Raw genomic sequence first — 72,089 nt, forward strand, 5'->3', positions numbered from 1 at the left:
TTAAAATAGATATTTCTTAACATATTTTACCTAAACTATTTAAAATGGATATCTCTCAGTGTATTTTACCTAAAAAATTTAAAATGGGTATCTCTTGATGTATTTTACATTATTATTTTTAAATATACGTATGTTCATAGCTATGTTTCCACTAACTAGTTTCCCAAAATACTTAATCAAGCATAAAAAAAGGAATGGAAAAGGCATTGATGGGAGGTAGGATACACTAGACACTGTATTTTAGTTAATGATTATAAGGTAGAGGAAGTAGGATTCACAAGTCTATGCATGCAAGAAAGGAATCTATTTCATTACCTACGCGGTTACATTTGAAGGAGAATGATACACTAGGCTGAAGATGATTTTGTAAGGAAGTAAAGTAGCGGAAACAACTTCCTACACTAACCTTGAGAGGAGGGTAATGCAAAACTTTTTCAGATTGTTACAACAGTTACAGAAAATAGAAATAGATATAATAGCATTCATACCACAACACAATGATTTACGTGGGGAAAACCCTTTCGGGAGAAAAACCCCACCCTCCAAAAGCAGCTCAATATTTTATTCAGCAATCAAAAACAGATTACAAAATACTTGCAGAGCAAGCTCTTCGCAGGAGTACCACTAATCAGAGATTCAGAGGAAACTCAATAGCCATAGGACTCTTACACACAACCTCTATCTCACACACATCATAAATAGGAGATACAATACAAGAAACTGTTAAACGGTATTATAAAACCATGGGCTAAAACCACCCAATAAGGTGTAGCCGACCTTATCTCCCTTCTAGATGCCCTATGACATGTTAAAGCACACATCAACACGTGTCGCTCCCTTTTACATCTCATTTATGTATTCGATACAAATTATTTTTCCTATTTCAGGAGTACAAACTTCCGGAGGCCATAACTTGAGAACCGGGTGTCCGATTGACGAACCGTTTGAAGCGCTGGAAAGCTCGCGAAGTGCTCTATCACCTCGTAACCCGCTTCACCGGTTACGGCCACTTTTCAGGGCATTTCGGAGCCTCTGAAGTCCCCAAAATTAAGTTTAAATATTTTATTGCACCCCTCCAAGACGAAAACTTTAATATCTTCAAAACTAGCTGTGACCTTGCGACGAAACTTTACCGGAATGCTTATCTAGCCAACCAGAAGCTTCAGGGAGAGTTTCGCACTATTTCGTGCTCAAATGAAAACTTACTATAAATAGTAACCTCACATAAATGCAAGGTTGAGACACCATTTTTCCCAACAGATTTAAGCACAAAGTAGATGCAATGGTCCTTCGTTTCGAGGGAATATGACTATGCAATTGAAAATGAAGAATGCAAGAAGTAGGTCCAAATAGTTTGAAATGGTAGTTTTCAACATGCATAGGAAAACTGGTAATTGACAGATAGATTCCAGAAGAAGAACTAACAAAACAGGTTGTAGCTGACCTGCAAACTAAATTTCAGGCAAAACTACAAGGATTGGAGCACCCAACTTGACCTTTTCCTAGGATTAAGGCGCCCTACTCATCCCACTCCCAACAGTTTCAGCTCTGATTAATTGCAGGCTATGGATCTCCTCTTACTCATTTTATACATGTGTTTTGTGGGTTTGTCACCTATTCCTACACACTAAAAATGGGAAAATGTTGGGTAGAAAGGGGTTTTCCTAAGTCAAACTCTAGTTTTAGGAAGTAACCTTCTTGGATAGAAAGCATCCTATTAGGTAGTATAGGCTAGATCTAAAAAAAGAATGCTTATAACTTCATAAACCCTCTTGTTGTTGAAATGTTCATGAAGATGCTTCATGTTAACTTGAATATACTTGACTTTAGGAAGAGAAGACCATGGATACCATCACAAATGAATAGATATGCAAATTATTCCTTATCTTCAATGCTTTGATTATTGATCTCTCACTCTTGAGGACTTAAGGTGTGAAATCTGTATCATATTGTCATCTCTTTTCACATACTTACCTACGTACCCAAAATGAGGAAGGATGTCTTGCTTATATACCTCTCCCAAGCATTTTGGGATGCAAAACTAGAAGAAAACCAACACAAACAAATAATTCCCACTTAACCAAGCTAACCATTGCGTGGTTTAAATTTGGGCCCAAACATTGGGGGGCAAGGCACCCTAATTGGCCCAATCCCAGGAGTAGGTCGCCCTAAGCGACATGCTCCCTCCAATTGGGACCTGAGGTCAAAAATGGAGAAGAGAAGTCAGAATGAGATGTGAAATAAGGTTGGATCAAGCATGTCGAGCACGAAAGGCCAAGAACGCTAAATAGGACCTAGATAAGCAAGAAATTGCACAGGGATGCAATTTATGATGCTACAATGATTAAAAAAGAATGAGTGCATTGAATATTTGACTTTGTTTATTATAAGCATTTGTTATAAGTCTTGGTAATTTAAAAACAAAAATTAGAATACTATAATTTTAATCCTTATCACATTTTCAAATTTTAAAAATAAAAATTTTAAAATAATTATCAAATTCTAAATTTAACCAATTTAAAAAACAAAGATACACTTTTGAATCCCTTTTGATCTTTCATACACTTAACCATTATATTCTCATGTGAAAACTATTCAATTGATATTTGATTTACCTAAAATGATTTAAAGATTATCTATAAACATAACATAACAAAAACTATAAACTCATAGATATAAAGAACAATTATTGACATTCAAACTAATACTGGTCAAAATTACGTAGATTTCATTTATATGCAAAAATATGCACTAAGATGTGGAACAAGAGACTTAAAAATAGAAATCAATCCAAACAAAATCCCAATATGCCCCTTCTATGGGGATGCGAAATTTTATACAGAATAAGTTTGTAGTGACTTCAAAAGCAAGTACCAAATAATCGTGGGCGGTTCAAGTTGGCTTTGAAAATTTGCAATACTTGGAAGCTTCCAGGCATTTTAACGGGATACTTATCTGAATTAAATACATATTTATTCAAAAATTCGCTGGGTAGAGGCTCTTTCCTCGACCTGTCCTCCACGATTGCCAGGCTGTCTACACGGCGGAAATAGTCGTTAATATCGAAAGTCCGTTGCCAATGACTTTGTATCATATGAAAAGTCAAACTAACTAATAGTTGAGCCAATTTGTTAGCTTGGCCGAAACAAAGGGTAATCATCACGCTTTGGGATTTCCAATGTGAGCTTCCTCGATATAGCTCTGGATGTATCTAGATTCCTTTAAAATGTACATTAACAGCTATTTCTGAAGTGAAGAAATTTAAAGAAAATAAAAGGACCTCTAATGGCAGCCACAGGCGAGCAGGGCGATGCGCAGGTAACATTACAGACAGAAATTGAAGAAATTATCCCGATACAGAATCCTCCTCTTCAGCAGAAAATTTATGTTGCCGTTGGAAAAGACCTGTGTGAGAGCGCCAATGCGCTCAAATGGCTGCTGCAAAAGTTGGATAACACACAAGCAGCCTTCATAATTCTTCTTCATATACAGTGTCGACCTCGCTACATGCCATCAGCCAGTAAGATTTTCATTGATTCAACTGAGTTCCATATACCTATATGTCTGCTTTTTTGTTTGTTTTTTTTCGATGAATTTATCGTTTTATGATTATGCAGTCGGGAAGATTCCTCTGAATGAAGCGGACGAGGATCATGTGAAGGTTTACATGAAGGATTTAGAGAAGGAACTCAAGATTTGCCTTGATAAATATTTACAGATGTGCACACGATTTAAGGTACGAAATTGCACTGCCTTTGGTGAATAATAGAGCGTTGATGCGCTGTGTTCAAGCGTTTGAAATTATTATACGACAGGTCAAAGCAGAGCCTTTAGTTGTTGAGAAGAATGACGTTTCCAAAGGAATTGTTGAAGTCGTTTCAGAGCTCGGTATCACGAAGCTTATCATGGGAACAACCTCAGCCAGCGGTGGCATAATCCGAAGCAACCTAGGGTAATATTTTCTGAAATAGTTTATGTTATTTTTCATGGATCTTTATGGACCAGTTAGAAACTAAAATCTCTTGAATTCTCTCAACTACTGATCTATCAATCCTTTTTACAATCGAAATTTTCTTTCCATTTATTATTGTTATAACATTCCGATATTGTAATTTTAAAAATTATAAACAGAAAGATGAAGATGATAGCACCAGGCAAAGCGGATTACGTCCGAAGGCACGCCATAGAGACCTGCGACTTGTGGATTGTGTGCAAAGATAAACTTGTATCACATAATGGTAAGTACAGAAGATTTATTATTTCAAAGTTCAGTTCATTTATTTTTCTGAAAGCAAATATTTACTTGTTTTCCTGTTAATTTTGCAGCAGAAATTTACAAGCTTTGTCTTTGTTTGATGGTGTGAATTGCAAATAACAGCCCGGAAATTCAAGGGCCATAAGAGTCCTTGTCCAGACGATTTTGGAAAATTGCTTGCATCGGCGCCAAACTTCCAATTGAATCTGGAAATTTGCAATCGGAATCCCTCGATTTTTCAAGTCAGTGGAAATTCTACACCTGTGTCGGTCTCGGAGATATTTGTCGATTTTGATGAATTAGTTTCCTCTGAATCGGAAGTGGCAGACACTCCAGCGATTGATGTTGACGAAGGCTGCTCTCATGGCACTATCGAGCCTGAGGCTCAAAGATCTCAAGTACAAATCCCCGTCGAATCACTCTTTCTTTTTCTAAAATCATCTCATTTCTTTCTGCTAATCCTTACGGCACAAACAAAAAAGCAATAACTAAAGATTGTAAATTGAAATCCAGCATGGACCTGAAAGATCTCAAATAAATATCACCGACGAATCACTCTTTCTTTTTCTAAAATCATCTCATTTCTTTCTCCTAATTCTTATAGCGCATACAAAAAGCAAAAACTAAAGATTCCAAATATTTGAAATCCAACCTGAGCCTCAAAGATCTCAAATAAATATCACCGACGAACCACTCTTTCTTTTCCTAAAATCCTCTCATTTCTTTCTGCTAATCCTTAGGGGACAAATAAGAAAGCAATAACTAAAGATTGTAAATATATTTGAAATCCTGCGTTTCTGAGAATCTTAGGAATTTAAGATATTGAATATTAATGCAGGATATTGAAGCTTTCATAAATCAGCTCAGAGAGGCATTGGAAGCAAGCAAGAAGGCAAAAACAGAAGCGCAAAGGGAAGCCGCCAATCGTAAGAATGCAGAAGCAGCTACTGTTCGTGCTAATCAGAGAGTATGTAAACGCTTTCTTCTTTCCCAATTAATTTATACGTTCTTGTTGTTACCGTGGAGAAACTACTAAAACATTTATGCATTTACCAGTTTGCATCCCTTGAAACTGCCTTTAACACGACAATGAGAGAGAAGGAAGAAGCAACCTCACTCTTAAAGCTTGTCGAAGAGAAATGGCAAGAATTTACAGGGCAACCATTTAAGGTGGAAGAAAATCTTGAAGCAATGTTTGACAAGCTAAACCAAATCTCTCGTGAACGACAAGAAGCCATACACGAGCTCGAAGCAGGACGGGAAAAGCTCGCCGCCATGGAAGAACAAATTAAATATTTTCAAGACTGCTTGAATTCAAGACCGCAGATCGAAACCCCGACCACTTATACCTCCTCCTCGTCAAATAATCTTGAATTCAGAGAATACTCTTTCAACGATATCAAAGCGGCGACATATAATTTCTCTGATAATCTCAAACTCGGGGAAGGAACCTACGCTGCCATTTACAAAGGTGAAATAAGGAAAACAATCGTTACGGTCAAAATACTCAAGAAATACAATTTATATGCCCAGCCACAGTTCCACCGCGAGGTATTTACCTAAATTACTTCAAAGCACTGCACAATTTGTTCACCTTTGTATTCATATGTGACCTACATAGTCTTCTTTTCGCAGACCAAAATTTTAAAAGACATCCGGCATCCAAATTTAGTGAGGGCTCTGGGAACCTGTTTCGAGCAACGCTGTATAATCAATGAATATATATCCAACGGATGCCTAGCAGATCATCTGACCTGTAAAAGCTCAGCTCCGCCGCTCCCTTGGCAAGCAAGAATTCGCATTGCCGCCGAAGTTTGCTCCGCCTTACAATATTTACACAGTTTAAAGCCAGATCCAATCGTCCATGGCGATCTGAGGCCCCAAAATATACTCCTGGACGAAAATTTCACCAGCAAAATAAGCGACTTCGACCTGCCTCGTCCTCTGCCGCACGTTTTATTCTCACGGTCGGAGATCAAAGGTACACATTCCTACTTGGATCCAGAATACCTTAAAAGCGCCGGATACTCTACCAAATCCGACGTTTACAGCCTCGGAATCATCATTCTTCAGCTTCTGACAGGAAAACGGGCGCTCGGACTGGTAAAGGAAGTGGAATATGCACTAGAAAACGGCAAATTAGAGCTGGCTTTGGATCCTTCAGCCGGTAATTGGCCATTTGTGCAGGCTACTCAGTTAGCTTATCTTGCCTTACACTGCGCAGATCCTGTAGGAAACAATCGCCCTGGCCTTCAACCGACTGTAATGAAAATGCTTGATCAGCTTAGCAACATGGCCGTCCCTGAGCCGTACACAGCCATGCCTGTCGAGCGTGATCAAAGCGCCACGCCAGTCGAGCATGATCAAACATCGGAGAAATTACCTGAAGAAACACGCATTCCGAGCCTCTTCATCTGTCCAATTTTCCAGGTATTGATCGAAATTTAACGCTCAAAAGCTCAGAATTTTTTTAAATATGTATCTGTTTTCAATCAGTGTTAGGGTTTTAATTTTAACCAAGAAATTGTAATGATTTGCAGGAGGTTATGGAGGATCCTTGCGTTGCCGCAGACGGCTTTACATATGAAAGGGAGGCGATTCAAGGATGGTTGGATTGTGGAAAAGACACATCTCCCATGACAAACAAGAAACTTGAGAAGAAGAATCTGATCGCAAATTTTTCTCTGAGATCAGCCATTCGACAGTGGCAAGAGAAAGGCGATCTCTTGTAAATCAAAATGTTGTCACACATCGACATAAGTTTATTGTATTTGATTGTTTGGTAATGTCAATCTTAATAAAAGAAATAGAGTTCATAGACGACCGAGCAATCTAAGGTGAGGATTCACTCCAGAGGGCTTGGAATGCATGTACACCGTCCCTTACAGCAATTATTGGAAATGTTAATGTATCTGACATTAATAAAATATTCAGTCAATCTACACTGTCTGATTTCCATACCAAATTGAAATAGATAAATCTAACGTTATGGGAGGTTACATATATATATAACTGTATGATTTTCATACCAAATTGAAATAGATAAATCTTACGTTATTGCAGGTTCAGGGCAATTATTTTCCAACATGCCCAATTACGTGTTTCAAACGTGCACTAGTTAGGGGTCCAGCTAGCAAACTTTGCGATTGTATTATTATCGTCGATGCTGGTATGAACAATGCCAAATTGTTATTAGTACGTGTTTTTTAGATAGATATTAATGAAAATAATTTATTTATTTTAATTTGAGATTAATTTTGATAAGATAAATTAATTAATATATATATTTAAATAAAAGTTTATTTTATTTATAGATATATGATTTTTTAATGAGAAATATTAAATAAATATATTGTCAATAAAATTTTATTATTCCTTTTCACATAAATTCAAAAAAAAAATCATTAATTTTAATAATTTTATTAGAGGAGAAACATCCAATAAATTTGTTTATGGCAAACATCATCGTGATAATGTAGCCACCATGGCAAAGTCATTGATTCCACTACACGTTTCAATAAGGAACACATATGAATATGAACAATTAAGATATTTTGAATTAATGAGCGAAGAAGATAACACAATATGAAGGAACTCAATTTTTTTTGGAATGGTTGTTTACTATCATTCTTGGGCATTCGTCACTATTGAGCGGCACTTATGTGGCTCAAAATAACAACTAGGTTGGGTAGGGAGGCTTTTGACTACGAAACTAGGGCAAAAACTAAGGAAATCAAGTCAAAAATTGATGGAAATGGTTGTTTGACCTAGAAGGCTCAAACGACACAACTATGGAGAAATATACCTCTACCATAAGTGTTAAACCAGACATACCAATGACAAATGAACATCTAGGTTAAACCTTATAAATTCAACTCACATATGACATTGTTGAGGTTAATTATGAATGCCAAAATATAATTGTTATCTTATTTTTCTTAAGAGTCCCTTTTGAGATTGAATTTTATAAGTGCGCTTGGGTGATTAGGGAAAATTGTGAATGGGAAATTGCAGCCCTAAGAGGCCTTGTAAAAGGCTGTGTCATGCATGTTTAAGTCACCGGACTATGCCCAAGCTATTTTACAATATGGCACTTGGGTCATTTGTGGGAAAAGTTGCTATCTGCAAGCCTGGACCTTCAATTTTAACCCTAAAGGTCTGCCTCACTCACATTATCCCATGTGGGTTGAACTTTCATTTGTTATTTTGGCTTTTAGACCATTTTTAAAGGACACTGCAACCTAGTTTGGTAGAGTTATTTGGTACAAACACAAGTCTGATAATTTTTTGGGCTTAAGAGTTAATCCATGGGTCTTTATGGAAATTGACCTAATAAACCATTGCTAAAAAACATTAAACTCATTGGCACAAGTTGTGAAATAGATCAACCACTAGTCTATCTAAACAAAACAACTGCATATTTTTATTGTTGAAAAGAAGGTTACCTAATCCATGGATGTCCCATTAGGAGGAATAGGTTAGCTTAGCCACTCTCTAATCCTATCTCATCTAGTCGTCATCTATCATCTCCCAGTCATGCTCATTACCATTCTAATGTTCAACACTCTTCTTAACCATCACCGATCTCTAAAATACACCCTTTCTCTATTCTTCCCCTTATTCTTCATAAGATGTTCTCAAGGAGTTTGTCTCCTTTTTTTAAGATGCAATCATGTTATATGGTTCAAGAATGGTCCAAAAGAGAAAAAAAACCTCCTATCTCCCCCTCTCTTTCTTTGTCCCATTCTTCACCCCAAGTTCATTCTCCCATACCTTCTCCTTCCTCTCCTAAAGATTGTTCTCCTTCTCCCCCTTGTCATTCTTCCTCACACCCATTCCTTGAAGTTCCACCCCTCCCTTTTGATCTCGTCATCAAGATCCAAATTTCCTTTCTCCACCTCTATAAATGATAAAGCCAAGGGTTCAGATTTGAATCTTGTTAGTAGTTTCAGTGTGTTGTCCCAAGATAATGATTCTTCCCATTCTCATCATAAATTATAGAATTATTTCTTGGAACATATGAGGGATCTCTCTTCCTCCTCGCAAGAATAAAGTGAAACAAATGATTATGAAACAGAAGCCAAATATGTTATTCCTCTAAGAAGTCAAAATAAGAAACATTAAGCTTAAGGCTTCATTATGAAATTTTTGGAGTGATGCCAAATTTTTGCACTCTTCCCATAATGATGGTAGAGGCGAGCCTATTATTAGATTTTCTCCATAGGTTGCTAAACTTATCATTGATAAAGGTGAGTACCCTTCTCACAATTGTTTCTAGGCTCTCACTTTTATCAATGATCATCTCATGGGTTTTTATTCAACATATCCTCCCATCCTTACTACAAATTGAATTGAGTTGTGGAATTGGATGTCTAATAACCTTCCTAATGTAGATTGGATAATCGAGGGAGAATTTAATATGGTAGAAAATTCTCATGACCGTAACTATTTCAAATAGTTTAATCTCAGCTGTGAAGAATTTGACAGTTAATTATTATGTTTAAATTCATTAGGAGTGGTAGATCTTATCCATGATAAATTTTCTCATATATATAAAACTTGGTTTACTTGGTCTAATTGCAGAATGGGAGAGGAAATAAAATTGAGTAGGTTGGACAAATTTTACATATTCCCCATTTTACCTTCGGTATATGATTTGAGGGAACAATGTGTTCAAGTGGATTTTTTGGCTACTCTTTCTACTCATTATCGCATAATCTGCAATAAAAGTTTGTCTGAAACCTCAGTCATTGATCACTCCCTCCCTTTCAAATTAAATATGTCTCATTGAAAGAATCCAACATGTTTAGTTCTCCTTGAGGGAATTTGGAATTATTTTACTAAGAAAAGTGAAGGGGAATCCTACATTGATTGGTAGTGTTTTGCTATTACTCAATGCTCTAATTTCTTACATTCATTTGGCAAAAAATGGATTGGCAATGCAAACATAAGGAAAAATACCTCCAAGGAAAAATTGTTCAAGCTAGAAAAATCCTTAATGATGATCCTAGTAATATTAGAATTAAAAATTCAATTGCTGCTATAGAATCTCACTTAGGTAAAATTGATAATTACAAAGGGCAAGGGGCTACAATTAGAGATCTAGACTCTATTGGATAAAATAAAAAAATAAAGGCACTAACCATATTTTTAATTATCTCAATAAACAAACATAAAAAGGGAAGAATTGGGGTGACAAGGGATGAGTTTGATGCTTCCAGCATAATCTTGTTGATATATGCAATGTTTTTAAATGATTTTATGAAATTATTTTCAAACATGATCAATGGCAAGATATTCAACAAACCCATAATGATATTGTCAAAAATAATATTCCTAATATAATAGATTTTGATTATAGCCAATACTTAGATAGAATTTTATCATTAGAGAAGTTGGAGAATGCTCTTTTTTCTATGGCCCCTAAATAAAAGCCTAAGCAATGATGGGCTTCCTATGGAGTTCTACCAAGCTATGTGGAAACACATTAAGAAATATTTCTATTGCTTATACCTAGAAGCTATTATAAATGGATCATTGGGCCCTATCATTAATGGTAGTATAATCAAAATCCTTTCAAAATGAAAAAATAAGGACTACATCTCTAGCTGACATCCTATCAGCCTACTCAAAACTTCCTATAAAATTATAGCAAAATCTTTGACCATTAGGATCAAACCTATGGTGTAAGAATTGCTAGAGTTGAGAAAACAAACTTTATTGCTAGAAAATTTATTCTTGATAATCTTACGTTACCATGGTAAACTTATGAATGGACCCAACAAACAGGTCAAAATTCTATTCTGGTCAAACTTAATTTTGATAAATATTATGATAGAATTTCTTGGAAATTTATTTTTAATATTCTTCAATGGTCGGGCTTCGATCCTAAATTAAAAGCTCATGTTCAAATGCTATTTCAAGATGCTAATGCTAGAATCATTATCATTAATTCAATGACAAATCATTTCCTTTATGAACATCGATCTGACAAGGTTATCCCTTAACTCCATATCTTTATGTCCTTATAACTAATTTTTGGGTTATTTACTTCAAAGCACCAATAATATGAAGCTAATCTCAAGAATCTATATTCCTAATGATATTATTGTGACTAACTCTCATTATGTTGATGAAAATTTGTAATTCCTACAAAATTTTAAAATAACTATCTATAACATGATGGACATATTAGAGTTGTATTTGTTGTTTTAGGATCTAAGCTAGCTCATGATAAAATAAAATTTTTGGTGGTTCAAACTATGCCTATTCCTAATTAGATTCACTAAAAATGGAAGCAAATCAAACAAGTGAAATTATGAGGTACCTTGGTATATCATTTGGCATTAGGATTTATCTCTTGAAAATATGTAGAATCAGTACATGTTAACCTTTTTTCTATCAACTTATCCTAAAGATAACCGATCTGAGAAATGCAGAATTTTTTGCATAACCTGTGTGTTATGCGCACCTGCATAACCTTCATGTGATGGGCTTTCCTTAATGAATCTGTAGAAGGGTCCTTTACTTCTTTTCTAGGCTCTAAGTCTATTTTTTAGTTGACCGGCTAGCGGGGTCAAATCACTAAGGGCTACCGAATGGAGGGTTCTAATTCATTCGCAAGCTAGTCTCTATGTCATTTCCACCAATTGGCTAAAAGGTTTTCTAGCTTCGCCCGCACCTCCACATTCCTTTTTGGCTCCTACTTTTTTGTCTCCTGAGAGATTAGGCAGTTTCTTTTGGCTCCTGCTCTCCCGCGGGGTCATTTTTGTTCCCTTTGAATTATGTTGCGGGTTAGTGGGCTGCCTATTTTAGTTTCTCTCAAACCCCCACAAGATCTTCCAGCTGCTTGAAGATTGTTTTTCAGGCATGCGGCAGGCATGCGGGAGACTCATTTCTCTCCTCCCACTTCCCCCCATATCTCTTTTGGTGGATAGTTCCTACGTTGCGGCTAGCGGGTGATGATGGTGTGCAAGTGACAAATGAGGTAGGCTCACGCTTTCTCCACTGTTGATGACTACTTAATCTTTAATCGGATAGTTGTGTGTTTTAATCCTCCATTGGGCTCTTTTGGATGATTATGTGGTGAGATCTCGTGCATCCATCTGCACACGATATCTCTCAATCGACAACTAAAATTCAATTTTCTTGGTGGCCGTTGGAATTCAATTCTTCTATAGGAGGTGGTTGTCGACCTGATAGTCAAGAAATTTTTGGACTTAAATGATGCTCGATCTATGATCTATTTTTCTTCCAACCATCGGAGATTTTTACCATTACTCCATATTGGACTTCCACAAGCTCGTTTTAGATGTCGTCCATGCCCATTTAATACATTTTGGAGATTTTCTTGCCTCTGTCATGTCACCATGATGCATCTACTGCAAACATGTCTTCTCTTGCAACCCTTTTTGCCTCTTTCAGAGATGATGACCACTTGCAGAGTTGTCCTTGTGCAATCAAATCAGCTTGTCGATCTAATCTTCTCCTCCTCTTGAATATTTTGTAACCTAACTCTAGGAGGGTTAGGGTTCAACTGTGATTCAATTATGAATTATGCCTCAACTATAAAGGCATTTTTGTATATTTCATCATGATCTTCTCTCTTTTCTTCTGCAAAAAACTATGTTCTTATGTATTTGTAAATTTTGCTTTCCCTACATTAATAGAGCTTGTCTATTTTACCTAGATTCAATTCATTCAAATATGTGTGAACTATCACCTCCTTTTATGAATGCATCTCTTTTAGTTTTTTCAGTTGTAGTTGATTGTGTTGACTCCATCTTTGACTAAAATTTGTGAGCTAAATGTTAGCCCCCCTTTTTATCTCACAAGAGCCCCAATCTTCATCTTTTCTCAGATAATTGATTTAGATATAATCTTGGGTATACCTTGGACAAGTTTTGTTAATGTCTTGTGTAGTTATGAGCATGAAGATCAATATTTCGTCTAGGTGAAAACCTTCTCCCTTCTTTCAAGCATTCCCTCTTTCTCCGTTTTCCCTATCAGAATCATTAGATTAGGTCCTATTGCATCATATTGAAGAGGAAGTCGACCTTCTTTGTGTTGGCATTATTGGCATTAAGTTGTCATTGATGTCAACCAGTTTGGCAAGCTCACTAGTAAGTAAGAAGTGGTGATTGGTATGATGGAAATACACATGAGAGTGAGTAGATAGAAGGAAGGCTATAGGTACACATGACTTTTGTCATATACTGATAAAGAAGGCTTACCGACAAGGCATAAACTAGGATGAAGGTTGTTTGCTTGTTATGAAGGCACAACAACCGATGAGAAAAACAGAGAGGATGTTTGATAGTCCTACCGGTAAGGTTATCTAAACCTATAGTGTACCTTGTGATAGTTCTGACACTTAATGTAAGTGCAGATCCAATAGCCAACAAGATGAGAGGGGGGGGTGAATCATACAAACTGAATCTTCCATAAAAACATCAGATTCAACCTCGGTAACATATACTTCAGTAATATAACCAAAACTGCTAAACATGCAAACTCAAAAGCATATAAACATCATAAACCTCATAACACCAGATTTAACGTGGAAACCTAAATAAGGAAAAACCACTGTGGGATTTCGAACCCACTAACAAATATACTCTTCTAGAGTGTGCTCGGTTAAAAGCAAATCCTGTTAAAGATTACAAACACATTGCTAGATGTGACCCGGTTAAGGGATTTCCCTCAGATCTGTTAGGATCTTCACCTTGTTAGAAGTGACCTTATTAAAGGATTTAAAACACTCAATTAGAATGTCACCTTGCTAGAGGGTTTTCCAAATAAGACTGTTAAGTCCACTCGGTTAAGAGATTTTCTGTCACTTTCACAAAATAATAGATAAAATCTATCTGCAACTTCACATCTAAAATGCTAAAGCAGATTCTTATTTGCTCCATACAATCTAGAACTAATCTTGTCCATCTACTGGGCTTCTATACTCTGTTAATCAAATAGGTCTTCAAGCTTCTGTGCTCGGTAATCACTATGTAGTATCCCTGTGCATACATTTTCCTGCATACATTGTTTATCAATAGCTCCCTATTTATAAACAATTAGCTAATCGCATAATCTCCTTGATCATATTTCCCATGATCAATCATAGCCATCAGATCTTCAATCTTGTCCAGGTTCAATGTATCCTTCGATCTGAAATTTTTTTTACCCTGCTTAGGAACTTGTATATATTTCTTGGACCTTGTGCTAGGGTAATACGGTTCAATCTGCGCTGTAGATCTTCATGCCGATTTTCCTTTGCCATAGATTCATTAACAAACTTCATGCACGACATACCAATCATTTAATTAGTTCCATCTCATCAACTTCCTTCATTAAATAATGCATGTAACCATTTAATGTATTCTGTTATAGCTCGGTTACAACTCGGTAATAACTCGGTAAATACTAAACATCACTCGATAGACATTCCGCCTTCATTAACCGATAGTGATAACCTTAGGGTTTACCGACTAGGTTCCTTAGGGTTTACTGACTAGGTTCTTTAGGGTTTACCGACTAGATTCTTTGCTCGGTAACATAGTATAGTATTAACCTTACAATTTACAACATATGTATGATGTTAAAACAATCTAAACATCATGATCTCATCATTGTCTGACTTGGTAATAGTTGCCCATTGAATACCTTATTCATCCTCTTATTCATTATATTCTTTCTATGTCTTTTACCAACATCTTTATACTCATCAAATCAAACTTCTCAAGATATGGCAACATCAGAGTGAATTAGAAAATAAATTTCTTGACATCAATGACAAAATAATAATATTAATATAGTAAATCATCCTTAATCAGTTATATCCATAATCATAAACAACCTTCTCAATATCCTTATTGAAATGCCAACAATCTCCCATTGTCTGTTATAGTGCCAAATGCCAACACCTTGGTCGACAAAGAATGTCAAAATGACATAGGAATCCAAGTAGAAGTGGATGTCGATAAGCATGACAGCTGGATGCTAGGTGGAGTGTGCCTCGACGTAACAAATCTACAAGCAGGTCGGCTTTAATGAGGAACCCGCAAGTCACGAAGGATGCTAGAAGTTTGCGGCTCAAGGAAGGCAAGCTGGAAAAGCAACTGAAGTGATCCTACAAGAAGATTTGATCTTCGTACCCGTTTGGTGAAGGAAACAGCAAAGCCATTAATGTTGAATGATAGAGAAAAGCAGAAAAGCATGGTGCAGACCTCTAGATTTAGAAAACACACATTGGAACACGAAGCTTTGTTGGTGATTGATCGATGTCATGAAGATCTTATCCCTGGAAAAGAAGATCAAATCAAATCGGATTCAAATCAAGTTGGAGAAGGAAAAACCTAACACAACAATGATTGAATGTGTTCTTGGCAGAAATCCATAATTATAAATACATGAGCTCGAAACAGAAAAGGTTGATGCTTGAGGAGAAGAAGAAGAGTGAAGAGAGCTTGGAAATAAAAGGTTGATCTCCCTTAGAATTTATTCTAAGAAAGTTGCAGAAGTGAGTTAACAAGCAAACCGGTGAGAGGGTTTAATCGACAGTGATTGAGTACCAGTGTAACTGTAGCAGGTCCAACAGCTGAGAAAATCGGTGAGGTGTGGTTGAGCAAGGCAACAACCAAGTGTGACACAGTGAGTTGTGAGGCTGTGAGAGAGAGAGAGAAGAGAGGCCAAGAGTCAGATAGAGTGATTTCATAACTCGTAGTGTGAGATCCAGTAAAGAAGAGAAGATTGTCAACCGGTAGTAACCTATTTGATCAAGAGTTGCAGAACTCATTTGCAACAAGAAGCTATAACTGTATCAAAATTGTATTTCAATATACATCACCAAGTTGGAGCTTTGTGCAGGGGTTGGTACTCATTAGGTTGGTGCCCTAAATCAGAAGGGATTGGTACTCCTTGGGTTTGTGCCCTAAATCTTTGTAATTAAATCCTTCACTTGTGAGGTTGGATTGGAGCAGTAGTCTCCAACAATATTTCTCACCGAGGTTTTTCCCATATTGGGTTTTCCTCATACATATAGTGTTGTGAGTTGCATCTATGTCTTTGTCTTCTTTGGTTTCCTCATTTTCTTTACTAGTTTGATTGTTTAGTGCTCAGGTTAACAACCAGTATTCTAAGGTTGCTTTAAAAGAGAAAAGAATTTAGGAACTATTGAGACATGGACCAGCTAGGACTCGAACCTAGGACCTTTCATACATTGTTGGAGTGCTCTATCACTGAGCTACTGGTCCCTCTTGGACTAGTCCATCATTGGTTTGAGTGTGGCTTATTAAGAACACCAACACCCCCCTTAAGCCACACCTCTCGTGTGCTTGGGGCTCCTAGCCTAGACCTGGCTCTGATACCATGTTGAGACATGGACCACCTAGGACTCAAATCTAGGACCTTCCATACGTTGTTGGAGTGCTCTACCACTGAGCTACTATCCCCTCTTGGACCAGTCCATCGTCGGTATGGGTGTGGCTTATTTCCAACACCAACAAGAACCATTGATTCACCCCCCTCTCAGAGGTACATTCTGTTCAATAATTGGTATAAAAGCATAGGTTCTTGGTTGTTTAAAAATCTTGGGTAGATTATGGACTTAGAACACAATGGAAAGAAATGATTCTACTTCCTCAAAAGCTCCCATGTTTCCTGGATCCAACTATGCCTTTTGGAGCAAAAGAATGGATACCTATATCTCCTCCCTTGGTTTTTATGTTTGGATGACTGTCAAGAATGGGTATGTTGTCCCCATTGTTCCTTCCACTGATCATGATGCCAAAAAGTAGTATGAGAATAATGCCAAGGCCAAACATGCTAGTTTGAGCGGGTTGTCTAATAATGAGTTTGTCAAGGTCATGCACTGTGCATCTGCCAAGGAGACTTGGGATAAAATGCAGAGGTTATTTGAAGGAGATGCAAAATTCAAAGAGGCCAAGTTGCAAGCACTAAGGAGGCAACTTGAAGGCACCAAGATGAAGGATGATGAAAAGATTACAAACTATCTTCACAGATTTGATGAAACTGTGAATACCACCAAAGGACTTGGGGAAGAAATTGTAGTTGGGATCCTTGTCAAGAAGGTACTTAGGTCTCTTACACCTAAGTATGATACAAAGGTGTTTATCATAGAAGAAGCCAAGGATCTGAAGATCTTTATAATGGATGAGCTATTTGGCTCACTAACAGCCTATAAGATGAGAACAACCAGTAATACTTCCTTAAGGAAAGAGGCAACATTCAACTCCACCTATAAGGGTAAAGAAGTAGCTACTCATAAAGGATCCAATGAAGAATCTGATGCAGAAGTATAAAACTTTGTGAGAAATCTCAAAAGTGGATCCGACAAGTATAAAGGAAAGCTACCACTCAAATTTTTCAACTATGGTAAAGTTGGACACTTTGCTACAAAATATCTTTATAATGAAACCGATGGAGATGAATCAAGAGAGTTTAGCAGATCAACTGGCAAAGATAAAGAAATAAATGTCTGCCAGCAAGGAAGAAGAGGCTACCAGAAGGAAAACAACCTTTATACTATTGAGGATGATTCCACAGATGAAGAAAGTGCATCAGAAGATGACTACCATGAGAATGACATAAAAGTTAACCTCTTTATGGCACTTGATGAACTGGTTGGTGAAGATAAGGAAGAAGAGGATATTGAGGCTAAAGTTGATTTAGAAGGAGAGCTTATAAGTGCTCTTGAGGAGCTAAGTAAAACAAGAAGATAACTCAAGAAGATCAAGCTTGTTACAGTAGATGAACAAAGTCTCTTGAAGCAATCCCTAGATGAGTCTAATCAAGTTATATCTGACTTGAAACTATAGTTAGAAGAAGCCAAGAGGATATGTGAAGTTACTGTTGGCAATTGACACTCATCGGATTCATTTTGTTGTCATTCATGGCAACAAGATTAGATAGAAATCATTTACCGACATTAAGAGGCATATATCGATAGACACAGGCTTTGGAGCATTCAGGGCTACACTGGCACTGGCATTGACACCAGCATCGATACTTAAAGGAAGCTGACATCAAGGAAGATTTATTTAGAAAATCACTTTTGTAATATATTGTAAGCTAACATAGGGCATATTGTTTGTACTGGGTATATAGGTCAGTCTGCTAGGTCATTTTGAATATAACATAGGATGCGACATAGGAGAATATAGTAGAACTGTATAATGTGAAGTATATGTATGTAGATCATTTGTATGTGAATGTTATATCATGCAATGATCTGTAGATAGTTTGGAAAGAATTCTTAGAGGAGAAGAGATACCAGCAGTAATGTTCAGGGTTTATGAACTGGTACAGAGTAGAGCTAGAACTGGAACTCTATTTGGCATAGCAGATGCATTTTTGAGTTCAATTTTATTGTTTTACTTCAGCACAAGCTTGCAGTCAATGAGACTCTTTAGTGATGAGAAGTATGCTCTAGGCAGTGTGTCTTCCTACATGTGCAGGCCCCCATTATATGTAATATCCTTTCATATGGCTAGTGAACTGATATTGTGGGTCACAAATCCCACCGTGGTTTTTCCTCTTTGAGGTTTTCCACATAAAAATTATGTGTGTTATGGTATTGATTTATTAGGATGGTTTATTTCCTTCATGTTATATGTTTATTTGTTTGTTAGTTTATATGTGTATGGTATAAAAGGATAAAATCCAGTGTTACCGACAAAACACTGATTCCCCCCCCTCCCTTCCCTCTTAATGTTCTTGGATCCCAACAATTGGTATCAGAGCCTAGTACCTCGGAAGAAGTTTAACAGCTTGAGGAAGATCTTGAAACCGAAATCTTTGAACATGGCTATGGAGAAGCAACTTGAGATGGCTCTTGAGGATTATGATGCTGAAAGGATAAAGAACTTAAAATTGCAAGATGAATTGAATTATGCCAATGAGTTCATTCTTATCCTGCAAGAAAGGTTATCATCAGCTCAAGCGAAGAGAAAGGAAAATTTGCAAAACCTGGATGATGAGGAAAAGAATGCACTTAAGGAACAATGTCAGAAACTAAGTCAAGCAAACATGCTCATGAAGAATGAAATGCAAGATTTGACTATGAGGTTATCAAATGGTAATGAGGACGGAAAGAAGAAGGAATATAATCTTGTTATATCTCTGAAGAACAAATTTGATGAATGTGGCAGATTGACTCATGAGAATAATCTATTGAGAACTGATTTGGCACACTCCCGGAATAATGAACAAGAACTTGAAAGACAAATAACTACTCTAAGAGATGATCTGATTACTGCAAGTGAGTATAAGGAAAAATTTAGGAATTGTGTTGCATAGTTGGATGAATTATTGAAAAGACAAAGGCAGATTGATGATTCTAGAGGACGGATTTGTACAAGGTGAAAGCTCTGGTACTACAAATGAAGAACAGACAACCGGTATGCAGAACTCATCAGAACAGAGGAAACTAGTAAGGAAATATCATTCTTATAAATTCAATGGTAGATGTTTTGTTTGCAATAAATTTGGGCATATGGCTAAACAATGTAGAAATAAAGCAAATCAAAACTACAATTTTGTTCCTAATCAATGCACAAATTGCAAGAAATATGGTCATAGATTAGAAGATTGTAGAATGAATGTTAAATGTAATGCATATGGAAAGTTTGGATATTTTTCTAGTCACTATGGGTCAAGGAATGACAAGTTGGATTCGTCAAAGCAATTCAGAAGAACAATGTTACATGTTATGCATGCAACAAAATATGTCATATTGCTAAGTATTGCAGAAGCAAGACTCAATCGGTTAGCAATAATAATGATAATGAAAAGGGAAAGAAGAAGGTAGATGAAATACACCAAGATCACACCAAGAGATGGGTTAGAAAATCTGAAGAACCAAGTGGAGATGGATCTACACCGGTAACTCTATTGGTAGAACAGGGTATTCCTCCACCGATAACTGAGGCATATGCCTTAGGGGTTGGAAAATTCATTTCAAATATTGCTTATTCCCCTAGAGGAGATTGGAAGAGATCTAGAGAGTTGTGTTCATCATTAATGAAGGTTCACCTAACACAAGACTATGAAACTGACATCTGTTAGGGTTATTCACAAAGCATTTATTACAGAGAAAGATTAGGGTTTTATTCACTGATAAAAGGGGTAAGTGAATTCATTTTCACTCACCTATCATTCAAGCATTCAAAGTGAAGAAAAGGTGAATTTCAGGTGAATTAAGAGCATGTAAAAGCATTATGAAAGGATTTCAAACAGTTATCTGAGAAGCACTAAATCTTCCACTGACGTTCACTTTCAGGTATTTTTTGGAAATGGCATTTGGATCTTTAGCTCCTACTTTCATTGCAAATCTCACCATTGTTGAAGTAAAGGATAGGTTAAGGCCCGTATTCAAGGAGGTTCCCCTGATTGCTAAGAAAGAAGACTCTACAGGAGCATTTTCTAGGGTTCCTAACCATGTGATGTATGTTGAAGACATGAGGGCATACATTCACTGCACCCTAGAGGATCTAGGCACAAAGAACATCAAAAGCATGTATCAATCCATCATATTGGGAAACTCTGAAACCATCAAACCAAAATATAAAGTAATTGAGGATCTAGGGTTAACTGGTATTTTATACATATCGAAATTCAAGGATGAAGTCATCAGATACATTCTTAACAGGGTTCATAATGCATTTATATGGCTGGATCGACCTTACATGATCACTAAGGAGGCAATTCAAGCAGTCATCGACTTACCCAAAGTTGAACAAGAACCTGCCAAGAAAATTTCCAACACAGAGGTCGAGAAAATCATCAGTGCAACTCCTTATAGCAGATCAATAAGGGTCAGCACAATCATCGACACTGATGTGAAATTTTCAAGAATGATAATAGGTTATAAGGTAACTCAATCTAATCAATTGAAATTTGTTGCTAGCTCAAGCATTCGTCATGCATATCAGATGCTCAGGAATAATGCAAAGTATGATTTATGTGAATGGATGAGGAGTGACTTGATGTTGAAACTTGGAAAGATCAAGGGAATCCAGAAAGGAACTTTTAGATATGGTAATCTCATTGTATGTCTGATGCTTTACTTCCTGAATGAGCTACCTGGTCTTGGCAAGAAGTATTGGGCTCATGACATACTGGTAGGCTTGTAGAAAAAGGAAGCAATCACCAGTCTTGGTACCGACAGAGATGAGAAACTTTGGGGCAATTTCAAAATATTCCAAGAAAACTTGAGGCTCAGGAAGAGAATATCAAGGATAATTGTGGAGAAGTACTCCACTGATATTTGTTTTATGGTGAAAATCGATGTATCTCTTATGGAGGAAGTTGAACCTAGGACAATTTGGGTTAATGAGCTTGGATATGAGGTGGATGATAGCATTTTTGAACTCTATGCAAAAATGTTTCTAGAAGCCCCATTGTATGACAAAACAAAGCATTTTGGCACAGCAGAAGAGAAGGCCCTTGAAGTCAAAACTGGTTTCAACAGGAAGTTAAGAGAGAAGAAAATGGAAAAGATGTATGCATATGTACAGGATGTAATTTATAAGATAGACACTCAACTAGGTTCTGGATCCAAACTGGCAACATAACCGGCAGTGGCTAGTACTGCAGAGGTGAAGAAGCCCGAAGCTTACATTTCCACCATCACTTCTGATTCTGACCCTGTGGATAATGAACCTCTAGCTTTCAGAAGGGTAGAAAGGGAGAAAGTGGATCAACCACCAGTAGAGAAGAAGAAGGCAAAGCCTAGGAGGAGACTTGTTAGAAAGGCAACTAAACCTACTGCAACACCAACTCCGCCAAGGAACCCTATACAAAAGAGAAAGCTAGTTACATCTACTCCAACAACCACAAGAAAAAAGAAGAAGAGTGATGACATTGAGTCTAGTAAGACTAAAATGACTTGTGTTGAGCTAATTGATGAAATTACAAAACATGGAATTTTGAAAAATGTATCTAAGTATTATGAAGACTTAGAATAAAATGAGCAAAATGAAATAGAAGAGGCTATTTTGTTACATATAGACATTTATAAGAAAGCATTAATAAAATTTTTGAAGGAGATATCTCTATCTTTGTATAATAAACTTGATGCTAGAAGACTTTAAGGTGTCAAGAGAGATAGGAAGATTAAGGAAGCAACACTTTTGGAAATATGTGGTTCTATAAACAATGAGGAAATGAAAAATGCATAGATGTTTCAAATAGGACAATTTTTAGTAGTAAACCCTAACAAATAAGCCTAATGATGGGAAGAGTTAATGAGGTGATAAATGAGACCAGTAAGGGTTGGACCAAATTCTTCTAGAAGAATCCAGATTTTCTCACATCTCAAGAAGAATTTGCAAAGGCTACATCTTCCACCATTTCTGACAAATCAAAAGGGAAAGGTATTTTGGGTAGTTCAACTCCAATTTTGACTAAACCAATAGCAACTATAGATATACAGACACAACTGGCTAAGGAAAGTTCATAGTCTGTACCGGCACAAACTATTTTTATTATGGATAATACTCCACCGACAGTAATTGATACTACACCAAGTGGTGAAGCCACCGGTGCAAAAGAGGTTGTAGAGGATAAGGTAAAGGGAACTGAGTCTATACCAACAGTTAAAATTGATTCCCTGGCAAAGGTTTTGGCAATTGACACTTCTCAGGTTGAGAATAAATCAGTCACTGAGATGAGTCCAACTGAGTTGATGATGATGGCTACTCGCAAATTATTGAAGGAGGGTACTGCAGATAAGGGAATAATTGGTCAATCAGTTACAGTATTGCATAATTTAATCCCTGATTGTCAGATTGAGAATGAAGCAAGCCCTTCTAGCAAGCTTAAGGCACTAACAGAGTACATATCTAACAATTTTCAATCACTGCAGTAGATATCAGATCGACAAGCATTAGAAAGATTTGTTGTGGCTAAGAAAGCCACCTTTGGCCAGATCATTGAAACAGAGAAAAAGAAAATTGAAGCTAAACTCATTCTTATCAAGAATTGTTTGAAACAAGGTACAAATATCTACAGGGTTTGTTGTAACATAGGAATTCTTACAACAAATGTAGATAGCAGATTAAAGGAATTACATGATAAGGTAGCTAGCATTGCAAACTCTTTTGATGGATTAACCACACTAACATCTGTTGATGGACAAATTTTGTCCTTGGAGAACCAAACTTTTTATTTTGAGAAGGAGAGAGATAAAGTCATTAGGAGAGAAAGACATCTTAGAGGATTGGTGAGTCCCAGATTGGATTCACCGAGTGTACATAAAAGAGAGTGTATGGACATGATTGCTAAACCCACACCAACAGAAGTCAAAGAGAAGTAAACACTGGCCCATTTACTAGGTGGACTAGCATCCATATCTGACACCTTCAAAACTAGCTAGGATACATATCTTCAGTTGTTGGATAAGGCTTACCTAGAAATTTTGAAGATAGTCAAGCTCCTGTAAAACAAATAGTCTTTATTCATTCTTTTGTTCTAAATTCTTTCAATTCTTTCACCAGTCTTTGGCATTGATGCCAAAGGGGGAGTATGTATATATGTGAATGAAAAAAAATCAGAAAATATCAGATAGGAACATATGGGAAGGATATTAGGATATCAGAGGAGTGTATTGCTTAGGGGGGGCATATTTCAGTTAAACCAACAGAGAACCCATTTTTCACATGAGTATTTCCATCAATGCCAAAGGGGGAGATTGTTGGCAATTGACACTCATCGAATTCATTTTTTTTTCATTGATGGCAACAAGATTAGATGGAAATCATTTATCAGCATCAGGAGGCATATACCAGTAGACACCATCTTTGGAGCATTCAGGGCTACAACGTCACCGACACCAGTATTAATACTTCAAGGAAGCTGACATCAAGGAAGATTTATTTAGAAAATCACTTCTATAATATATTGTAAGCCGACATAAGGCATATTTTTTGTAATGGGTATATAGGTCAGTCTCCTAGGTCATTTTCAACATGACATAGGATGTGACATAGGAGAATATAGCATAACTATATAATGCGAAGTATATATGTGTAGATCATTTGTATGTGAATGTTATATTATGCAATGATTTGTAGGTAGTTTGGAAATCATTCTTGGAGGAGAAGAGATATCGATATTAGTGTTTAGGGTTTATGAACCGGTACACAACAGAGCTAGAACCGGAACTCTATTTGGCATAGCAGATGCATTTTTTAGTTCAATTTTATTGTTTTACTTCAGCAGAAGATTGTAGTTAGTGAGACTCTTTAGTGATGAGCAGTATGCTCTAGGAAGTGTGTCTTCCATCATGTGTAGGCCCCCATTATATGTAATATCCTTTCATATGGCCAATGAACTGATATTGTGGGTCACAAATCCCACCGTAGTTTTTCCTCTTTGAAGTTTTTCACCAACAAATTATGTGTGTTATGGTGTTCATTTATGTGGATGGTTTATTTTCTTCACGTTATATGTTTATTTGTTTACCGGTTTATGTGTATGGTATAAAAGGATAAAATCCAGTGTTACTGGTAGAACACTGATTCATCCCCCCTCCCTCTCAGTGTTCTTGGATCCCAATAGTTACAACCTCTAATCTAATGAAGAAGGAAAAGGAGCATCAAGACCTAGAAGCAAAAATAGTGAAGCTCAGAAAGGAGCTTGAAAAAATTAAGGAAGAAATAAAAGTAAGAAGGAAATATGAAGAAAGCACTAAAGCCTTAGAACAGATGTTGGGAAAATAGAAGCAATCCAAAGATACTGGTGGCTTAGGCTTTGAGTAAGGTTAAAGTTCAAACATAAAAGACACATCCAGTAAAGAGATACAGTTCACCTCTTCAAATGAAGGTGAAGAGAAGAAGACATTCACTGTAAGAAAGTATACTAGTAAAAAGACATATGCAAATGCTGTTGGAAATCACCATATAAACCCGTATACACAAGTAATGAACTGGAGGCCACACTCATTGTACCGACATGTAGATCCAAGGAGAAATGCAATATTTGACTATGAGTGATTCACTAGAGTCAACAACATGAAGGGAAGACCCCCAATGAGGTAGTCCTTTGCAGGACCAAGGCAACGTAACCGGTATGTTTCAAACTTTCATGGTTACTGTTATCGGTGTAGAAAATTGGGGCATAGAATAGTTGACTATAGATTAACCAATAAGCCCTCTATGAGTTATGAAAGTAGAAATCCTTGTAATGCAGTCTGGGATATGAATGTCATCTATTATCAATGTAATGGATATGGTCATAGGAGTTTTGAATGTAGGAAGAATAAACCGGTGTCCTACAAGAATTTTAAGGATTTATCTTTAAATGAAAATGTGAAATGCTATAATTGTCAACAGTTTGGACATATTAAAAGGTTTTGTAAAAACAAGAAGATCAAGCAGAAGAAACCAAATCTTGATCAAGAATCGGTAGTTGAACCGGAGCATAAAATAGTAGTTGACAAGAAGAAGGAAACCATACTGGTATGGGTTGAGAAAGAAAAGGACAAGGAAGAATCAAGTCTGATAATGCAGACTACTTTAGACATCGAAAGGAAAAATCTATGGGTTGTAGATAGTGGTTCTTCCAACCATATGACTGGTGATAAAAAGAAATTTATCAAATTTGAAGAATGCAATGTGTTAGAGTTATCTTGTATTAGCTAATAATTATTTATTTAATTATTAGTCTATTAAACTCTATGCTTAAGGTAAACTTAGGCATTTAATAAATATTGTAGGTATTTAATAATTATTCTAATTATTAAATACACATTATCCCTTTAGGGTTTCTTTAGGGTTGCATACCTTTAGGGTTTCTATTATCCTTTTATAAGGATTGTATTGTAATTGTTAATTCAATTGATTCCCTTTCTGAATGATAATTTTCTTCTTCAGAGCATTTATCCTTTTTTTGCTTTATGTGCCTCCATTCTTCTCTTGTGATAGGTATTTGTATGCAGGTGTTCTTGGGATCTCTGAAGTTGTATTTCCTCAACTTCTTCATGGTATCAGAGCCTACATCTGCTGCTGCTTATTCCTGATTTTTCAAAAAAAAATTTGGAGGGTTTCAAGTTTTTTCAGAGTTTTTTATTGGATCTAGGGTATTTATTTTTTTTTTGATCATTTTGGGCTCAAACGGACTTCACTGTTGAGCTCAGAATGCCCCAAAACCCCCATTTCCATATAAAATTTGTCAATTTTTGACAAATTTGGGTTTTGATATTTTTTCTTTGGTTTTGCCTTTTTTTTTGCACGAATTTCAAGAATTTTGTGAAAAAAATTATTAAAAAATCAGAGCAGTTTGGGCCAAAATAGACCTCACCATTGGCTTCCGAAGGGCATTTCCATTCATTTTGATATATAATTCGACCTATTTCGGTGACAAGTGCATCTGGGCCAATGATTTTTTCATTGGCATGCTTTACGAGGCACAAAAATCCATATGGCTGTACCTGCAAATGCGTCAGAAAATTTTCATCAAAAAAAATAAAAAATAAATAATAATAATAATAATAATTTTTTTTACCCTTTTTATGTTCAAAAAGAGGGGTTTGGTTTTTTGGCCATATCTTAGGCATACGGAGTCGTTTTTTCGAAAACGAATAGGCGTCGGAAAGCTGGTTCCGAGCCGGACCTCGTCATGTGTATTTTTTTTCCAATTTTGTTGTCTGACTATTTTTTATTTCCAGTCAAAGTGAGGTCTAGTTTTTGCACTCCGGGAGTCATAGAATGAGCATCCGACCTCCATTTTTTGAAAAGTTTATATTTTTGGAAAGCGTGTTGTGTACTTTCCAGCCATCTGAGTTTTATTTTCATATTCTTCTCCATGCATATTTTATTCACTTTTTTTCTTTTCAGCACTCTGGTGGATATCTTGGTTGTTTCAGGTCCTGGGATCTCTTCTTTGGGTAGGATGTCTCTATTTTGGTTCTCGTTTCTATTTCCAGTCTTCTTATCATTGTAGCTTGTATTATACAAATGCACTGAGATAAAGTGCCATCATGCATTGTTTACTTGGGATCATGCACATCTTGTGCCTTGTTGTACATGCACTATTGATAAGCCATGAAGGGGTTGATGTTTGCCTGTTGTTTGCCATCTTCCTTTGTCTAGTGAGTGTTCCTTCCACGACATTCACCTCATGATGTGTGTCAAGTGCATGTTCCTTCCACAACACCATGTAATTTTTCTGTACCTTCGATGTTCCCGATTCTTCATCATGCAGTTCTTGTTGGCCGTTCTTTTCAGTGTACCTGTCCCTCTCCCTTTTCAACATTATGGGGAGGTTTGTCCTGTTGGTTCTAATGCTTCCTTAGTTTGATTGATCAGCTCTTCAGGCTTTGGTGTCTCATGCCATTTGTATCCTCGAGTTCATTTATTTGCCTTTGTTTGCCATCCGATTTGAGTAGTGCCATTTGAGGGCACTCATGCAGATTATAGTCTTCTCTACCTGGTCATGTTCTATTTCAGTGGAGGTTCTTTAGATCAGTAGTTACTCTTCGGCAGTGTTTGCAGCTATTTCCTGCTTCAGTGGTGTTCTTCTTGCTTTTCCATCTCTTTTTGGAGTAGAGTTTTTTCCCATGTGGTTTTCTCTATTTCTCTAGTTCATAGAGATTTTGTTGTGATTGGGTACCTCATCAGGCCTTGTTGTCGGGACCCAAATTTGCCTTCATCATGTAGTTGCATTTTTTGCTTCATGCATTTAGTTTTTTAGCTACTCCCTAAGTTCATCTTAAGGGGGGGTGTTAGAGTTATCTTGTATTAGCTAATAATTATTTATTTAATTATTAGTCTATTAAACTCTATGCTTAAGCTAAACTTAGGCATTTAATAAATATTGTAGGTATTTAATAATTATTTTAATTATTAAATACGCATTATCCCTTTAGGGTTTCTTTAAGGTTGCATACCTTTAGGGTTTCTATTATCCTTTTATAAGGATTGTATTGTACTTGTTAATTCAATTGATTCCCTTTCTGAATGATAATTTTCTTCTTCAAAGCATTTATGCTTTTTTTGCTTTATGTGCCTCCATTCTTCTCTTGTGACAAGTATTTGCATGTAGGTGTTCTTGGGATCTCTGAAGTTGTATTTCCTCAACTTCTTCAGAATGGTGGTTTAGTAAGATTCGGAGACAACTCATCCATCAAAATAAAGGGAAAAGGTACTCTAAATATTGATGAAAAATTGAAGGCACGTGATGTATATTATGTGGAAGGCTTAAAGCACAATCTGCTGAGTGTGAGTCAGATGTGTGACAAAGGTTATAAATTCACCTTTGACTCAACTTGTTGGTAGATAAAGAAAGACAACACCAGTCAGGTTGTGGCAGAAGGAAAGAGAACATAAGACAATGTTTACAATTTGAAGGAATGCTATAAGTCCCAATGCATGATAGGGCAAGTTGCTGAAAGCTAGCTGTGGCACCGAAGATTAGGCAACATAAACTTTGATAACTTAGTTGTAGTAAGAAAAAAGGGGTGTGTAAGGAACATTCCATCTATCATCAAACTAGTAAGCACATTTTGTGATGAGTGTGTAAAAGGGAAGAAGACTAAGGTGAGCTTCAACACAAAAGAGCACAACACCTCAAGACCACTTGAGTTGTGCATACAGATCTGTGTCATCCAACTAGGACAAGAGCTCTTGCTGGTGAAAGATATTTTATGCTCTTTATTGATGATTATTCAAGAATGACTTGGATCACTTTCCTGCAAGATAAGTCACAAGCATTTGCCACATTCAATATCTTTAGGAAGATGGTGGAGAAGGAAAGTGGGTGCAAGCTAAAATGTTTAAGATTAGATCGGGGTGGAGAGTTCACATCAAATGCATTTGAATATTATTATGGAAGACATGGAATTAGAAGACAATACTCAGCCCCTAGGACACCACAACAAAATGGTGTGGTAGAAAGGAAGAACAAGATAGTCAAGGAGATGGCCAAAACCATTTTAAATGAGGCCAATCTATTAGACACATATTGGAAGGAAGTTGTTCATACTGTTGCATATACCTTGAACCGGGTTCAACTAAGAACAAATAGAAGAATGACACCTTATGAGTTGTGGTATGACCGGAAACCATCAGTCAAATAATTCAAAGTATTTGGAAGCAAGTGCTTTATCAAGAGAGACATGGATGGTCTAGGTATTTTTGACTCCAAGAGTGATAAAGGAATCTTCCTTGGTTACTCATCTAATAGCAAGGCCTATAAATGCTACAAACAAAAGACTAAGAAGATTCATTGAGAGTGTGCATGTAAAAGTTGATGAGGATATGTACAAAGGAAATAAATCACAGGTAAATCAGTATGATGATTATGGTGATGAAGGTGAGGAATCTCAGTCAGACAATGAACCAGAAGAAGCATCCAAGAAGGCTCCCAACCAGTATGTGTAGTTGAATCACCCAGAAAAGAAAATTCTAGAAAATAAGAGTGATGGTGTGCAAAATAGAAGAAGACTTGCCCGGAATCATGAACAAGTCAAATTTTGCCTCATGACTGAAGTAGAACCTAAAACATTCAATGCGGCCAGCAAAAGAAAGGAATGTATGGATGCCATGGAAGAAGAAATGCAACAGATTGAGAAGAATAAGACTTGGAAATTAGTCCCTAGACCAGAAGGCAAGAACATCATTGGCACTAAATGGGTCTATTAGAATAAGATGAATGAAGGTGGTAAAATTGTTAGGGATAAAGCTAGACTGGTGTGCAATGGATACTCTTAGGTAGAGGCAATTGACTTTGAAGAAACATTTGCACTGGTAGCTAGATTAGAAGCAATTAGAATGTTTCTAGCCTTTTCTACCTACAAGGGTTATAAAGTATATTAGATGGATGTAAAATCTTCCTTCCTAAATAGAAATTTGGAAGAAGAAGTGTACATGGAGAAATCAAAAGGGTTTCTACTACATAAAGATGAAATATTTGTGTGCTGGTTGAAGAAGGCAATGTATGGCTTAAAGCAAGATTCTAGAGCATGGTATTCAAGATTAGATCAATACCTGAAGGAGCAAGGATTCAAAGAGGGGAGTGATAACAACAATTTATATATAAAGAAAGATGGAAACCACATGATCATTATGGTTATGTATGTAGATGATATTATTTTTGGAGGCAACAAATACACCCTTTGCAAAGACTTTGTTGATCAGATGCAATCAGAATTTGAGATGTTAATGCTTGGTGATTAACATACTTCCTTGGTTTGCAGATATTACAGCAAGATAAGGGAATCTTTATCTCACAAACCAGGTATGCAAAGGATATGTTGAACAAATTTCAACTAGAGGATTGTAAACTGGTAAGTACTCCCATAGTGACTGGAAGAAAATTAAGAAAGAATGATGAATCACTGGTGGTGGATCAGACATTGTATAGATCCATTATAGGTAGTCTATTGTATCTAATTTCTTCTAGACCGGATATAGTAGAGGCATTGTGCATGGTGGCCACATTTCAAGTTGAACCTAAGCAGTCATGTATGAATGTTGTAAGAAGAATCTTTAGGTACCTCTGAGGAACAATCAGTTATGGATTGTGGTACCATAAACAAGGGGAATTCATCTTGGAAGAATACACTGATGCTAATTGGGCAGGTTGCATTGATGACCGAAAGAGTACAAGTGGTGGTGCATTCTTCCTAGATGACCAGTTGGTCTCATGGCATAGCAAGAAGAAGGACTTAGTCTCTCTATCAATTGCTGAGGCAGAATATGTTTTTGCTTCTACATGCTACTCTTAGGTTCTTTGGATGAAGTAGACCCTCAAAGACATACAGGTGGATATCATTGATCCTATTCTCATCTGGTGTGATAATTTGAGTGCAATCAATATAGCAAAGAATCTGGTGATGCATTTTAGAACAAAGTACATTGCCATCAAGTATCATTTTCTCAGATAGAAGGTTGAAGAACATGAAGTAAGGATGGACTATGTCCCTACCAGAGAACAAGTAGTGGACATTTTCACCAAACCATTACCGGTAAGCACCTTTGAGTACCTATGACACAAGTTGGGAGTTGTGTCATTTTCCTTATGCACTTAAGAAATGAAGGTTTGATATTGTTTAAGGGGATTTCATAACAACATCTATAACTCATGAACCACATATCAGTATTGGCTGCAATCATTGGTAACAGGGAAAGGGGGACCTTGTGCAATGCCCCACCAAGAAACCCCGAAGGGATAAGGCTGAAACACACGAATGGAGATGCAATAATTTTTTATTTATTTATAATTAAACATAACATATTGATACAATGAGTTACCAAAACTCATATAACACAACAGAAGACTAAACAGCCCTAAATATTTTCCCAAAGTGATTACTTAATTAATATCTAACTCAACTTGCGACCTTGATCCAATCAAGCAGGTTAACTTAATTACATGTTATTACTTAAAACATGGATATAATTCTTTTCAGATAAATTAATATTGTAGATAATAGGATGCGTTCATCCATTATGGTTCAATATGCGGCCAACAAGAGGGAATTCCCCCATTAAAGTTAAAACCTGGATAACATGTGGAGGTTCATCCATTAAGATTAAAATATAGATAACTTAATGGAGTTCACCCATTTAAGATAAAACATAGATAATCATGATGAAGTTCATTCATTAGAGATAAATTTTAGATAACATGATGAATTCATCCATTCAATTTAACCATACATCTCGCCCATACTTTTATTTTATAGCAAACTAGCGAATACTTTCCATGCATACTTAAATTGCATTATCAATAAATGAATATATTTCATTAATCAAATATACATTCTTTGATGGTCCTAATTACTACATTTAGATAAAATTACCACATACATGCATTTATAATTAATTTCATCTAATCCCCACTATACATTTTAACATAAGCATCCATACATGCTAAATTAAAAAGAAACATAAGAATGTAAAAACACCACATAACACCAAAATGATCTCGGACTTCACCCTTAGTGGGCTACATCTTCGGGTCTACTCAACTACAAGACCCCTCTGATACTTAATCAATAGTGAAGAATACATAAGGTTCACATCATTTACAATTTGGCCATCAAGGCGAACATAACCAATAATACACATGACCACCTTGGTCCATTAAATGCATAGATGATCCCTAAATAGGAAAGGATCCAACTGAACATAATAAGAAGCAAATTATAATAGATCAACTGGAGCATCCATGAAACTAAATCTTTGCAACCCATCATAAGAATCCCTTGGTCTAATATGAAAATTAGGTTCTCACGAGGGCAATAAACAATAGGACGACTCCAAAACTATGCTTCGATCAAAGGCAACACAACACACACTAGCGAACATATTTAAATGAACTCCTAAAACCCAGGAATACTCAAGGTCAAGCATACGGAGTTCAATGTGGTAGGATTATGCACTTGGTCAAGCTAAACTTCATACGGGGTGCACCGATTGACGGTACTCTAACTAGAGACCTGACTAGCTAGGGTCTACCACAAACTAATATTTAACATACGCATAAGGGACATGATTGAATACAAACTATCATATGAAAACAATCTAGATTCGGGATCAAGACCAACACCGGTACCGAAATCGACAAATGACAATAACCTACAATTACTAACAAGGACTTGCCATCTCATAAGCAAAAGTGAATACAAAAAATTGAAACTTGCATAGGCCTAAACTAGAAAGGACAACCTTTTTCCATATTGTTTAAACATTAAAATCGATCCAATTTTTTAATTGATCTAAGTTTGATTGCAGTTTGTTTACCTTGACTAGGTACATGACGCTCATGGTTTTCTAACTCACAAAAGTTTGTTTGCATCAGAACATGACGTAAATACATCATTTTCGTACGGGTCCGAAAACAATTCCCAAAAATTCATCTTTTCTAGAACCAAGTTACACTTTTCAGATTAAAGAAATATAGATTTAAAGGAACCAAAAGTAGGCAAACGTTTCCCAAATCAACTAATTATTTCCTTACGCAACTAAAGAAAAATACCAAAATTAAATATTAATTCATATAAATATTTATTAATCTGCGATTAATAAAATATACGCAATTAATAATTAACAACAAAATTAACAAATCAAGTATTTATTTAGAAACAAATATGCCTTAATAACAAAATAGAATTTGATTATTAATTAATGTATATATACCAATATAGAATTAATTAGTAACAAATTAATCATAAATTATTAATTAATTACTAAATTTAATCATAATTAAACTTTATTTGAAATTAACTATCATTATAATATTACATTTTTTTCGACAAATAAAAAAAATATATTAAAAAATAATAATTTAGATAAACCCCGAAAGGGGCGGGGGGGGGGGGGTATCCACGTGAGCCCCTTGGTAGCCCATGCTACCATTGGTAGTAGGCTGCTTCGGGGGGGGGTGGGGGGGACGGGGGGGGGAGACCCACGTGAGCCCCTTGGTAGCCCATGCTACCATTGGTAGTAGGCTGCTTCGGGGGGGGTGGGGGGGACGGGGGGGGGGAGACCCACGTGAGCCCCTTGGTAGCCCATGCTACCATTGGTAGCGCTGCTACCAAATGGTAGCAAGCTGCTTCCAACTGGTAGTAGTCACTACCTTGGTAGCCGCTACCCCCCAATTCCAATTTATATTTTCTTTTTCTAAATTTCAAATTTTTTTTTTTTTATAAACGAAAACAAAGATTAATAAAATCTCATAAAAGAAAACATAGATTATTAAAATCTCCTCTCTAGCACTCACTCTGAGAAAACATATTAAAATAAAATCACAGCATTTTTTTTTTTTAATCAAATAAAACTATAACCCCACAAAATAATTACTGGTAAAGGAATATATTAGAATACTCCAATCTCTAAGCCCAAACAAAGATTGGGAAACACACCAAAACCCAATCAATTTCCTCCACAAAGTCAAATTGGCTGAACTTTTCAAATAAATTTTGGCAACAAAAGAATGGGAAAAGGAAGAAATTTAACTCTATTCCTGATTCTTCCAAAATGAAACTTCCAGAACGAAACACATAGGCTGAAAACATAGGAGGGTAATCCTGGCAAAATTTTGCCAGCATAACCCCTGTGACTCAAACTAGAAAACCAAAAACATATAATCCTAAATAAAAACAAAGCTCAACCAGAAATGTGAGACACAACCATATTCCATTTATTCATTTACAGACACACAGAAAACTACAGAGAAAGGAAGAAATTTATTGAGCTAATATAAAAAAAATTAAAATAGGCAGAAGCTTTCTTGGAAAATCTTGAGGAAGAACTCATGCAACCAGATATCCATGCCAAACCTTACTTCCAAATCCTTATTCCCCAACATGCATAAAAATTTCTTCTTCTCACAGATTGGCGCCTCCTTCTCGTGAACTCCCTGGAATTAAAAAAAATTAGAAAAATACATGCAACCTAAACTTTTTAGGTTTTCCCCCAAAAATATTTTCCAATAATAAAATATTTAATAATAAGAGCATTTATTTTTCAAATTAGAAAAATCAAAAATGCTTTTCTTTCCCTCATGTAATTTCTAATTTTTTCTAATTAACACCACTTAGCATTTTTATTTCAAAATTATATGGGTAAAATATTTTATTTTATTTTTTTTAAAACTATATCAACATGTTTTAATCTTGCTTTTCTAATTAAATTGATTTTCTTAATTAATTAAAAAAACAACCTTTCTATTTTTAAAAAGCAAAGAGATTAAATTAATTCTATTTCAAATTAATTTAAATCTTTCCTTTCCAAAAACATAACTAAATAAATTAATCAATTAAAATTAACCATTTAATTAAACTAGCTACAAATTTAAATTGAGCAATTCTAAATAACGACTAATCACATAAAGGGAACCTATTTAATTTAGTCCCTTAATTTTTAATGCATAAACACACATTTAATCAAATTAAATAAAAAGGATAATTACTCAATTTAACCACACATACAAAACACGCAAACTACGAAAGCCAAACAAACAGACGACTTGCATACCCAACCAAAGGAATTCTAACAGACAACTGGCGACGCTCACTTGGGCACGACTAGGGTCACATGAGGGTCTCCCGACCACCTAATCCAATTTTCTAAGGGTTAATGAGAAGCACTCAAACCTGTGAATCCAAGTGAAGACGAACCTCACACCCATGCAGTATTGTACCTATAGTCTCCTGCAACCCTGAATCATATTTGTACACACACACACACACACACACACACACACATATATATAATAAAAGTGTTAGCCCAAGATTAATAGCATAATTCAAGAGAAATAATAAACTTACATACGAATTGATGTGGTAGCCACATTAACAAGTATGCACATTAATTAAAATATCTGACTACAACATGATTACATGATAACTAACCAAGGTCAACTCGAGATTAGGATCTGATTAGGGTAGGGGTACTGTTAGGAAACTCACAGATACTAAGAGAGGGGGCTGAATTAGTATCTGACCAGTGATTAGAATTTCTCAACTTAAAACATGCAGAACATATTGTAACAGTGTACCGGTATGCAAGAAATAATGCAATAAATAGAAATGAAAGAAACCACATGAAAATCACACCATAACACAATGATTTAACGAGGAAACCCGGTGTGGGAAAAACCTCAGTGGGATTTGTGACCCACAATATTCACTTACTAGCCAATAAGAGAATATGACTTACAATAGGGGCCTGCACATGCAGGAAGTCCAAGTGCCTAGAGCTCACTGCTCAAATGGGAAGTCTCACTGACTTACAATGTGGATTATACAAATCCAATAACTTGTACTGCTTTACAATAGCATCTTTAATGCCGGATTCAGTACCGGTTTCTGCTTTGTTCTTTACATATACCCCTTAACCTATATTTCGCATAATAGGTCTGCCTAATTCTTTTTTCCTTACTTACAAAAATGTCCTACAATGACTTCTTATATATATAAGTCATTTTACAATGATATCAAGTCGGCTTACAAGGTTTTTACAATAATAAACAAAATGTAATATAACAAAAATCCTGCCGGCCTTTGTGTCGGTATGCTTCCTTTCTCTGTGCTGGTGCTGGTGTTTTGACTGCTGGTGTAGAGTGTGTTCTGCTGATGCTGGTGTAATGCCTTGTTGGTGCCATAGGATTGTAAGGTTGCCATCAATGACAAAACCTTCAATCACATACAATGTCTCATTGGAGTGTGCATATACCAACAATCTCCCCCTTTGGCACTGATGGCAACACTCATTAGAAATTTCAAAAGTGTATCCAAAAATGTGAAGTCTAAAAAATGTTACCAAAAATGTGTGCTCCCCCTGAGCATATGATTCCTGTGATATTTGAATTTTCTCATACCACTACTCCCCCTTTGGCATCAATGACAAAGGTTGTCAATATGTCAGTAGAGTTTGTAGTTTCAACCTTGTAATTGGGTAGTTACAATTTGAAATAGATCCACCAAAATCAAGTTTATACTCTCCATAAACTTTTTAATGTCTCTTATTGTTGTCTCTATTCTTTTAGCTGTACCAGTGAGGTGTTGCAAATGCTCTGCTGGTGTTTTCTGTCCTTATATCAATGCCTCAGATATTTCCTTCCGCAATGATGCTAGATAGTCCAATCTTGGACTTAGTTTTAATCTTAGATGCTTTTCCTTATTCACTATTCTCTCCTTTTCTCTTTGTAATTTAAGTAATTATCCCTCAAAATTTGTTATCTTTTGCTCAAAAACTGATAATGTATCAGGTGAGTTAACAAAATTATCAGCAAGTTTATTGATTTCATCCTGTACCTTGCATATTTTCTTATCTATGTCTACAGTCAAAAAGTTTGTCTTACAGGTGTCTTTGTACAGAGTTTTGTACTCTTTCAATAAGTTACACAGTTCTGGTAGAAGTGTGTCAAAATCCCTAGTACACTTCTTTATCTGCTCATCAAAGAATCTTTGTTTTTCAATTTCTACTTTGTCCTTAAATGTCTCTTCCTTTATTTTCTCAATGTTTTCTGTGATATATTTACACAAGGTATCAAGTTGTCCTAAAGAATCTTTATTGTCTATATTACAGTTAGGAGCAATTACCTTCAAAATTGGGATTGTGTCATCTATTGCCTTATAAGCTTGTGAGCTACAATATGTTATCCTTTTAATTGAATCTAAGAGTACTTCAGTCACATTAGTTGATTTGTAGCCTGATGATGAGGAACCTACATTCTGAGTACTGCCGGTGGAAGTAACCAAGCTTGTATTGACCTCTGGTAGGTCTGTTTGTGTTTGCATTTCCTTAAGCAATGGTATTTCTACTTCTCCAGTTGCTAGTTGCACTGTTTCCTCATGAACCTGTTCCTGTACCTGTTGTTGTTCTTGTTCCGGAGCCTTTTGCTCTATTTTTTTCTTTGTTTATTGCATTGTCTCAGTCTAAGTCTGAGTTTCTACCTATTGCTCTTTCACATTCTGTCAGTTTTTCTTGTGTGTTTTTAGTTTGCTCATCTACCAGAGGCTCACTAGCCATGTCAGTCTTATCAGTAGTATCTTTGTCTACCACAATGTTGATCTTTTGAGTATCAACATCCACTATATATAAGACTTCAGGATTAGGATTGCAATCCTCTACATCCATACTTTCAACTTCCAGTTGATCTTTTGTAGTTGTCGTTGTTACCAATGGAGCAATCAAAGGAGGTGAGGGTAAGTTTTCTTTAACCTTGATACTAGGTGGTCCACCAACTTTACCTTTACCCTTATCTCTTTCTTTCTGATATACCTTTATAGGTTTGTGGCTCATGTATTCTTCTTGTTTTTCTTTTTCCACTAGGAAAATGTCCCATGCATTTTCTATCTCCTCAGTCACCTCATTAACTCTTCCAACCATTAAAGCAATGTGCCAGTGTGTAGTAGAAAATATTGACCGGTTGGCTTCAACAATTAAGTCATCAATTTCTTTGGGTGAATTCACCGGGTATATAGCAAGTAGCTTTTCTATCTTTATTTTCTTGTCAAGTTCTATTACTACTTGTCTCCTTGCTTCCAGCCTTTTGAACAGTTCATCTAGTAATTCATCTACAACTTCCATCAAAAATTTCTTATACATGTCCATATGCAATATAACACTATTTTCTACTTGTTCTTTTTCATCAGCTGTCAGAGTGTCAATATAATTTCTCTATATTCTTCAGTTTCCCTTCTTCTGTAATTTCATTCAATAGTATGTCAAGAGGAGCCAGGTTTTGTTTTGTTCTCTTCTTCTTCTTGGGTGTCAGTTTCTTCTTTGGTGTAGCCTTTCTTACTAGAGATCTCACTGCTTGTTGTTTTTGTCTCGTCCTCCTAGGTGAGGGTGTGGTTGCTGGTGAGGGATCTCTTTTCCTTACAACTCTCTTAAAAGTTGCAGGCATGTCATTCTCTGAGGATGTGCCTACCAGTGATACCTAAGTTTCAAGTTGTGGAGCTGCTAACTCATCCTCTGTTATACTGGTTTGTTCCATTACTTTATCCTTGATTTCCTTTGCTTACCTAGAACCTCTTCTTACTACTGCTTCAACCCTTTTTACTCTTTTATGGGATTGTATTTGTCTTTCAATAGTTTCTACACTACCAAATACTTCTTCCTTAGGTTCTTTTGGTGCTTCCAGAAGTGCTTTAGCATAAGTCTCAACTATATGATCATCTGTTTCGTAGCCCATCTCTATTACCCAAATTGTCCTAGGGATGACTGCTTCCATCTAGATCTCATCCTTCTTAATTACAAAGCATATGTTATCCTTATATTTGTCAACAATCTTTTGTGATAATCTGATTTTTTTCTTCATTTTGGCCTTCAGTGCTTGAAAATAGTCTTGGATACTCTGATCCTTATCTTCTCCCATATTGTTGAATAATTGTGTTAGTTGTTTACCTACCGGTATGTCATATCCAAGTTCTTTGTAGCCTATACTGGGAACCTGTTTGGTTATATGTAGCATCAAACATACTAACAAATTTCCAAACCTAAAAGTTCATTTCTTGTCTTTCTTAATCTTGCCTAAGTTGTCAATTAATTCATCCTTCAACCACTCACATACATCAATCTTTGCATTATCTGTGACCATGTCATAAGCACTCTTAATGCATAGACTTGACACTGAGTTGAGTTTGTTTGCATGGGTTGCCTTATATCCTAATATCATGCTGATAAATATTACATTAGTATCTTTTACATCATTGACTATTAAGGACCTTTTATCAGATGTGGCACTAGTTAGCTGAGTAACTAGGTCATTTGAGACCTTCTTGGTTTTGTTTGGCCTTTTACCGGTGGTCAGTAACCCTGTGACAACTTTCACAGCTTCCTTGGTGATTTTGTGAATTGTATCTAACCAGAAAAATTCACCATGTACCCTGCTTAAGACTATCCTAATCACATCCTTGGGGAATTCAAAAATGCTAAGCATCTTTGTAAATCCTAGGGTTTCAATGATCTTATGTTAACCTTTTACATTATCAGATTCATCACATATGACAAATTTAAACATGGTTTTAATCTCTTCATTTCCTAGTTCCTCAATGTTGCAGTGAATGTGAATCCTAGGGTCTTCAGCATAAACAACTCCTTTAGGAATTTGAGAAAAAGCACCTAAAGTATCATCTTTCTTTGCTACCTTGAGAACTAATTGAAATACGGGCCTAGGTCTTTTCACAACTTTGACAACAAAAGGGTTTGCTATATATTCAAGTGCAGAGGTGGATGCCATGATAAAATACCTTTTACTACCTTTAGGATGGATGATTGCTTGAAGTGTTCTTGCCTCTTGCTCGAAATGTCTTAGCTCGAAATCTTTGTGCTCTTCATAGGTTTGAAATCTTGGTGAAATGAAATGGAGCCAAAACCACAAATTTATAGTGTTAATTTGCCATCTACCACATTAAATCCATGCCGGTTATGTATTCACTTAGCATTGTCTACCGGTAATGAAGTAATTTCCAACTTCTCATCTCTAACCAAGCGAATGATAGCACATGTGTCATTAGATCACCAAACCCTCAAGGAAACTTTCTTCAATTCGATGAAGAACTTCCTGCCAATGGAGCATCACTCTATCCTGTCGGTGAAGCATCACTCTGTCCTACTGGTGAAGCATTGATTGGTTCTACTGGTGGAGGAGTATTCCCAATATTAAGATCAGCTTTTCTAATCCATTGTTTTGAGAATTCTTTCTTAACCTCCTCAAATTTTTCTTTACCTTTCAAGCTAGAACTTTTGTTGTCTACTGGTGATCCTTTACTTCTACAGAATTTTGCAATATGCCCAATCTTGTTACATGCATAACAAGTTACTTTATTCTTTTGAATAGCTTTCCCATAACCTATATCGGTGTGTGTTCTGCATTGATTAGATAAATGTCCAAATCTTCAACAAACATAACATCTCACATTCATTCTGCAATTCTCAGAATTGCGACCAACTTTGTTGCATTTAGAACATTGACCGGTGGGTGTGTTGATATTCTGATAATTTCTAGATCTACATTCATTTTCTCTATGACCATACTTATTACAATTAAAGAATTTATCATTGAATTTATAAGCATTAGGTTGCCTTACCGGTTTGCTATGATCTCGTGTGTTTGCAGTACCAGAGCTTCAAAGCCAATTCCAGTACCAACTTCAAAGACAATTCCAGAAGTGTCACCTTTAGGTTTTTGATTCTTCAGCAAGGTGCCAAGTTCTTTTGAGCTTTTCTTGAATTTTTCTTTATGTTGATTTGCAGTTTCTAGTTCTCTTTCTAAGACTTCTTTTTGTCTCATTAGTTCATTGGAGTCATTCTGAGTGTGCATCAGATCTATCTTTAATAGATCATTTTCATAGCTAAGTCATGTATTCTCATTTGCTACATCACTTAGTCTTCTGGTCAATTCTTCTTCATTCTTCTTCCTATCTTCAATCTCTTTACAAAATCTCATAGTCATATCATGCATCTCATTCTTTGTAGTTATGTTCTCCAGTTTCAACTTACTTAACATATCATTAAGTGATTCCTTTTCATCATTCTCATTTTGCATCTTTTCACAAAGTTCTCTTCTCTTATTTCTTGCAATAGTAAGATTCTCTTGAAGTGCCTGAATGATATCCTGAGCTGCTTTTAGATCATCTTCTAGTTTGATATTTTTCATTTTTTCTGCATCATAGTCTGAGAGAGCTGCTTCAAGTTGCTCCATCAGATTTTCCATCTTTACCAATGTCAAGATCTTCCTCAAGCTGTTAGGCTTTTGAAAATAGAGGACCAAGCTCTGATACCAATTGTTGGGAAACTCACAAATACTGAGAGGGGGGGGTGAATCAATATCTGACCGATGATTAGAATTTCTCAACTTAAAACATGCAGAAAATATTGTAACAGTGTATCAGTATGCAAGAAATAATACAATAAATATAAATGAAAGAAACCACATGAAATCACACCATAACACAATGATTTAATGAGGAAACCCGGTGTGGTAAAAACCTCAGTGGGATTTGTGACCCACAATATTCACTTGCTGGTCAATAAGAGAATATTACTTACAATAGGGGCCTGCACATGCAGGAAGGCCAAGTACCTAGAGCTTACTGCTCAGATGGGAAGTCTCACTGACTTACAATGTGGATTATACAAATCCAATAACTTGTATTGCTTTACAATAGCATCTTCAATGCCGAATTCAGTACTGGTTTCTGCTTTGTTCTTTACATATACCCCTTAACCTATATTTTGCATAATAGGTCTGCCTAATCTTTTTATCCTTACAAAAATGTCCCACAATGACTTCTTATTTATATAAGTCATTTTACATTGATATCAAGTTGGCTTACAAGGTTTTTACAATAATAAACAAAATGTAATATAACAAAAATCCTGTCGGCCTTTGTGCCGGTATGCTTCCTTCCTCTATGTCGGTGTCGGTGTTCTGAGTGCCGGTGTAGAGTGTGTTATGCCAATGCCAGTGTAATGCCTTGTTGGTGCCATAGGATTGTAAGGTTTCCATCAATGACAAAACCTTCAATCACATACAATGTCTCATTGGAGTGTGCATATGCCAACAGGTACTACACCTTGATATGGATCAAAGGGGGAGTGGAAAATACCCTTTGTCATTATTTCAAAGGGGGAGAAATCTAGTGGTATGAAGTATCTTGTAGTAAGTTGACATCAATGCCAAAGGGGGGGATTGTTGGCATTATTGGCATTAAGTTGTCATTGATGTCAACCGGTTTGGAAAGGTCACTAGTAAGTAAGAAGTGGTGACTAGTATGATGGCAATACACATGAGAGTAAGTAGACAGAAGGAAGGTTACCGGTACACATGACATGTCATCTACCAGTAAAGAAGGCTTGCCGATAAGGCATAAATTGGGATGAAGGTTGTTTATTTGTTATGAAGGCACAACAATCGATGAGCAGAACAAAGAGGATGTTTGATAGTCCTACCGACAAGGTCATCTAAACCGGTAGTCTACCGTGGTCTACAAAGAATGTCAAACCAACATAGGAATCCAAGAAGAAGTGGATGTCGACAAGCATGACAATTTGATTCCAGGTGGAGGGATTGCATAGGTCGGTGGAGTGTGCATCAACGTAACAAATCTACAAACAGGTCATCTTTAATGAGGAACCTACAAGTCATAGAGGATGCCAGAAGATTGTGGCTCAAAGAAGGCAAGCTGGCAAAGCAACTGGATTGAGCCTGCAAGAAGATTTGATCTTCATACCCATTTGGTGAAGGAAAAAACAAAACCATTAAGGGAAAATGAAAGAGAAAAGCAGAAAAGAATGGTACAGACCTCTAGATTTAGAAAACACACATTGGAATGCGAAGCTTTGTGATTGATCGATGTCATGAATATCTTATCCCTAGAAAATAAGATCTAATCAAATTGGATTCGGATTGAGTTGGAGAAGGAAAAACCTAACACAACAACGATTGAATGTGTTCTTGGCAGGAATCCACGATTATAAGTACATGAGCTCGAAACAGAAAAGGTTGATGGTTGAGGAGAAGAAGAAGAGTGAAGAGATCTTGAGTGTAGAGAAGAATCATCTCCCTTAGAATTTATTCTAAGAAAGTTGTGGAAGTGAGTTAACAAGCAAACCGGTGACAGGGTTTAACAGGTAGTGATTGAGTACTAGTATAACTATAGAAGGTCCAATAGTTGAGCAAACTGGTGAGGTGTTGCCAAGCAAAGCGACATCCAAGTGTGACATAGTGAGTTGTGAGGTTATGAGAGAGAGAGAGAGAAGAGAGGACAAGAATCAAAGAGAGTGATTTGATAACCAGTAGTGTGAGATCCAGTAAAAAAGAGAAGACTGTCAACCGACAGTAACCTATTTGATCAAGAGTTGCAGAACTCATTTACAACAAGAAGCTATAACTGTATCAAAATTTTATTTCAATATACATCACCAAGTTGGAGATTGGTGCGGGGGTTAGTTCTCCTTGGGTTGGTGCCCTAAATTAGAAGGGGTTGGTGCTCCTTGGGTTGGTGCCCTAAATATTTGTAATTTAGTATTTCACTTGTGAGGCTGGATTGGAGAAGTAGTCTCCAGTAGCATTCCTCACTGATGTTTTTCCCATATTAGGTTTTCCTCGTACATCTGGTGTTGTGAGTTGCATCTGTGTGTTTGTCTTCTTTGGTTTCCTCATTTTCTTTACTATTTTAATTGTTTATTGCTCAGGTTAACAACTGGTATTCTAAGGTTGCTTTAAAAGAGAAAAGAATCTACGAACCACTGATTCACCCCCCCTTAGTGGTACTTTATGTTAAACACTTCGGAGACTCAAACTCACTTCTACAAGTCCCACACTTGGGAGGTTGTTTCCATGTTTCACAAGGTTGATCATCGTAGGGTGAAAAATTTTGTGACAACAGTTTTTAGCACACTTGAGGGGATAGGTACTTCAATATTCATGCTAAGGATTCAGTGTTGCTCTTAGCATCCCTACCTTTGGAGACAATCAATCAAGAACTTGGTGACTATTAAGGACAAATTTAGACTCATGGTGATACCAGTTGCAACTTTGTGCCAAGAAGACAAACTAGATCATCATCTAGAGGTACTTTTCAATTCATTCAACTTCCTTATTTAGGTTATAGAAGAACTAGAGGTAGGCTTTCTTTGTCACCTACAAGGGGAACTCAAGCAGAAGCATCTATACCCCCCTAATATCCCATTCTACCCTCCTATCACAAGATTATCACAGCCCAAATGCCTTAGCATTCATGTCAATAGACCACTATTTCAAAAGGCAGTCCCTAAAGCACACACCTTTGTCACCTTTAATCCTTAAGGCTATCCCATTCTTTACCAGGGAAACCTCTATTACTTCTGAAGAACACATCCAAGATGTATCAAGTATCTACACCATATTTGATGTGATAGAAGATAATGTTGTAGTAAGGATGCTAGCCTCTTCATTGAAGGGAAAGGCCCTACAATTGTTGAACACTAGATGTCACTAAGAGGGGGGAGTGAATCGGTGATTTCCCAATCTTTTCCCTTTTCTATCATATGTGTAAATATTAGTTAGCTGATCTAACATAAATCAAACATATCGGTTATATGGAAGGATAACACATATGCAACCACACATGAAGGGACATCTCATAACACCAGATGCACAAGGAAAACCCAAGATGGGAAAAAACTCAGTGACAAGTGTTGTTGGAGTCTACTGCTCCAATCCAGCCTCACAAAGAAAACCTTGGTTACAACATTTAGGGCACCAATGCAAGGAGTACCACTCTTGCTTTAGGGAACCAACCCAAGGAGCACCAACCCCTGCACTGAGCTCCAACTCAGTTATCTACAATAAACATATATTAGATTCAAAAGTAATGTCTTAGTTACAAAATAACTTTGTAACTCTTATGAAAATATCTCCACCAGTTCTTTGCAACCTTATCTGTTCAGCCTATTCTTCTTCTCTATCAGTTCTACTCTCTGCTCACTTCTCTCTGATCATAGTGCTGCTAGCCACCACTGGTCTTCTTCTCATAGTCAGTTGTCTACTATCTTATTCATGCCAATTCTCTGCTGACCTTCTTCACCTTAATCTTATGTGGCTTTTCTCTACTGGTTCAGTTACTACCGGTATACTCCTCTCTTAGACTTAACGACATGCTATCAGTTGCCTCATTCTTGCCAGTTGAACTCCTTAACCCAATTCTCCCTCATACTCATGATCTTCTTTGATTGACTTTGAGAACTTGACTGATTTTGTTCCTTTTTCCTAAACACAATAATATCTTTGACTCGCACTCTTATAGCCATATTTTCATGCCTAAATGTGAGTTTGCACATTGGCACGCTAGGGTTTCCTCCATGCACTGAATCTACATCTAATTTGATCTCTGATCATCATGACATATCATATCCAATCTAATATCATGTACTTGATCGATGTTCAACACTCAATCAATGAGCATCACCCAACTATTTACCTTGCAAACAACGTCCTCTCTTTTTCTATCTGTAGCATGATTTTTGGTCTTTCGTCTGATCGATCACATGCATGATGTGGTTTCCTTCATCCTCTTCAAACTGCAAGATTATTGTTTTCTGGATATCTGTTATTTCCTTGATCTTGAGCCCCAATCCTTTGCCATACTTCGTCAATCTTCATAGTTACCATAAATGTTGGAACAGTCACCAAAAACATCACCGACACATCACACCAACTTGTGCATGCATGCCACTTCACCTCCACATGGCCCCTTTCTCAGCATCCACCTTTTCTAGGCTGGTTATCTTGGCTTGGATGGGATCACTAACCAACCACACAACTGGGTTCATCTACCAGTTCACAACCCTATTGGTTATACCCTAACCAGTTTGCCTTCAACCTTTCACTCTGCTTTTGTTTTGATGGAGCACCTAAACTGGTTAGCACACATGCCAGCCTACCTCATGCACATCTTCATCAAATGGGAGCCTTCTGCATCTGCACTTTGTCAGCATTACCAGTGGACATACTTCTTGATAAACACCTTGCTGTCATCATGTCATCAACCCTCACCAATCTCCATCTATCTGCTTCTTCTCAAACTTGCCTTCTTCATCTCTTGCCCAATTCTCCTATCAATTGGTTTGTCAAAGTGACAAACATATCCTTCAATCTCTATACCGATAACTCATCATGTCTACCCGACTGATCTGGTGCATATCTCTAATCTCACACACCTAAGGCAACTTGGTGTTTCACCAATTCATTCAGTTGGAGCATGTAATCACCTGCCTTCTACTCTTTTATCATATCTTGAAGGACTATGATGCATTCCATGCATAATAGGAGATAAGCTCCACTTACCGGTGGGAGTGGATCCTTGTCATATACATCTTGCAATGCACCAATGGGTCTTCCCTAGTTGAGCAACATATCTTCAAACAAACACATGTGAACCAGTAGGGCACATTCACTATCAATCATCTCTTCATTTGGTGACCACATCTTTATTCAGTGGGAGTCCTACTGTTTCTCATCCACACAACAATGGTAAAGGTCACTAACGGGGTTTCTCTCCTCCTTGTGTGTACTAGACACTGACAGAGTTTTCTCTCCACTATTTCTCTACCAGATGCTTCTCCTCCTTGAACCATCATTCATTACATCCTCTCAAGTCACAACAATTGAGATGGAGCGCACAACCATCTACTGACACCAATTGTTTAGCAACCAAGTGTATATGCAAACCAAAAACACATGCATATACAAGTCTGAAACCAATTGAAGGCCCATGTGTCAGTGAATACAACATACTTGCTAGTCAGACTGTATCATCTCCCTTTGATATGCAGAAGTTATTCTGACCCCTATTTGCTGATATCAAGTGTTGAAGTTGACACTGATACCAATTGTATCTTCTTCGATACCAAATGCAGGTTCTCTTGTGCAAGTAGGTTTCCTTCTTTACAAACAACACTCGCATTAGTCTAGTTGTGATTTTAACTGGATAGGCATTGAAATATCTCACAACCCTGGACACTTCCAAAGACACAATCATACAGGTACATTCATAGACACTTACACACTGTCTTTGTCCAGTAAGTCTGATAATAGTCAAAAAAACATGGTTGTCAACTCCCCCTCAGTCATACATCTTAGGTTCCCATTGCCTGTCACATTCAAAACTAGAGCTCCAATCTACACCATATACTAGTTGAGCTATGCATATGTGATCAACTGATGATCTTTCAGCTCCATTATAACCATCACAACATATGACATGATCCTAAGTGTACACAATGCCATACAATATCACTATCATGCAATAAAACCAAACAGTTAGCCCAAAAAGATGTGTGTATACATGATCAACTACTAGTATACAATGGCAACCAATATGGGAGATTGATGAGTAGTGCTAGAATTGATGAATACTAGAAATGGTGTCATTGATGTCCTCTAGCATAACATGGTACTGGTAAGGGAGAGAAGGTCATTCAACACAATGGCCATTTGAGTCACTAGCACACAAGTTAGTGTTTGACTTGTGTTGAAGATATGGATAGGAGACTTGTATAATATAACAACTAGTAAATGATGACATATGTAAGAGGGCAAGATGTTGGGTTGTTGATTGTGATGAAGAGGGGAAATGTTACCAAAAGTCACATCAACACCAGAGGTGAAGTATGTGCAGGCCACCAGTATGTTGTGTGAATGAGAAAAAGTAGGACTCCCACCAAATAAATATGCAGTGACCAAATGAAGAGATGACTAACAGTGAATGTGCCCAACCGGTTCACATGTGCTTGTTTGAAGATATGTTTCTCAACCAAGGAAGCCACATTAGTGCATTGCAAGATGCAGATTACAAGGATCAACTCCCACTAGTAAGTGGAGATTATCTCATATTATGCATGGAATGCATCATAGTCCTCTGAGATAAGAAAAAAGAGTTGATCTTGTATACATGTTGGGCTAAGGCCTGGTATCCAAGTTTGACTCCTAAAATTAATATTTTTTGATGGATTCTTTTGCAAACTAAGATATTAACCATAGATAACTTTAGAAAGAGGGGTTTCTACATCACCAAAAGATGCTATATTTGTCTCAATGATGAGGAATCTATGAACCACATTTTTATACACTATCCTTATGTCCAATATATTTGGGCTATGTTTTTTCAGCATTGGGGTTTGAATTGGGTCTTCCCAGAGGAGATTTAACACTATTTCAGGAGTTGGTAGTGCAATACAAATAATTTGACCATAAGAAATTTATGGAAGTTTTCCTTTCCACATATCCTTTGGGGTATCTGGAAAGAGATATTAACCCCTCTGAGGTGGTTTGGGCCAAGATAAAATATAATTTTATTGAGAATGTGGTGTCTAGGAGAGATCATTATAGCAATTGTAAGGAGGATTTTATGTTCTCAATAGCTAGAACATCCCAGCCTACATGGACATCAATACCAAGAAAATCAAAAGAAATATGTGTAGTTGGTATTTTCCCCATATTTAATAGTTTAAGGCTAACTTCGATGGAGTTGCTAAAGGGAGCCCAGGGCCTGTTGGCTATGGTGGAGTTATTCGAAATGGTGTTGGATTTTGCATTGGGGTGGTGGCCTTTCCCTTGGGGAATCACACTAATCATCTGGCTGAAGCTATGGGCGCCCTCCAAGCTATCATATTAGCACATAATCTAGGAGTCAAATTAGTATGGCTGGAGGGGGATTCTAAAAACATTATCAATTGCCTCCTTGGTAAACACCAACCCTTGTGGATGATTAAAAATAATATTGGTTCAGCCAAGGAGATGCTTGAGGGGTTTAATTAGTGCTACATTTCTCATGAATACAGAGAGGCCAACATGAGTGCTAACCGGGCCACCAATGAGGCGGTACAGAGTGGGAAAATCAAGATTTGGAATAGTGAGGGGGAGCTCCCTTGAGTGGAACGTGACATCTTAAATTATGAAAGATATCATGGTAAGTAAGGCCATATTTGAAATCATTTTTTGAGATGATAGGGGAGGTCCTGGCATCAAGAAATGGTTTTGTATGCAACTGAGAAGGAGGTACATTAATAATTGTTGGATCACCTTCCATGCTTTGTGGGTGATTTTTTCCTTTTTGAATGAAAGAATTAGAAATATCCCTTAGTTTCTAGTGGTTTCTTCCCTTCTAATTAGAAAGTCCATAGAAAAGAGTGGTATTTGCAGGAAATAAAAGTTGACAAAAATCGATAAGAAAATGGGAGAAAATCATAAGAGAAAGGAGGCAACAAAAATTAATAAATGGTGGGACCATCCTCAAGTTTGGGTTGTGCTGCAAGCAGCTAAAATGACTGATTTTATGGAGAGAATGCAAGAGAAATGGCTAGAAATTATAAGGATATTCAAAAAGAGATGGAATAAGGGTAGCTTGACCATTGGCAATAGGAAGGTCAAGGTGAATGAGACCTTGATCGCTGAGGCTATGGGTCTACCGATGAATGGTATCAAGTTCTATAGGGATAGGAAGTTTTCTAATGTTGCAGTGAAGAAATTCCCTAAGGATGAGGAGGATAAAGTGAGGTTGGTGAAGGGAAGTCATACTTACTATTTCCCTAAGGTAATTAAGTTGATATGGCGATGAGTTTTGTTTAATATTATGGAATTTATCACTTTAGATGGGAGATTTAATAGGGTTTACAACTATAATTTTGTTATTCTCAACCATTTCTATTATAAGAAGAAAATTTCAATCCTATATTATTTGTTCTGTCCCCTAAATGTTGGGATAAAGGATGCTATCTCTAACCCCAAAACTAATCCTTCTATGCATGAGGGTCTAATGGTGATTTTGTACAATCACGTCAAGAATACCACCACTCATCTGAACATTGCAGAGGTTTCTAAGTCAAACGAGGAATTGGAAGACTTGGATGATGATGATGGTGAAGGTTATGATACTGAAGTTTATATTGAGGATGACCCCCATATCACTGGGTCAAGAAAGCGAAGAAGAAAAATAGGGAAAGAGGATCAGAGTAAAGGGTTAGCCAGAAGGAAGTAGAAGGGGGAGGATGATGAAAGCTAGTATGAGGAGGTCTAAATCCTCTCTAGCTAGAAGCATAAAAGGAAAACTATGAGAAATGAGGATGTGGGGGATAAGAACCATTCACCCTTCTCGACTAGTTCTAAGGATAAGTGCCTGGCTGGGGAGGACACCTCCATGAAGGAAGCTAAGAGTGCAGATTTGAAGGAGGTGGGTCTGGAGGTGAATTTGGATCCTATAGGAGACAAGGCCCAGGATGGCTCCCATCTAGATATTGACCTTTTCTTCAAAAATGGCACGAATAGCTTCAACAAGGTTTTCCTCTAGCTTCATAAGGAAATAACAAGCATAAAAGCCAAGCAAACCCAAGAAGCTAGCAAAATTGAGAATTTAGAAGCTATTGGCACTAGTAAATTTAGCTCCCTCCCTAATTGTTTAAGTGAACTTACCAAAGCAATTAGTAATGTTGAGGAGATCATTAATGCATAGCATAATAGCTTCCAAATCTTGGAGAACAAAGCTAGGGCTACTAAAAAAAGGATGGAAGGGGTTGAGAATATTCTCAAGAAGATTGGGGAGAAGAGCCATAAGATCTTAAAGGCCGCCTCAACAAGAATGAAGGTTCTTATCAACAAGCTTGATAGTGATCAAGGGGGAAAGGCCTTTGGGGACATCATTGAGGTCAAGGAAGACACCCCTAAAGATAAGGAGACTGGTCATGGTAGAAGAACTTGCATGAGCACTAGAAACAAGAAAAGCCAAAGCAGGGAGATTGAGGAAATTAAGCGAATTGCTGAGAACATGGAGCATTTGGAGCTGGAAGTTGTAGAGCTGCTTAAGAACTTTACCTAGCCTTGGATTTTTCTTTGTCAGTCCTATTTGTTGTCTTTTTGTTGATGGCCTTTTGTTTGTTACTCAACTCTCTTTTCTATGTTTCTTGTCACTTTCTTTTTGTAGTGCTTTAATGGCTATCTTTTGATCTTATGCTATAATAGGTTTTAGGGGCCCATGAAAAAATGTTTTTCCTTAATCAAAAACTATTGGGCCATCATATGTCATTCAGGTCTTTATCAGTACCACCTAAGATATAAACTCCTCATTTCATGGTACTAGAGCTAATGCAATGATCCTGGACCTCGTTGTCTTACATAACATGTATTGTTGGTTAGTATACATACCGGTATCATACTGCACATACCGGTTTGCTACATCAGTCCATCACTACCGGAGCATCTTCCTCTAACTCCTATCTTCTTGTGTCAATTTGCATCTGATCCCAATTGCAAATTTTCCATCCATTGACACATGGAGAAGTGATCCATCTCTCATATGTAGGTGTGTAGCCAAGGCAACCTCTACACACACTTACCTTTTCATTTCCTTTTTTCTTACCGACAACATCCTATTATTCTATTTTTCCTCTTTCACTGAGGGGGTGAATGATATGGTCAGTGTACTACTCCCCCTAAGGTCCTGCATCTCCTTTAAGCCTTAGGAGATATCACCTATGCATTGAATGCACAGTGTCAGTCCATGGTTGCATCTTCTTCCTTCTTCCTCCATACCTCCTTGGTCTCATTCTTCTTCCCATTTTTAGTATTGGGAGCAGGTGTTACCTTATTTTGTTGATTGGTTCTTTCTCTACCATATTGTGCATCATGCCTAGAAGCATTGTTGTAGAAGCAAATTGTGTTCATGCCAAACACATGATTGGGGGACCTTTTGATATACCGATTTGCTCCTCCTTTTCTGATCAAACCATTGTATGCCAGCTACCAGTCTCCATGCATTCCTTTATTGCATAGGAACACTTATCCTCTTGTACCCTATAGGTCTTTGTTGCTCATATACCTTATAACTACTTCCATAGTGAGCATGATTGTTCCACTAGATGCCATAGGACTGAGAATTCTTCTTCCCGCATTCATGACTTCTATAGCCAAAACCATTGCCTTGATAATATAAAGCATTTCCATAACTGGGAGAGGGGATATTCTTGTTTCTACTCTTTGAAATTTTGTGCCCATATGCAAGATATCTATGGCAACCTAAATTGTTTCTCCTAGATCCCTTTCTATATTCTTCTACTCTATGACCATATCCATTCTATGTAAATCATTGACTCGATAAGGAGGACTTATTACTTACAAATTTATTTTTCCAATCATGAGGTGATCTTACCGGTTTGGCATTTCCATTTCTGCTTCTCCAGGAGTGGATCCTAGGTTGTCCACTTTTTGCATCTCTTCCATCCGGTCTCTTCTTTTCCCACACTTTCTTTGTCTTATGGGTAGTAGCATTTCCTTGTCTTCTTCTGTTCTTTCTTCTGGTGAACTTGCCTTCTCTGATAATCCCTTTTCCTTTGGGATCTACATTGTTCCTCCTTCTTGCATCACTGGTCTTCATCCTTAGCTTCATGTCTTCACCAGTTGTGGTTACACCAACCTTTTTTTGGGGAGTATTCCGGATAGTGAAGGTTTGTCCCTTGTTATCTCCATTTAAGGAGACAACCAAAATGTCATTCTGGGGGGAATTGTTGCTGGTGGAGCATTCACCGACACCACTTCCTAATCATTAGGTATCCTTTGCATGCTTTTGCTTCTTCAACATATTGTCCAAGGAATCACTACTGCCATCAAACCAGATTCTTACCTTGAGTTCATCCTGACATTTCTCAAGTTCATTACGGAGATTCTCCATATCCCCTACTAGCTACTAATATTTTTTATCGTTGGCCTCTAGCTTAGATGCTAGATCATTACACTGACACTCCTTGGTGTCTTCTTGTTGAGTCTTTAACTCTGAGATACATTTCTCAAATTCTTCATGGCCTCTGATCAACTGGTTTTGGTCCATAATTGTAACATTCTTAAGTAACTTTTATTCATTCCTCACTCTACTAAGTTCTTTGAGTGCACTTACAAGTTCCCCTTCAAGATTAACATCTGCTTCTTCTTCACCTTCACTATCATTGCCAAACACATCTCGTTGGTGGGAATCACTTGCATGATCATTCTCAGATGTGTGCCTTTCATCCACTGATTCTTGAGCCATGAAGAGGTGGGTTCTTTCTTCATCATTGTTGCAGCTCCTAACATATCTACATTTATGACCTGTAGAAACATGAGTTGCATTTCTCATCTTGTCTTTACAAACTAGTTCTGTAGTAGTAGGCTCATTTCCATAGAGCTTCTTCAATCTATCCCATAAGTTTTTTGTCGATCTATGTCTATCTAGCTATGAGGAAACATCATCTAATAACCCATAGAGTATAGCCTCCAATGCTACATCATTGCACCAGTTTCTTCTTTCTGCATCTGAATCAGTGGGAGGACTGACTTTACTAGGGCATCCATTTACAAACACATCCACACATCAAACCCTAAAGAGGATAGGTAGACTTTCATCCTATAAATCCAAATTGGAAAATTTGACCCATCAAATACAGGAGTAAGGATTGACACAAAACAAACCATTATTTTCAAATACTAGAATCTACCCAAGCTCTGATACCAATTGTTGAACACTAGATGTCACTGAGGGGGGGCACTGAATCAGTGATTTCCCAATCTTTTCCCCTTTCTATCCTCTATGTATATACCGGTTGACTAATCTAATATAAATCAAGCATACCAGTTAGATGGAAGGATAACACATATGAAACCACACATGAAAGGGACATCTCATAACACCAAATGTATGAGGAAAACCCAAGATGGGAAAAACCTTGGTGAGAAGTGTTGATGGAGTATACTGCTCCAATCCAACCTCACAAAGAAAACCTTTTCTACGACATTTAGGGCACCAACCCAAGGAGTGCCACTCTTGCTTTAGGGCACCAACCCAAGGAGCACCAACCCTTGATTTAAGGGAACCAACCCAAGGATCACCAACCCCTAGACCAAGCTCCAACTCAGTGATCTACAATAAACATATATCAGATTCAAAAGTAATATCTTTGTTACAAAATAAATTTGTAACTCTTATGCAAATCTCTCCATCAGTTCTCCTCTCTTCAATCCTCTATCAGTTCTCTTCTCACCTTCTCACTACTACAACCTTATCTCCTATTGCAACTTAGTCTATGTTGCAACCCTACCGATTTAGAATCTTCTTCTTCTCTATTGGTTCTTCTTTATAATCACACTGCTTCTAGCTACCACTAGTCTTCTTCTCGTAGTCAGTTGTCTGCTATCCAATTCATGTGGGTTATCTCCTCACCTTCTTCACCTCAATCTTATGTGTCTTTTCTCTCCTAGTTCAGTCACTACCAATATACTCCTCTCTTAGACTTAACAACATGCTATCGGTTACCTCACTCTTGCCGGTTGAACTCTTCAACCCGATTCTCTCTCACACTTAGTCTTTCTCTAATTGTCTTTGAGCACTTGACTTAATTTCTTCCTCATGCAACATCCTCTTAATGAGTATAAACTAAATTCCTTAATAAAAGAAAATAAAAGAAATGACTTGTCCTCACACAACAATATCTTTGGCTCGCACTCTTATAGCTAGATTTTCCAGCCTAAATGTGAGATTCAATATTGGCATGCTAGGGTTTCCACCATACACTAAATCTACATCCGATCTGATCTCTGATCATCATTACATATCATATCCAATTTGATATCATTTTCTTGATCAATTTTCATCACTCAATCAATGAGCATCACCCAACTATTTACCTTGCAAACTACGTCTTCTCTCTTTTGTCATCTATAGCATGTGATGTAGAGGTATGGTCTACACAACTTGGAAAAACCCAAATTGCTCACTTGCTCAATAGGCAACACTACTCCTTTGGGAAAAGAGGTTCTCCCAACCAGACCTCACACCTTACAAGAACAAATATAACATCTCAACACATATTTTTCCTTCCCCATAACCCCCCATTGAGACATTTCACAAAAGTCACCATTAATGGATTAACAACCCCACAGGCAAAATGCTCAAAAAGTGCTCAAATGGCTCACTCCCCTCCAAGTAAGGTTTATATGTTTCCCAAAGCCTTATACAGGTTTGATAGGTCTAATGGATCATAAAATATCCAAATCCACCCTCTGGTATTCTCCTCCAAGTCCCCAAGGTATCCAAGCCCAATTTGGCTCTCTAGGCCCGCTAGTCTCCAAAAACAACTTTTTGGCTTACAACACAAAATCTCCAAAGGACACCTAGATTTTATTGCACACATCAAATACAATCCCCTGGGCAGCACTTTTTCCAAAAGGAAAGGGCTTGAAGGCTTCAACAAACCACATTTCTACCAAACCCTCAATGATGACAACAAGGACTAATTCAAGCACTTAATGAAGGAAGTACCATTTTTACACACCATATCAGAAAAGTATGACTTTGAGAATTTATGGGAATCCAAAATAATACCAATTCCAAGGTTTTATACACTGGTTTACAATTCACCAATAGTTATGGGGTTTTTTTGTGTCTTTTTACTACTTTTGCATTGCCAGCCACATAGAGATGTCTGGCTTCTTTTAATTTCTGCTCTTTCCAAACACTTCCTCCAGGTTTGAAACAAATAAAATATTAAAATACAGTCCCAAATCTTCCATCCAACCAAGTTTTAGATTTTTTTCATGGTTAAAATGGAAGAAAAGGGAAAAGAAATGTGAAACCCTAGGTTTATGCCCTTTCACGGGCTGTCTTCACTAAAACTTCAATATCTCGCTTATTTCTCCACTTCAAATGATATAGTTGGACTCAAATGAAATTTATTTCACCCCTCTAACTCATCATCGAAGAATTTTTCAGTTTTCATATCGTGCAAGCCCGTACCAACCAAAATAGCAGCAAATTTGCAGGAAAATACAGAATTTTTATTGCTTCAAATTATCAACTTTCACATTATTCTTCAACCAACCTCCAAATTGGTTTGTTGAGGCATAATATAGCCATCCCAACATGTTCCAACCGAAATCAGGTGGTTGTGAATGCTAGGAACTGATTTTAACAACTTTTCAAAAGGTTGTTCACCAATATTGACAACATTTGTCAATTTTTTGACAATTTTGTATTTTACCAACAAACTATCTTCAAACATAGACCTAGGAGCCTAAACATATTATTTTGGACCTAATTAGACCAAAATACACTTGAATCACTAAATCCACACATCCTAAGTCCTTTTGACCATAGTTGACCATAGAGTTTATAAAGCACCCTAGGCCACTAGGCCTTACAAAAATGGACTATGAGGACTTTATTATCCAAAATAAACATGAAAATGGGAATCTAAGGTCCCTTAAAACACCTTGAAACAAAACATGAAATTAATTGAAGAAGAAATGATTAATTTTAGTCTTGTGCCCCTGCACCAGCATGATTTTCGGCCTTTTGTCTGATCGATCATATGTGTGATGTGGTTTCCTTCATCCTCTTCGATCTACAAGATCAGTCTTTTTTAGATTTATGTTGTTTCCTTGATCTCAATCCGGAATCGTCTACCATACGTCCTCAAGCTTCGTAGTCACCATAAATATTGGACCAGTCAACAACAACATCATCGACACATCAAACTGACTTGTGCATATATGCCAGTTCACCTCCACATGGCCACTTTGTCAGAATCCACCTTTGCTAGGTTAGTTATGTCAGTTTGGATAGGATCATAGACTAACCACACAATCGGGTTCATCTACCAGTTCACAGACCCTGTTGGTTATACCCTAACCGACCTGCCTTCAACCTTGCACTTTGCTTCTCTTCTGGTGGAGTATCTAAACCATTCAACACACATGCCAACCTACCTCATGCACATCTTCATAAAATGGGAGCCTTCTGCATCTACACTTTTTTAGCATTACCAGTGGAAATACTTACTAGTAAACACCTTGATGTCATCAACCTTAACCAATCTCCATCTGTTTGCTTCTGCTCAAACTTGCCTTGTTCATCTATTGACTGATTCTCCTATCAATTGGTTTGTCAGAGTGACAAACATATCCTTCAATCTTTGTACTGGTAACTCATCATGTCTACCTAGCTAATTCGATGCATATCTTTGATTTCATGCACCTAAGGCAACTTGGTGTTTCAGTGATTCATTTGGTGGGAGCCTTCTATCACTTGCCTTCTACTCTTTTGTCTTATCTCAGAGGACTATGATGCATTCCATGCATAATAGGAGATAAGCTCCACTTACCGGTGGGAGTGGATCCTTGTCATCTGCATCTTGTAATGCACCAATGCGGCTTCCCTGTTTGAGCAACATATCTTAAAACAAGCACATGTGAACTGGTTGGGCACATTCACTGTCAGTCAATCTTCTCTTTATTTGGTGACTGCATCTTTATCTGGTGGGAGTCTTGTTATTTCTCATCCACACAACATACTAGTGGCCTGTACATACTTCACCTCCAGTGTTGATCTGAATTTTTTTAACATTCCCCCTCTTTATCACATTCAGCAACCCAATAACTTGCCCTCTTACAGATGTCATTATTTACCGGTTGTTATATCATACTAGTCTCCTATCCATATCTTCAACACAAGTCAAACACTAACTTGTATACCGGTGACTCCAATAGCTATTGTGCTGAATGACTTTCTCTTCCTTACTAGTGACCTATTATGCTAGAGGATATCAATGGCACCATTTCCAGTAATCATCAATGCTAGCACTACTCATCAATCTCCCATGCCGGATGCCATCCTATACTGGTTAAAATCAATGAAAACACAATGCCAACAATCTCCCCCTTTGGCATTGATGTCAACAAATGTAGTATCTAGCATACTATAGAATCTCTATCCCCCTTTGACAACAATAAAAAAGAGCACTGATAGGGTTTCTCTACTCCTTTTGTTTACCAAGCACTGACAGAGTTTCTCTCACCTTTTCATCTACTGGATGCTTCTCCTCCTTAAACCATCATTCATTACATCATCTCAAGTCACAACACTTGAGATGGAGGACACAACCATTGACTGACACCAATTGCTTAGCAACCAAGTGTATATGAAAACTAGAAACACATGCATATACAAGTTTGAAACCAATTGAAGGTGAATGTGTCAATGAATACAACATACCTACTAGTCAGACGGTATCATCTTCCCTTGATTTGCAGAAGTTTTTTTTATCCCAATTTGTTGATATCAAGTGTTGAAGCTGACACTAATACCAATTGTATCTTCTCTGATACCAAATGCAGGTTCTCTTTTGCAAGTAGCTTTCCTTCTTTACAGAAAACACTCTTGGTGGTCCAGTTGTGATTTCAATTGAATAGGCATTGAAATATCTCACAACCCCAGACACTTCCAAAGACACAATCATACTGGTACAACCATAGACACTTGCACACCCTCTTTGTCTAGAAAGTCTGATAACAATCAAAAAAACATGGCTATCAACTCCCCCTAAGTCATACATCTCAAGTTCCCATTGCCTATTACGTTCAAAACCAGAAATCCAATCTGCACCATATACCAGTTGAGCTATCCAAATGTGATCAACTGATGATCTTTCAAATCCATTATTGTTGGCATTATGTGAACCAATATAAGTACATAATGACATTGTATGTTGTCATTGATGTCAATATGCTAAAGTGGAGAGAACCAGTATATATGAGAACTGGTATAACACTGTGAACCAACATTTGTGAAGTGATGTGTTTATTCAAGGTAAACCAACATATGGTTATAGGAACAGGCACACGGAAGCTTTGTATGACTACCGGTTGGTAGTCTCAACTTCAGGGTTTCCAGTTAAAGTGTTTTAAGGTAAACCAACATATGTGTTTGTTCAAGGTAAACTAGCATATGGTTATAGGAACTGACACATGGAAGCTTTGTATGACTACCGATTGGTAGTCTTAACTTCAGGGTTTCCGGTTGAAGTTCTTCAAGCCTGTGTTGCTCAACCAGTGACTTTGTGTGATGAGTTAGAATTATAAAAAAGAACAGATCATGTTGGCACCTTGCACGAAGGAGATTGTTCCCATCTACCTCGGGAATGTGTGAAACCTGTAAATGGTAATAACGCGCGATGGGTTATTAGCCGCCATGAAATCAATGGAAAACGAATGATGGAGAATGTCTTGAGATTGGATCAAGACTATTGCAACTAATGCAGTGTGCTTAATGGTCAGGATTGAACCGTTTAAATTCCTTAACCTAACAGGTTTAGGGTTTAGGGTTTATGCTACCGACCTATCTATTTTCCTATAAGGTCAATGTTGTGTTTCTTTCTGAGGTTGTTGGAAAAAGTTGTGTGTGTGTGTATCCAAGTGAAGAGATACGTGATTCTTTCCAAACCAAAGGAGAGAAGTGATACCTGCAGAGTGTAAGTGCAGAAGGTGAAGAGGAGCTAAAGTGGATCTGCATTGGCACTGAGTGTTGTTATCAGATCATTGTAATACCTATTGATCTCTAACCACTTCAACAGTCAAGAAATCCCTTAACAGGGTAGCTTTAATCGGCTTGCTATAAATCATTTAACAGGGTGACTCAAAACCATTGAGTTCTCAAAATCCTCTAACAAGGTAACCTTTAACAGGGTTTAACCCTTAACCGGGTATTCTAGCCATCCCTTAATTGGGTGATCCCTAACAAGATCGGTTCCTAACAGAACCTATTGTATTAGTCTTTAACTAGACAAGGCTCCTAACAGAGTGGACTTCTAAAGAGTTCAAAACAACTTGTGGGTATTCATCCCCACCGTGGTTTTTTCCATTTGGTTTTCCACGTGAAAAATATGTGTGTCATATGTGATGTCCTTTTCATGTGATGATATGTTGTTTTCTATCAAGCGGTGAATCATGTTGATCTAGCTATTTAAATATATTTCTTTGATGATAGTTTACCTTTTCATGCACTAGGGTGAAATGGAAATGAAGTATTAGATTATATGAGAAGATAAGTGTCAACCGGTTTATGCTTCTCAGTTAATCTAGGTTTTGCTGGTTGTACTCTGTTTGTCTATCAATGCATAGTGTCTACTGACAAATTGGTTTAAGATTGTTTTTTTGTCTGTATTGATTCACACCCCCCCCTCTCAGTACCAATTTGGTACTATCTATTCATCATTGAGTTATCAATTGGTATTAGAGCGTCCTCTAGGTCCTCTGTGTTATAAGCTTAACCACTTGAGGTAAAGATCCCAATCTAATGATGAAGAGGGAAGGTCCAAAGTTTAACAGAGAAAATTTTAGTATATGGAAAGATAGAATGAAGATATACATCAGAAGCATGGGTACTCAACACTGGAGTTATGTTGAGAATGCCTATGTTGCTCCTACCAATACTCTCACCGATGAGAAAAAGAGAGAGATGTAGGAGAATGGGCAAGTCATGGAAGCCCTAATTAGTAGATTATCTGACATTGAGTTTATTGATGTCCAAGATAAGGTAAATCCCAAAGAGGTATGGGATACTCTTGAAAATATCTATGGCGGTGATGAGCATGTAAAACAAGCTAAGGAGGAAAGCCTTAGAGGGAAGTTTGAAGACATGTGGATGGTTGAAAGTGAGACCATTCAATAGTATGGAATAAGAATCAAAAACGTTGTTGGAGATATCAAGAGTGCAGGTGGTAAAATGGAAGATTCCACTATGGTAAGCAAAGTCCTGAGATCCTTATTACTGGTCTATGCAATAAGGGTTGCTTCTATTCAGGAGCTGAGATCAATAGACAAGAGTAAGGTATCCCTAGACTCCATCATTGCAAAGTTGACAGCCTATGAGCTAAATAGTTTTGATGGCGGTGTTCAAAAGACTGAATCAACTTTTAAAGCTTTTGCTGTAACATCCAAAAAAGGAAAAGAAGCTAGCACTAGTGGTGAACCAAGACAGAGTAGAGAAATGGATGATGAGGAGATTCTGAAGGCATTTGAAGCTCTTCTTGCCAGGAAGCTTCCTAAGGGAACCGACAAATACAGAGGTAAGCTCCCTTTGAAATGTTTTTCCTGTAACTGGATAGGACATATTGATGTAAACTGTCCTAATGGTGACAACAAGGACAAACTGGAAAGGTTCAAGAGATTCAAAGGAGGAAACCGTAGAAACTCTTTTGTGGCAGTTGATGAAGGTATCACAGATGAAGAATCAGAAGATGAAAATGAAGATATTGTGTTTGATGCTGTCAAGGAAGATGTGTCTGACAAGAAGGCTCTTATCTCCCCATTTGATAATTCCAATGAGTGGATTATTGATAGTGGGTATTCTCACCATTTGACTAGTGACCGAAGCAATTTTCTATCCTTGGAAGAGTATGATGGTGGTGTGTTTTTCTTTGGTAATGATACACCATGCATGGTCAAAGGCAGAGGGTCCATCTCTCTGAATGGAAAGAGTAGTGCTGACAATGTGTATTGGGTTGATGTTCTCAGACACAACCTTCTGAGTGTTGCCCAGCTGAATGATAGTGGTCTCATTTTGGAATTTAAGAATGGAGTGTGCAGAATCAAAGGAAAGAATGGTGAATTGGTGGCCACTGGCATGCAGACCAAAGGTAACCTATTTCAGCTAAATGCAAATATAAGTACAATTCTTATGGCTAAATTTGATGATAGCTGGATATGGCATAGGAGACTCTGCCATGTAAACTTTGATAACATTGTGAAGGCAAGTAAGATCAAGGTAGTTAGAGGGTTGCCGGTGCTAAGCAAACTGGATAATACCTTGTCCAGAGAGTGTCAATTGGGGAAAATATCTTCCTCAACCTTTAAAGGTAAACCTTTCACTACTGACAATTTCCTTGATCTTGTGCATACTGATTTGTGTGGTCCTATGAAAACTAGGAGTGTGTAGGGTGATAGGTACTTCATGATTCTCACTAAAAACTGCTCAAGAATGATGTGGGTCACATTCTTGAAAGATAAGTTTGAAGCTTTTGTAAAGTTCAAAGCTTTTAGAGCATTAGTAGAGAAGGAAAGTGGTAAAAGAATCAAGTGCCCTAGAACTAATCAAGGAGGGGAATTCACTTCCGATGAATTCAACAAGTATTGTGAAGAACATGGCATCAAGAGACAACTATCTACCCCCCAGACTCCATAGTAGAATGGCCTAGCAGAGAGGAATAAATGAACTATGGTTGAAGCAGCTAGAACTATATTGATTCAAGGAAAGGTAGCCCACACCTTTTGGAGAGAAGTGGTGAGCACTGCAGTGTACACAATGAATTGGGTACTCATCAAGAAAGGTAAGTATAAAACTCCTCATGAGTATTGGACCGGTAAGACACTTGTGGTTAGCTACTTTAGAGTGTTTGGTAGCAAATGTTACATCAAGAGGAGTGAACACTAGAGCAAATTTGATGCGAAATGTGATGAGGAAATATTTCTAGGGTATTCCACCAAGAGAAAAGCCCTCAAGTGTTTCAATAATAGGACTCAGAGAATTATGGAAAGCATCAATGTAAGAGTTGATGAAACCTCTCAGAAAACTGAGGAAATCAGTAGTGAGCAAGCAGTAAATGAACTGGTTGTAACCTTTTGGGAACCAATTGTCAGTCAACCGAGTACTAGTAACAATGTTCCTACACCAGTAGATGTAGATGTTGATATTGATGGAGATGAGGATGAAGAAGAAAAGAAAGAGGAATCTATCAAGACCATTCATCGGTATGTCAAGCTGAATCATGATCCTAAGCAGATCATAGGAGATAAGGATGCAAGAATCCTTACAAGAAGAAAGGTCAAAGAAAACTCATGTATGATCTCAGAATTTGAGCCTAAATCATTCAAAGAGGCACATAAAGATGAAGACTGGATCAAGGCAATGGAAGAGGAACTTGACCAGATAGAGAAAAATGCTACATGGTCTTTGGTACCTAGACCGGAGCATAAAAATGTCATTGGTACCAAATGGGTCTTCAGAAATAAGCTGAATGAGGATGGCATAGTGATTAGAAACAAAGCTAGACTGGTATGTAAAGGATATGCCCAAGAAGAAGGAGAAGAATATGGAGAAACCTTTGCTCTTGTAGCCAGATTGGAAGGAGTTCGTATGCTTCTTGCATATGTAGCTTGTAAAGGATTCAAAGTATATCAAATGGATGTAAAATCTACATTCCTAAATGGTGTACTTGAAGAGGAAGTGTATATAGAGCAACCAAATGGTTTTTCCCTATCTAAAGGCAGTGACATGGTATGTAGGCTACATAAAGCCTTATATGGTCTAAAGCAGGCACCTAGAGAATGGTATGAACACCTACATTCCCATCTTGTGAAGATTGGCTTTGAGAAAACAAGCAAAGATAGCAATATCTAATTAAAGTTTGAAGGAGCTTTGATCCTGATCTATGAGGTATTTGTTGATGACATTATCTTTGGTGGAGATGACAAGATGAGTCATGAGTTTGTAGATGAGATGAAGAAAGAGTTTGAGATGTCACTCATAGGGGAGATTAAGTTCTTCATTGGACTGCAGATCCAGCAGATGAAAGATGGAATCTTTATCACTAAGTCCAAGTATGTCAAAGAGGTGTTGAAGACCTTTGGCATGGAAGATAGCAAACCGATTGGTACACTGATGGTGACTGGTTGTAAATTATCCAAAGAGGATTGGTTGATGAGAAGGAATGCCAATCAATGATTGGTAAGTTGCATTATGTAGTGCATAGTAGACCAGATATTGCACATGTAGTTGGCATTACTGCAAGGTTCTAGAAAAGTCCAAGAGAGTCCCACTTGGTTGTAGTCAAGCGGATTCTTAGGTATCTGAAGGGAACTATTGACTATGGGTTATGGTATCCATACAATTATAATTTTAACATAAGAGTGTTCACAAATGCTGATTGGGCTAGTAATGTAGATGACTGGAAGAGCACAACCAGTGGTGCATTATTTCTCGGTGGTAGACTAGTCTCACGGATGAGTAAGAAGTAGAGTTGTATCTCTTAGTCTACAACGAAAGCTAAGTATGTTGCAGCTTTCATGAACTACACTCAGACAATTTGGATGAAGCATCTATTAAATGGCTTCAAAGTTCATGTATCTAAACCAGTAAGTATATTTTGTGATAATACTAGTGCAATTAACATCTCCAAGAATCTGGTTTTACATTCAAGAACCAAGCACTTTGAGCTTAAGTATCATTTCTTGAGGGAAAAGGTTCAGAACAAAGAGATTGCACTGGAACATGTTTCTAGTAAGGAGTAGTTAGCAGACATATTCACCAAGCCTCTCCCAAAGGCTACATTTATGTACTTAAGAGGTGAATTAGGGGTGCTTCCCCTTCAGGAGGTGAACTAAAGGTATATGCTCCACATCAGTCAGGTATTGCATAGTCAATTTTTTCTTCAGGATTGATGTGTTGAAGGATGGTACAACTCAATGGAGCAGCATAATGGAACAAGGAAGCTTGTGCCTCAACTTTGGCATTGTTGTCAAAGGGGGAGAAGAAGAGAAGTGGAGAAGATATCTGCAGAAATTGGGGGAGAATATGTGAAGAAGAGAGATATCTTTGTATATTGCCATCAATGCCAAAGGGGGAGATTGTTGGCATTATGTGAACTGGTATAAGGACATAATGACATTGTATGTTGTCATTGATGTCAATATGCTAAAGAGGAGAGAACCAGTATATATGAGAACCAATATAACACTGTGAACTGACATTTGTGAAGTGGTGTGTTTGTTCAAGGTAAACCAACATATGGTTATAGGAATCGGCACATGGAAGCTTTGTATGACTACTGGTTGGTACTCTCAACTTCAGGGTTTTCGATTGAAGTGCTTCAAGGTAAACCGGCATATGTGTTTGTTCAAGGTAAACCAGTATATGGTTATAGGAATCGGCATATGGAAGCTTTGTATGACTATCGGTTGGTATTCTCAACTTCAGGGTTTCTGGTTGAAGTGCTTCAAGCCTGTGTTGCTCAATCGATGACTTTGTGTGATGATTTAGCATTATAGAAAAGAACAGATCATGTTGCCACGTCAGCCTTGTGCGCATGAAGGATCTTGCATGAAGGAGATTATTCCCATCTACCTCAAGAATGTGCGAAGCCTGTAAATGGTAATAACACATGATGGGTTATTAGCCACCATGAAATTGGTGGAAAATGAATGACGAAGAATGTCTTGAGATTGGATCAAGACTGTTGCATTTAATGTAGTGTGCTCAATGGTTAGGATTGAACCATTTGAATTCCTTAACCTAACGGGTTTAGGGTTTAGGGTTTTTTCTATCAACCTATCTATTTTCCTATAAGGTTGATGTTGTGTTTCTTTTTTAGGTTGTTGGCAAAAGCTATGTGTGTGTATCCAAGTGAAGAGATACATGATTCTTTCTAGACCAAAGGAGAGAAGTGATACCTACAGAGTGTAATTGTAGAAGGTGAAGAGGAGATAAAGTGGATCTGCATTGGCATTGAGTGTTGTTATCAAATCATTGTAATACTTGTTGATCTCTAACCACTTCAATAGTCAGGAAATCCCTTAACAGGGTAGCTTTAACCTGCTTGCTGTAAATCCTTTAACAGGGTGACTCAAAACCATTGAGTTCTTGAAATCCTCTAACAAGTTAACCTTTAACAGGGTTTAACCCTTAACCGAGTATTCTAGTCATCCCTTAACCGAGTGATCCCTAACAGGATCGGTTCCTAACAGAACCTATTGTATCAGTCTTTAACCGGACAAGGCTCCTAACAGAGCGAACTTCTAAAGAGTTCAAAATAGCTTGTGGGTATTCATCCCCACCGTGGTTTTTCCTAGTTGGGTTTCCACGTGAAAAATATGTGTGTCATATGTGATGTCCTTTTCATGTGATGATATGTTGTTTTCTATCAAGTGGTGAATCATGTTGATCTAGCTCTTTACATATATGTCTTTGATGATAGTTTACATGTTCATGCACTAGGATGCAATGGAAATGAAGTATTAGATTGTATGAGAAGATAAGTGTCAACCGGTTTATTCTTGTCTCAGTTATTCTGGGTTTTTCCGGTTGTACTTTATTTAAAGACCGGTGTTATTGTTTGTCTATCAATGCATAGTGTCTATTGACAAACCGGTTTAAGATTGTGTTTTTGTCTGTACTGATTCATCCCCCCCTCTTAGTACTGATTTGGTACTATCCGTTCATCATTGAGTTATCAATAATAACCATCATAGCATATGACATTATCCAAGTGTACATAATTTCATACAATATCACTATCATGCGATAAAAAATACGGTTAGCCCAAAAAAATGCATGTAAACATGATCAACTACTGGGCCTTCATATGTCATTCAGGTCTTTATCAACACCACCTAATATATAAACTCCCCATTTCATGATACTAGAGCTAATGCAATGATCATGGACCTCATTGTCATGCATAACCTGCATTGTCAGTTAGTATGCATACCGGTATCATATTGCACATACCAGTTTCTTGCATCGGTCCATCATCACTACCAGAGAACCTTCCTCTAACTCCTATCTTCTTGTGTCAATTTTCATATGATCCCAATTGCAAATTTTCCATCCATTGACACATGGAGAAATGATCCATCTCTCATATGTAGGTGTGTAGCGAAGGCAGCCACTACACACACTTATCTTTTCATTTCCATCTTTCTTACTAGAAACATCCTATTATTTCATTTGTGCTCTTTCACTGAGGGGATGAATGATATGGTCAGTGTATTGCTCCCCCTAAGGTCCTACATCTCCTTTAATCCTTAGGAGATATCACTTGTGCAATTAATGCACAATGTCAGTCCATGGTTGCATCTTCTTACTTCTTCCTCCATAGCTTCTTGGTCTCATTCTTCTTTCCATTTTTCAGTCTTGGGAGAAGGTCTTACCTTCGTTTGTTGATTGGTCCTTGCTCTACCAGATTTTGCATCATTCCCAAAATCATTGTTGTAGAAGAAAACTGTGTTCATGCCAAATGCATGATTAGGTGACCTTCTAATATATCAGTTTGCTCCTCTTTTTTTGATTAAACCATTGTGTCTAGTTATCGATCTCCATGGATTCTTGATTGCATAGGAACACTTCTCCTCTTGTACTCTATAGGTCTTTGTTGCTCATATACCCTTTAACTGCTTCCATAGTGAGAATCATTGTTTCATCGGGTACCATAGGGCTGAGAATTCTTCTTCCTGCATTCATTACTTCTATAGCCAAAGCCATTGCCTTGATAATATAAAGCATTTTCATAACTAGGAGAGGGGATATGCATGTTTCTACTCTTTGAAACTTTGTGCCCATATGCACAATATCTATGGAAACCTAAAAAGTTTCTCCTAGATCCCTTTCTACATTCTTCTACTCTATGGCCATATCCATGACATGCAAAGCAGTAATCGGAGAAGGAGGACTTATTACTTACAAATATATTTTGCCAATCATGAGGTGATCTTACCGGTTTGGCATCTCTATTTTTACTTCTCTAGGATTTGATCCTAGGTTGTCCACTTTCTACAACTCTTCCATCCTATATCTTCTTTTCCCACACTTTCTTTGTCTTGTGGGCAGTAGCATTTCCTTGTCTTCTAATGGTAGGAGGTCTTCTATGTTGTCTTCTTTTATTCTTTCTTCTAGTGAATTTGCCTTCTCCCATCATCCCTTTCCCTTTAGGATCTGCATTGTTCCTCCTTCTTGTAGCACCGGTCATCATCCTTAGCTTCATGTCTTCACTGGTTGAGGTTAGATCAACCTTCTTTCGTGGAGTATTCCACATAGTGAAGGTTTGTCCCTTGTTATATCCATTTGAGGAGACACACAAACTATCATTCTAGGGGGCATTCTTGTTGGTGGAGCATTCACCAACACCACTCCCTAATCCTCTGAAATCCTTGGCATGCTTTTTATTCTTCAACATTTTATCCAAGGCATCACTATTGCCATCAAGCCAGATTCTTACCTTGAGATCATCCTGACATTTCTCAAGGTCATTTCAGACTCTCCATATCTCCTACTAGCTACCGATATTCTTTATCCTTCACCTCTAGCTCAGATGCTAGATCATTACATTGACACTCCTTGGTGTTTTCTTGTTGAGACTTTAACTATGAGATACATTTATTAGATTCTTCAAGGCATCTGATTAGCTGGTTCTATTCCATTATTGCAACATTCTTGAATAACTTGTACTCATTCCTCACTCTACTAATTTCTTTGAGTGCACTTACAAGTTCCCCTTCAAGATCAATATCTTCTTCTTCTTCTTCACCTTCACTATCACTGCCAAACACATCTCGTCGGTGGAAATGACTTGCATGATCACTCTTAGATGTGTTCCTTTCATCATCTGACTCTTGGGCCATGAAGAGGTGGGTTCCTTCTTCATCATTTTTGTGGCTCCTGATAGATATACATTTATTTCCTGCAAAAACATGAGTTGCATTTCTCATCTTGTCTTTACAAACTGGTTCTACAGTAGTAGGCTCATTTCCATAGAGCTTCTTCAATCTATCCCATAAGATTTTTTCTGATCTGTGTCTATCCACCTGTGAGGAAACATCATCTGATAACCCACAGAGTATAAACTCCATTGCTATGTCATTGTACCAGTTTCTTCTTTCTACATCTGAATCGGTGGGAGGACTGACTTTACTAGGGAAGCCATTTACAACTGACATCCACACATCAAACCCTAAAGAGGATAGGTAGACTTCTATCCTACAACTCTGAACAGGAAAATTTGAACCATCAAATACAGCAGTAGGGATTGACACAGAACAAACCATTATGTTCAGACACCAAAATCTACCCAAGCTAGAGAAAGCTTATCAACCAAGAACCTAGGCTCTCATACCAATTGTTGAACACTAGATGTCACTGAGAGGGGGGGTGGGTGAATTAGTGATCTCCTAATCTTTTCCCTTTTATATCCTATGTGTATATATCAACTAATTGATCTAACATAAATTAGACATACTGATTAGATGGAAGGATAACATGTATGCAGCGACACATGAAAGGGACACCCCATAATACCAGATGTACGAGGAAACCCAAGATGGGAAAAACCTCAATGAGAAGTGTTGTTGGAGTCTACTTCTCCAATCCAACCTCACAAAGAAAACCTTGCTTACAATATTTAGGGCACCAACCCAAGGAGTACCAATCCTTCTTTAGGGCACCAACCCAAGGAGGACCAACCCCTGATTTTAGGGTACCAACCCAAGGAGCACCAACCCCTACACCGAGCTCCAACTTAGTGATCTACAATAAACATATATCAAGTTCAAAAGTAATATCTTTGTTACAAAAGAACTTTGTACCTCTTATGCAAATCTCTCCACCGGTTCTCCTCTCTTCAATCCTTTGTCGGTTCTTTGCTCACCTTCTCACAGCTATAACCTTGTCTCCTACTACAACTCACTCTCTACTGCAACCTTACTGGTTCAACCTCTTCTTATTCTCTATCGGTTCTTCTCTCTTCTCACTTCTCTCTGATCACACTACTACTAGCCACCACTGGTCTTCTTCTCACAGTCAATTGTCATCTATCTGATTCCCTTCGGTTCTCTGCTCACCTTCTTCACCTCAATATTTTGTGGCTTTTCTCTACTTGTCCAGTCAGTACTATTATACTCCTCTCTTAGACTTAACAATGGGATACAAGTTGCCTCAATCTTGCTGGTTGAACTCTTCAAACCAATTCTCTCTCACTTGATTGATTTTCTTCCTTATGCAACATCACAACAATATCTTTGGCTCGCACTCTTATAGCTAGATTTTCCCGCATAAACATGAGTTTGAACATTGGCATGCTAGGGTTTCCTCCACACACTGAATCTTCATCTAATGTGATTTTTGGTCATTGTGACATATCATGTCCTTCATCAATGTTCAACACTCAATCAATGAACATCATCCAACTATTTACCTTGAGAACCATGTTTTCTCTTTTTTATCATCTATAGCATGATTTTTGGCCTTTTGTTTGATCAATCATGTGCATAATGCGGTTTCCTTTATCCTCTTAGATCTAAAAGATTGGTCTTTTTTGAATCTCTATTGTTTCTTTGATCTCAAGCTGCAATGCTCTGCCATACTTCCTTGAGCTTCGCAATTGCCATAAATGTTGGACTAGTAACTAACACCATCACTAACACATCACACTGACTTATGCATGCATGCCACTTCACTTCCACATGGCCCCTTTATCAGCATCCACCTTTGCTAGGTCGGTTATGTTAGTTTGGATAGGATCACCGACCAACCACACAACCAGGTTCATCTACTATTTTATAGACCCTACCAGTTATACCCTAACTGGTCTTCCTTCAACCTTGGACTTTGCTTTCCTTTTGGTGGAGCACCTAAACCAATCAGCACACATACCAACCTACCTCATGCACATCTTCATCAGATGGGAGCCTTTTGCATCTTCACTTTGTCAGCGTTACTGGTGGACATACTTAGAAATAAACACGTTGATGTCATCATGTCATCAACCTTCACTAATCTCCATCTATTTTCTTATGCTCAAACTTTCCTTCTTCATCTATTAACTGGTTCTCCTATCAATTGGTTTGTCAAAGTGACAAACATATCCTTCAATCTCTATACTGGTAGCTCATCATGTCTACCTGGCTGATCTGGTGCATATCTCTAATCTAATGCACCTAAGCCAACTTAGTGTCTCACTAATTCATCCTGTGGGAGCCTTCAATCACCTTCCTTCTACTCTTTTGTCTTATCTTGGAGGACTATGATGCATTCCATGCACAATATGAGATAAGCTTCACTTACCAGTGGGAGTGGATCCTTGTCATTTGCATCTTGCAGTGCACCAATGTGGCTTCCCTATTTGATCAGCATACTTTCAAAGAGGCACATGTGAACCAGTTGGGCACATTCACTATTAGTCATCTCTTCATTTGGCGACTGCATCTTTATCTGGTGGGAGTCATGTTGTTTCTCATCCACATAGCATACCGGTGGCCTACACATACTTCACCTCTGGTGTTGATGTTACTTTTGGTAACATTCCCCCTCTTCATCACAATCAACAACCCAACATCTTTCCGTCTTATAGATGTTATGATTTATCAATTGCTATATCATACCAATCTCCTATCTATATCTTCAACACAAGTCAAACACTAAATTTTGTATTGGTGACTCCAATCGCCATTGTGTTGAATGACCTTCTCTTCCTTACCGCTGACTTGATATGCTAGAGGACATCAATGACACAATTTCTAGTATTCATCAATGCTAGTGCTTCTCATCAATCTCCCATACCGATTGCCATCCTATACTGGTTGACATTAATGACAACACAATGCCAACAACAATGGTATAGGGGTTTTCCCTCTGACTCAATCCATAATTGGGATGAACTAGGGGAAAAGTTATGCAAACATTTTGAAGACAAAAGTGATCATCTATCACTTATGGAGCAGCTAACTACAATCAAAAGAGAACCCCATGAGTTCATGGGTGATTTTAACTATAGATTTCAAAAGACATGGGATAGAATCCTATCATTAGTAAAGCCTTCATCAAAACATGTTTTTCTATACTTTTTTAAGGCTTTAAATGGTTATATTGCTTCTATGATTCAATCTATGGGAGGAGATAACCTTCCAGGGGCATATAATAGTGCCATAAAGGTAGAAAATTGCTTAATAGAGGTAGGAAAGTTGTCTCCTAGGCCATTGATGCCCTTATTTTGAGAGTCTCCTACCCAATAGCCTATTTTGTTTCCTATTCTAGTGGCTTCCACAAGCCATTTTCATACACCTACACTTTTTCCACCACCATCAGAGTTGCAAGATCTTAAGACTCTAGTGCAAGGACTTATTAATGAGTTGGTGACAATGAAGAGAACAATTTCAAAACAATAAGCCTTACCAGCAACAAAATCAAAACTATCATTATCAGACATACAATTTTCAAGGGTAGAACCAATGGAGTAATGATAGGCCCTTGGATATCTTGAATCCC

The 72,089-nt window shown here is 37.4% G+C and overlaps 1 protein-coding gene across 1 annotated transcript; it reads left to right on the plus strand.

Annotated features, from left to right (window-relative positions):
- Positions 1-3,016: 3,016 nt before the first annotated feature.
- Positions 3,017-7,214, plus strand: LOC131036431 (U-box domain-containing protein 33). The gene is made up of 9 exons (XM_057968318.2): positions 3,017-3,520; positions 3,618-3,736; positions 3,816-3,952; positions 4,132-4,238; positions 4,379-4,653; positions 5,094-5,222; positions 5,312-5,806; positions 5,891-6,685; positions 6,796-7,214. The coding sequence occupies exons 1-9, from the start codon at positions 3,286-3,288 to the stop codon at positions 6,985-6,987; spliced, it is 2,484 nt and encodes an 827-aa protein (XP_057824301.2). The 5' UTR covers positions 3,017-3,285; the 3' UTR covers positions 6,988-7,214.
- Positions 7,215-72,089: the final 64,875 nt, after the last annotated feature.

This window comes from Cryptomeria japonica, chromosome 7 (genome assembly GCF_030272615.1).
Source record: "Cryptomeria japonica chromosome 7, Sugi_1.0, whole genome shotgun sequence".
Lineage (NCBI taxonomy): Eukaryota > Viridiplantae > Streptophyta > Pinopsida > Cupressales > Cupressaceae > Cryptomeria > Cryptomeria japonica.

Coding starts and splice junctions, on each gene's coding strand:
- LOC131036431 (XM_057968318.2), top strand. CDS start 3,286: ATGGCAGCCACAGGCGAGCAGGGCGATGCGCAGGTAACATTACAGACA. Junction 5,223..5,311: donor CTGTTCGTGCTAATCAGAGA/GTATGTAAACGC, acceptor TGCATTTACCAG/TTTGCATCCCTTGAAACTGC. Junction 5,807..5,890: donor AGCCACAGTTCCACCGCGAG/GTATTTACCTAA, acceptor TTCTTTTCGCAG/ACCAAAATTTTAAAAGACAT.